This window comes from Triticum urartu, chromosome 2A, assembly GCF_056163025.1.
Source record: "Triticum urartu cultivar PI428250 chromosome 2A, HENAU_Tu73, whole genome shotgun sequence".
Lineage (NCBI taxonomy): Eukaryota > Viridiplantae > Streptophyta > Magnoliopsida > Poales > Poaceae > Triticum > Triticum urartu.
The window spans coordinates 738,571,968-738,644,056 of NC_141874.1; the positions used below are offsets into that span (position 1 = coordinate 738,571,968).

Here is a 72,089-nt window from a genome sequence, read left to right on the forward strand (position 1 = left end):
CGAGCCCCGGCCGCCGCCCATATCTAGGCATAGTGTAAAAGAGAGTATTTTTTGGAAAACAATGCTACATATACAGGGTTTTTACAAGGTTGTTACAGATTTAGTTAATGTGGCAATTTTGGATTGGGTGTTAGTTCGGAAGGGATCCACCCATGAAGAAGGGGGGGGGGGGGGGGGGGTTATTAACTTTGGAAGGAGCCCGTAACAACTCTGTAAACCCCATACGTGGAGCATTTTTTATTTTTGGCAAAGGAAAATCTCCACTTGAAAAGAGATCACTATATCTATCAAGAATACTTTCTACTTATTTTGTTGCGCTTCACATATTTGTAGTCAAAAGTACACTCGGTGCATCAATGGCTAGGCCTAAATCGACTACGTTCGCGCTAACATGCGAACGTCCTATGAGTAACCCAGCAAACGACCTGAGAGGTTAGAGCGAAGGTCTTGTATGGTTTTTGGCTTCGGTTTTTTGTTATTAATTGGAGCAGTTCTCCTTTTCTTTAAGTTACGAGGGAGCTCCTTGCCGTCTGACAAGGTTTTGTTAAAAAAACGCAATCAATGCTGAATTTGTAATTCTTTCCTCACAAGATGTGTTTCCAAATCATTTTCGGATTTTATGGCATGCCCTTGTAGCTTTTATTTTTGAAAAGGGAGTATATTAATAACGAGTAGATAACAATTACATCCATCCTCTGCATCAACAAGATGCCTAAGAACATCCAGGATGCACACATCCAAAAAAAAAAGAGAAAAAAAGACCTTGCCACGGTGATCAATCCCCCGCGGTAATAGCACTCTAACTACCACCAAAGACCTTGTCGTGGCTTGACTGTCTGCTTGTGCGAGCATGGGCTTTAGTTGCGTGGCACCTCACGTCATGACCATGTTATGAATAAAGCAAAAACAGCCCGCCTACTCGGCCAGCACAGTCTGCATACGACTAGAAACCCAACCTCTAGTTGGGCCAGGATGCAGGCCCGTACGGCCCAGTAGGCCCCACATGGCAGAAGACTTGCAATAGGCCCACAAAGGCCTGCTTAGAGAGGAGCTCGACACGGTAGCCGCGGCAGGGCTTATAAACCGGTGCGAGCTCCTCTCAACTAGCGAGGTGGGACTAAACATTGTGCACTGCGGGTGGCAGCGCACTAAAGGTGGGGTCTTTAGTACCGGTTGGAGCCACCAACCGGTACTAAAGGGGGGGGGGTCTTTAGTACGGGTTGGAGCCACCAACCCGTACTAAAGGCCACCACCTCTTTAGTACTGGTTCGTGACACGAACCGGTACTAAAGGTTCGCCACGAACAGGTACTAATGAGCACCGCCAGCCTAGCCGTTGGAACCGGCACTAATGGTCACATTAGTGCCGGTTTAATTACAAACCGGGACTAATGAGCTTCACATTAGGCCCTTTTTCTACTAGTGGTAGCTGCTGGGATCGCGGAAAGTGATGGCGACATCATTGCTGATGTCAAAAGATGATTGATGCGGATATGGTTGCTGCTGTAGATTGTTGATCACTGATTTGATCTTTTCGGAGTTTTTTTCTTTTCTTTTTAGTCCACTAAGGCATAGCTTCGGTTATGTTTGACTTTGCTAGTTGCCGGTGTGATTTCCGTGTGTGCGCGTTGGTGTTGGCTGTGTGCATCTTAGCTATGCAGAGGCCGGGTGTGGGCTCATTGTGTTTGTATTCACTTGATGCTTCATTGAGTTAATAAAATCCATCCTTTATTGATAAAAACTACCACCAAAGACATCACCCGGACTAGAAAGAAGGTTCTCCAAAAGCAACACCTCGCGGAAGAAAACAATGCATAAGCATTGTTGTTACCCGATCCAAGATTGTAGGTTTTCACCCTGGAGAAAGATCGTGTTCCCAAAACCAATGCCTTCAACAAGGCCACTGCCTCCCGCCGGCGTTGCCATCGGTGTGCCTCGTCTTCGGTGGCCTTAACCCTTAGGACAATGAGGGCACGGAGGATCCCGGCCCTTGCCGACGGGAGGGCTCCATTTTTAAATGGTTCTTTGAGTTTTGCTAGGGTTTGTCTCCCGCTCATGATGATGAGACGACGGCGGCTCCCTGAAGATGGAATAAGGTTCTCCCCGCCTAGTCCCGTCCCGGTGGTGCGTCTAGCATCATCGGTGGGCGTGTGGAGGTGTGTCTCCGACGAATCTATCTTTGGTGGATCTGCTCGGATTTGGTTGCCGTTCGTCTACGTTCGTGTGTTTTCAGGTTGGTTACTTCCGATCTACGATGCTCTTCATCAGCGGCAATTGTTCTTCTGGTGCGCTGGTCCTATGGGGCCTTAGCACGAAGACTTCTCGACTGTCTACTACAACAAGTTTTGTCTGGCTCCGGCGAGGGAGGAGCGATAACGGTGGCACGCCTTTGGCTAACTTCAGTGCTTGTAATCCTCGCTAGCTGGTCTAGAAATCTGGTTGTATTCTTTTGTGTTCATTGTACTACCATGATTGAAGATGAATAGATAAGAAGTTTTCTCGCAAAAAAATAAGGCCGCTGCCAGGCACAACCAATAAAGACCAGACATTGGGTTTTCACCATAGAAATCACGACTCGGTACTCAAAGGAGCACCATCAATAAAGAAGTCCTCCAATGCTGCCGCTCCCACTTGCGGAGGCTACTAATACAATTCACGTAGCACCATGCTCACAGGAACTCGTGCCCGGTCTGGACGGGAACGTATCCCGCAAGCCAAGTCTGAACAATTGCCGTGAAGAAAAGTCTTCCTTGCATCCAAGACCCCGCCTTTGCCACTTGCAGGTCCTCCAATCACCCCATGACATTCTCCGCAAGTGTCGATCCCTTGGAAATCTAGGTACAAACTTGTCCAAAGATGTAAACAAAAACAGAGCTTCACGATACCCCGTGAAACTGGTTATGCTGTTGTTGCGGGTGCACATGACCGGCCCCTATCCCATCTGTTGGGGAACGTAGTAATTTCAAAATTTTCCTACGCACATGCAAGATCATGGTGATGCACAACAACGAGAGGGGAGAGTGTTGTCCACGTACCCTCGTAGACCGAAAGCGGAAGCGTTAGCACAACGCGGTTGATGTAGTCGTACGTCTTCATGGTCCGACCGATCAAGTACCAAACGCACGACACCTCCGAGTTCAGCACACGTTCAGCCCGATGACGTCCCTCGAACTCCGATCCAGCCGAGTGTTGAGGGAGAGTTTCGTCAGCACGACGGCGTGGTGACGATGTTGATGTTCTACCGACGCAGGGCTTCGCCTAAGCACCGCTACAGTATTATCGAGGTGGACTATGGTGGAGGAGGGCACCGCACACGGCTAAAAGGTCAACTTGATCAATTGTTGTGTCTATGGGGTGCCCCCTGCCCTCGTATATAAAGGAGCAAGGGGGGTGTGGCCGACCAGGGAGAGGGCGCGCCAGGAGGAGTCCTACTCCCACCGGGAGTAGGACTCCCCCCTTTTCCTAGTTGGAATTGGATTCGGGAGGGGAAAGAGGAGGGAGAGAAGGAAAGGGGGCGCCGCCCCCTCTCCTTGTCCTATTTGGACTAGGGGGGAGGGGCGCGCGGCCCAGCCCTGGCCGCCTCTCCTCTTCTCCGTAAAGGCCCACTAAGGCCCATTTACCTCCCGGGGGTTCCGGTAACCTCCCGGTACTCCGGTAAAATCCCGATTTCACCCGGAACACTTCCGATATCCAAACATGGGCTTCCAATATATCAATCTTCATGTCTCGACCATTTCGAGACTCCTCATCATGTCCGTGATCACATCCGGGACTTCGAACAACCTTCGGTACATCAAAACATATAAACTCATAATATAACTGTCATCGTAACGTTAAGCGCGTGGACCCTATGGGTTGGAGAACTATGTAGACATGACCGAGACACGTCTCCGGTCAATAGCCAATAGCGGAACCTGGATGCTCATATTGGCTCCTACATATTCTACGAAGATCTTTATCGGTCAAACCGCATAACAAGATACGTTGTTCCCTTTGTCATTGGTATGTTACTTGCCCGAGATTCGATCGTCGGTATCTCAATACCTAGTTCAATCTCGTTACCGGCAAGTCTCTTTACTCGTTCTGTAATACATCATCCTACAACTAACTCATTAGTTGCAATGCTTGCAAGGTTCAGGTGATGTGCATTATCGAGAGGGCCCAGAGATACCTCTCCGACAATCGAAGTGACAAATCCTAATCTCGAAATACACCAACCCAACAAGTACCTTTGTAGACACCTGTAGAGCACCTTTATAATCACCCAGTTACGTTGTGACGTTTGGTAGCACACAAAGTGTTCCTCCGGTAAACGGGAGTTGCATAATCTCATAGTCATAGGAACATGTATAAGTCATGAAGAAAGCAATAGCAACATACTAAACGATCGGGTGCTAAGCTAACGGAATGGGTCATGTCAATCACATCATTCTCCTAATGATGTGATCCCGTTAATCAAATGACAACTCATGTCTATGGTTAGGAAACATAACCATCTTTGATCAACGAGCTAATCAAGTAGAGGCATACTAGTGACACTATGTTTGTCTATGTATTATGTTTCCGGTTAATACAATTCTAGCATGAATAATAAACATTTATCATGATATAAGGAAATAAATAATAACTTTATTATTGCCTCTAGGGCATATTTCCTTCAGTCTCCCACTTGCACTAGAGTCAATAATCTAGTTCACATCGCCATGTGATTTAACATCAATAGTTCACATCACCATGTGATTAACACCCATAGTTCACTGTTGGGGAACGTAGCAGAATTTTAAAATTTTCTACGCATCACCAAGATCAATCTATGGAGTCATCTAGCAACGAGAGAGAGGAGTGCATCTACATACCCTTGTAGATCGCGAGCGGAAGCGTTCAAGAGAACGGGGTTGATGGAGTCGTACTTGTCGTGATCCAAATCACCGATGACCGAGCGCCGAACGGACGACACCTCCGCGTTCAACACACGTACGGTTGGGGAAGACGTCTCCTTCTTCTTGATCCAGCAAGGGGGAAGGAGAGGTTGATGGAGATCCAGCAGCACGACGGCGTGGTGGTGGAAGCAGCGGGGATCTCGGCAGGGCTTCACCAAGCTCAGCGAGAGGGAGAGGTGTTACGAGGGGAGAGGGAGGCGCCAGGGGCTAGGGTGCGGCTCCCATGCGCCTCCCTACTATATATAGGGGTGGAGGGGGCTGGTTTATTGCCCTGCAAGTACATTGGGGCGTTGGCAAAGGTGGGGGGAAAGAAATCCCATCATTTCCCTTCCCCACCGGTTGTTATCCCCCCCTTTTTAGGGATCTTGATCTTATCCCTTCGGGATATGATCTTATTCCTTCTAAGGGGGGATCTTGGTGCGCCTTGACCAGGGGTGTGGGGCCTTGCCCCCACTACCCACATTCATGTGGGTCCCCCCATGCAGGTGGGCCCCACTCCGGAACCTTCTAGAACCTTCCCGGTACAATACCGAAAAATCCCGAACATTTTCCGGTGGCCAAAATAGGACTTCCCATATATAAATCTTTACCTCCGGACCATTCCGGAACTCCTCGTGACGTCCGGGATCTCATCCGGGACTCCGAACAACTTTCGGGTTACCGCATACTAATATCTCTACAACCATAGCGTCACCGAACCTTAAGTGTGTAGACCCTACGGGTTCGGGAGACATGCAGACATGACCGAGACGACTCTCCGGCCAATAACTAACAGCGGGATCTGGATACCCATGTTGGCTCCCACATGTTCCACGATGATCTCATCGGATGAACCATGATGTCGAGGATTCAATCAATCCCGTATTCAATTCCCTTTGTCCAGCGGTATTGTACTTGCCCGAGATTCGATCGTCGGTATCCGATACCTTGTTCAATCTCGTTACCGGCAAGTCTCTTTACTCGTTCTGTAACACATCATCCCGTGATCAACTCCTTGGTCACATTGTGCACATTATGATGATGTCCTACCGAGTGGGCCCAGAGATACCTCTCCGTCACACGGAGTGACAAATCCCAGTCTCGATTCATGCCAACCCAACAGACACTTTCGGAGATACCCGTAGTGCACCTTTATAGCCACCCAGTTACGTTGTGACGTTTGGCACACCCAGAGCATTCCTACGGTATCCGGGAGTTGCACAATCTCATGGTCTAAGGAAATGATACTTGACATTTAGAAAAGCTTTAGCATACGAACTACACGATCTTTGTGCTAGGCTTAGGATTGGGTCTTGTCCATCACATCATTCTCCTAATGATGTGATCCCGTTATCAACGACATCCAATGTCCATGGTCAGGAAACCGTAACCATCTATTGATCAACGAGCTAGTTAACTAGAGGCTTACTAGGGACATGGTGTTGTATATGTATCCACACATGTATCTGAGTTTCCTATCAATACAATTCTAGCATGGATAATAGACGATTATCATGAACAAGGAAATATAATAATAACCAATTTATTATTGCCTCTAGGGCATATTTCAACAGTCTCCCACTTGCACTAGAGTCAATAATCTAGTTCACATCACCATGTGATTAACACTCATAGGTCACATCGCCATGTGACCAACATCCAAAGAGTTTACTAGAGTCAATAATCTAGTTCACATCACTATGTGATTAACACTCAATGAGTTCTGGGTTTGATCATGTTATGCTTGTGAGAGAGGTTTTAGTCAACGGGTCTGCAACATTCAGATCCGTATGTACTTCGCAAATCTCTACGCTATATTTGGAGCCATTTCAAATAACTGTTCTACTTGGAGCTATTCTAAATTGTTGCTCCATTATACGTATCCGGTATCTCTACTCAGAGCTATCCGGATAGGTGTTAAGCTTGCATCGATGTAACTCTTTACGTCGAACTCTTTATCACCTCCATAACCAAGAAACATATCCTTATTCCTCTAAGGATAATTTTGACCGCTATCTGGTGATCTACTCCTAGATCACCTCTGTACCCTCTTGCCAGACATGTGGCAAGGCACACATCAGGTGCGGTACTCAGCATGGCATACCGTATAGAGCCTATGACAAAAGCATAGGGGACGACCTTCGTCCTTCCTCTTTCTCCTGCCGTGGTCGAGCTTTAACTTCATAACTTCATACCTTACAACTCAGGCAAGAACTCCTTCTTTGACTGATCCATCTTGAACACCTTCAAGATCATGTCAAGGTATGTGCTCATTTGAAAGTACCATTAAGCGTTTTGATCTATCCTTATAGATATTGATGCTCAATGTTCAAGTAGCTTAATCCAGGTTTTCCATTGAAAAACACTTTTCAAATAACCCTATATGCTTTCCAGAAATTCTACATCATTTCTGATCAACAATATGTCAACAACATATACTCATCAGAAATTCTATAGTCCCACTCACTTCTTTGGAAATACAAGTTTCTCATAAACTTTGTATAAACCCAAAAGCTTTGATCATCTCATCAAAGCGTACATTCCAACTCTGAGATGCTTACTCCAGTCCTTAGAAGGATTGCTGGAGCTTTGCATACTTGTTAGCATTTTTCAGGACAGACAAAACCTTCTGGTTGTATCACATACAACCTTTCCTCAAGAAAATCGTCAAGGAAACAATATTTTGACATCGTATCTGCAAGATTTCATAAACAATGCAGTAACTACTAACATAATTCCAACAGACTCTTAGCATCGCTACGAGTGAGAAAGTCTCATCGTAGTCAACTCCTTGAACTTGTCGGAAAACATCTTAATGACAAGTCGAGCTTTCTTAATGGTGATACTTACCACCATTGTCCGTCTTTCTTTTAAAATCCATATGTACCCAACAGCCTTAGACCATCAAGCAGTTCTTCCAAAGTCTACACTTTGTTTTCATACATGGATCCTCTCTCGGATTTTATGGCCTCGAGCCAATTTTCGGAATCCGGGCCCACCATCGCTTCTCCATAGCTCGTAGGTTCATTGTTGTCTAGCAACATGACTTCCAAGACAGGATTACGTACCACTCTGAAGTAGTACGTATCCTTGTCGTCCTACGAGGTTTGGTAGTGACTTGATCCGAAGTTTCATGATCACTATCATAAGCTTCCACTTCAATTGGTGTAGGTGCCACAGGAACAACTACCTGTGCCCTGCTATACACTGGTTGAAGTGACGGTTCAATAACCTCATCAAGTCCCCACCATCCTCCCATTCAATTCTTTTGAGAGAAACTTTTCCTCGAGAAAGGACCCGATTCTAGAAACAATACCTATTGCTTTCGGATCTGAGACAGGAGGTATACCCAACTGTTTTGGGTACTCTATGAAGATGCATTTATCCGCTTTGGGTTCGAGCTTATCAGCCTGAAACTTTTCACATAAGCGTTGCAGCCCCAAACTTTTAAGAAATGACAGCTTAGGTTTCTCTAAACCATAGTTCATACGGTGTCATCTCATCGGAATTATGTGGTGCCCTATTTAAAGTGAATGTGGTTGTCTCTAATGCCTAACCCATAAACTATCGTGGTAATTCGATAAGAGACATCATGGTATGCATCATATCCAATAGGGTGCAGTTATGATGTTCGGACACACCGTCACACTATGGTGTTCCAGGCTGTATTAGTTGTGAAACAATTTCCACAATGTCTTAATTATGTGCCAAACTCGTAATTCAGATATTCATCTCTATGATCATATCATAGATATTTTATCCTCTTGTCACGACGATCTTCAACTTCACCCTGAAATTACTTGAACCTTTCAATAATTCAGACTCGTGATTCATCAAGTAAATATACTTAGCATCTACTCAAATCATCTGTGAAGTAAGAATATAACGATATCCACTACATGCCTCAGCACTCATTGGACTGCACACATCAAGATGTATTACTTCCAGCAAGTTGCTTTCTTGTTCCATCTTGCTGAAAACGAGGCCTTTCAGTCATCTTGCTCATGTGGTATGATTTGCATGTCTCAAGTGATTTAAAATCAAGCGAGTCCAAAGATCCATCAACATGGAGCTTCTTCATGCGTTTTATACCATTGTGACTAAAATTGCAGTGCCACAAGTATGTGGTACTATCATCACTATCTTGTATCTTTTGGCATGAACATGTGTATCACTACGATCGGGGTTCGATAAACCATTCATTTTAGGTGCAAGACCATTGAAGGTATTATTCAAATAAACAGAGTAACCATTATTCTCCTTAAATGAATAACCGTATTGCGATAAACACAATCCAATCATGTCTATGCTCAACGCAAACACCAAATAACAATTATTTAGGTTTCACACCAATCCCGATGGTAAACGGAGCGTGCGATGCTTGATCACATCAACCTTGGAAACACTTCCAACACATATCATCGTCTCACCTTTGACTAGTCTCCGTTTATTCCGTAGCCTTTCATTTCGAGTTACCAACACTTAGCAACCGAACCGGTATCTAATACCCTGCTGCTACTAGGAGTACTAGTAAAGTACACATTTAATATAATGTATGTCCAATACATACTTCTTTCAACCTTGCCAGCCTTCTCATCTACCAAGTATCTAGGGTGTTTCTACTTCAGTGACTGTTCCCCTTGTTACAGAAGCACTTAATCTCGGGCTTGGGGTTCAACTTTGGGTTTCTTCACTAGAGCAGCAACTGATTTGTCGTTTCATGAAGTATCCCTTTCTTGCCCTTGCCCTTCTTGAACTAGTGGTTTTACTAACCATCAACAATTGATGCTCCTATTTGATTTCTACTTTCACGGTGTCGCGAATAGCTCAAGGATCATCATATCTATCCCTGATATGTTATAGTTCATCACGAAGCTCTAGTAGCTTGGTGGCAGTGACTTTGGAGAACCATCACTATCTCATCTGGAAGATCAACTCCCACTCGATTCAAGCGATTGTAGTACTCATACAATCTGAGCACATGCTCAACGATTGAGCTTTTGTCCATAGTGTGCAGGCTTAAGAAACTTGTCAAAGGTCTCATACCTCTTGACGTGGGCACTAGCCTGAAATCCCAATTTCGGTCCTTGGAACATCTCATATGTTCTAAGATGTTTCAAAAACGTCTTTGGTGCCTCAATTCTAAACCATTTAGCATTACGCACTGAACTATCATGTAGTCATCAAAACGTGTATGTCAGATGTTCGCAACATCCACAACCGACGTTCGAGGGTCAGCTCACTGAGCGGTGCATTAAGGACATAATCCTTCTGTGCAGCAATGAGGACAATCCTCTGTTTATGGACCCAGTCCGCATAATTGCTACTATCAACTTTCAACTAAATTTTCTCTAGGGACATATCTAAAACAGTAGAACTAAAGCGTAAGCTACGACATAATTTGCAAAGTCCTTTTGACTATGTTCATGATAATTAAGTTCATCTGATTATTTAATGAACTCCCACTTAGATAGACATCCCTCTAGTCATCTAAGTGATACATGATCCGAGTCAACTAGGCCGTGTCCGATCATCACGTGAGACGGACTAGTCATCATCCGTGAACATCTTCATGTTGATCGTATCTTCTATACGACTCATGTTCGACCTTTCGGTCTTCCGCGTTCTGAGGCCATGTCTGTACATGCTAGGCTCGTCAAGTCAACCTAAGTGTATTGCGTGTGTAAATCTGGCTTACACCCGTTGTATTCGAACGTTAGAATTTATCACACCCGATCATCACGTGGTGCTTCGAAGCAACGAACCTTCGCAACGGTGCACAGTTAGGGGGAACACTTTTCTTGAAATTATTGCGAGGGATCATCTTATTTTAGCTACCGTTGTTCTAAGCAAATAATATGTAAAACATGATAAACATCACATGCAATCAAATAGTGACATGATATGGCCAATATCATTTTGCTCCTTTTGATCTCCATCTTCGGGGCGCCATGATCATCATCGTCACCGGCATGACACCATGATCTCCATCATCATGATCTCCATCATCGTGTCTTCATGAAGTTGTCTCGTCATCTATTACTTCTACTACTATGGCTAACGGTTTAGCAATAAAGTAAAGTAAATACATGATGTTTATGTTGACACGCAGGTCATAAATAAATTAAGACAACTCCTATGGCTCCTGCCGGTTGTCATACTCATTGACATGCAAGTCGTGATTCCTATTACAAGAACATGATCAATCTCATACATCACATATATCATTCATCACATCCTTTTGGCCATATCACATCACACGGCATATGCTGCAAAAAGAAGTTAGACGTCCTCTAATTGTTGTTGCAAATTTTTACGTGGATGCTATAGGTTTCTTAGCAAGAACGTTTCTTACCTACGCAAAAACCACAACGTGATATGCCAATTTCTATTTACCTTTCATAAGGACCCTTTTCATCGAATCCGATCTGACTAAAGTGGAAGAGACAGACACCCGCTAGCCACCTTATGCAACCAGTGCATGTCACTCGGTGAAACCTGTCTCACGTAAGTGTATGTGTAAGGTTGGTCCGGGCCGCTTCATCCCACGATGCCGCCGAATCAAGATAAGACTAGTAACGGCAAGTAAATTGACAAAATCGACGCCCACAACTACTTTGTGTTCTACTCATGCATAGAAACTACGCATAGACCTAGCTCATGATGCCACTGTTGGGGAACGTAGCAGAATTTTAAAATTTTCTACGCATCACCAAGATCAATCTATGGAGTCATCTAGCAACGAGAGAGAGGAGTGCATCTACATACCCTTATAGATCGCGAGCGGAAGCATTCAAGAGAACGGGGTTGATGGAGTCGTACTTGTCGTGATCCAAATCACCGATGACCGAGCGCCGAACGGACGACACCTCCGCGTTCAACACACGTACGGTTGGGGAAGACGTCTCCTCCTTCTTGATCCAGCAAGGGGGAAGGAGAGGTTGATGGAGATCCAGCAGCACGACGGCGTGGTGGTGGAAGCAGCGGGGATCTCGGCAGGGCTTCGCCAAGCTCAGCGAGAGGGAGAGGTGTTACGAGGGGAGAGGGAGGCGCCAGGGGCTGGGGTGCGGCTCCCATGCGCCTCCCCATTATATATAGGGGTGGAGGGGGCTGGTTTCTTGCCCTCCAAGTCCATTGGGGCGTTGGCAAAGGTGGGGGGAAAGAAATCCCATCATTTCCCTTCCCCACCGATTGTTATCCCCCCCTTTTAGGGATCTTGATCTTATCCCTTCGGGATATGATCTTATTCCTTCTAAGGGGGGATCTTGGTGCGCCTTGACCAGGGGTGTGGGGCCTTGCCCCCACTACCCACGTTCATGTGGGTCCCCCCATGCAGGTGGGCCCCACTCTGGAACCTTCTAGAACCTTCCCGGTACAATACCGAAAAATCCCGAACATTTTCCGGTGGCCAAAATAGGACTTCCCATATATAAATCTTTACCTCCGGACCATTCCGGAACTCCTCGTGACGTCCGGGATCTCATCCGGGACTCCGAACAACTTTCGGGTTACCGCATACTAATATCTCTACAACCCTAGCGTCACCGAACCTTAAGTGTGTAGACCCTACGGGTTCGGGAGACATGCAGACATGACCGAGACGACTCTCCGGTCAATAACTAACAGCAGGATCTGGATACCCATGTTGGCTCCCACATGTTCCACGATGATCTCATCGGATGAACCATGATGTCGAGGATTCAATCAATCCCGTATTCAATTCCCTTTGTCCAGCGGTATTGTACTTGCCCGAGATTCGATCGTCGGTATCCGATACCTTGTTCAATCTCGTTACCGGCAGGTCTCTTTACTCGTTCTGTAACACATCATCCCGTGATCAACTCCTTGGTCACATTGTGCACATTATGATGATGTCCTACCGAGTGGGCCCAGAGATACCTCTCCGTCACACGGAGTGACAAATCCCAGTCTCGATTCATGCCAACCCAACAGACACTTTCGGAGATACCCGTAGTGCACCTTTATAGCCACCCAGTTACGTTGTGACGTTTGGCACACCCAGAGCATTCCTACGGTATCCGGGAGTTGCACAATCTCATGGTCTAAGGAAATGATACTTGACATTTAGAAAAGCTTTAGCATACGAACTACACGACCTTTGTGCTAGGCTTAGGATTGGGTCTTGTCCATCACATCATTCTCCTAATGATGTGATCCCGTTATCAACGACATCCAATGTCCATGGTCAGGAAACTGTAACCATCTATTGATCAATGAGCTAGTTAACTAGAGGCTTACTAGGGACATGGTGTTGTATATGTATCCACACATGTATCTGAGTTTCCTATCAATACAATTCTAGCATGGATAATAAACGATTATCATGAACAAGGAAATATAATAATAACCAATTTATTATTGCCTCTAGGGCATATTTCCAACATTCACATCGTCATGTGACCAACACCCAAAGGGTTTACTAGAGTCAATAATCTAGTTCACATCGTTATGTGATTAATACCCAAAGAGTACTAAGGTGTGATCATGTTTTGCTTGTGAGGGAAGTTTAGTCAACTGGTGTGCCACATTCAGATGCGTATGTATTTTGCAGATTTCTATGTCAACAATACTCTGCACGGAGCTACTCTAGCTAATTGCTCCCACTTTCAATATGTATCCAAATTGAGACTTGGAGTCATCTGGATCAGTGTCAAAACTTGCATCGACGTAACCCTTTATGATGAACCTTTTGCCACCTCCATAATCGAGAAACATATCCTTATTCCACTAAGGATAATTTTGTCCAATGTCCAGTGATCTACTCCTAGATCACTATTGTACTCCCTTGCCAAACTCAGGGCAGGGTATACAATAGGTCTGGTACACAGCATGGCATACCTTATAGAACCTATGGCTGAGGCATAGGGAATGACTTTCATTCTCTCTCTATCTTCTGCCGTGGTCGGGTTTTGAGTCTTACTCAACTTCACACCTTGTAACACAAGCAAGAACTCCTTCTTTGACTGTTCCATTTTGAACTACTTCAAAATCTTATCAAGGTATGTACTCATTGAAAAACTTATCAAGCGTCTTGATCTATCTCTATAGATCTTGATGCTCAATATGTAAGCAGCTTCACTGAGGTCTTTCTTTGAAAAACTCCTTTCAAACATTCCTTTATGCTTTGCAGAATAATTCTACATTATCTCCGATAAACAATATGTCATTCACATATACTTATCAGAAATGTTGTAGTGCTACCACTCACTTTCTTGTAAATACAGACTTCACCGTAAGTCTGTATAAAACTATATGATTTGATCAACTTATCAAAGCGTATATTCCAACTCCGAGATGCTTTGCACCAGTCCATTGATGGATCGCTGGAGCTTGCATATTTTGTTAGTACCTTTAGGATTGACAAAACCTTCTGGTTGCATCATATACATCTCTTCTTTAATAAATCCATTAAGGAATGCAGTTTTGTTTATCCATTTGCCAGATTTCATAAAATGCGGCAATTGCTAACATGATTCGGACAGACTTAAGCATAGATACGAGTGAGAAACTCTCATCGTAGTCAACACATTGAACTTGTCGAAAACCTTTTTGCGACAATTCTAGCTTTGTAGATAGTAACACTACTATCAGCGTCCGTCTTCCTCTTGAAGATCCATTTAATCTCAATGGCTCGCCGATCATTGGGCAAGTCAATTAAAGTCCATACTTTGTTCTCATACATGGATCTCATCTCAGATTTCATGGGCTCAAGCCATTTCGCGGAATCTGGGCTCATCATCGCTTCCTCATAGTTCGTAGGCTCGTCATGGTCAAGTAACATGACCTCCAGAACAAGATTACCATACCACTCTGGTGCGGATCTCACTCTGGTTTACCTACGAGGTTTCGGTAGTAACTTGATCTGAAGTTACATGATCATCATCATTAGCTTCCTCACTAATTGGTGTAGTAGTCACAGGAACAGATTTCTGTGATGAACTACTTTCCAATAAGGGAGCAGGTACAGTTACCTCATCAAGTTCCACTTTCCTCCCACTCACTTCTTTCGAGAGAAACTCCTTCTCTAGAAAGGATCCATTCTCAGCAACAAATATCTTGCCTTCGGATCTGTGATAGAAGGTGTACCCAATAGTTACATTTGGGTATCCTATGAAGATACACTTCTCCAACTTGGGTTTGAGCTTATCAAGATGAAACTTTTTCACATAAGCATTGCAACCCCAAACTTTAAGAAATGACAGCTTAGGTTTCTTGCCAAACCATAGTTCATACGGTGTCGTCTCAACGGATTTAGATGGCGCCTTATTTAACGTGAATGTAGCTGTCTCTAATGCATAACCCCAAAACGATAGTGGTAAATCGGTAAGAGACATCATAGATCGCACCATATTTAATAAAGTACGGTTACGACGTTCGGACACACCATTACATTGTGGTGTTCCAGGTGGCGTGAGTAGTGAAACTATTTCACATTGTTTTAACTGAAGGCCAAACTCGTAACTCAAATATTTTACTTTTGCGATCATATCGTAGAAACTTTTATTTTTATTACGATGATTCTCCACTTCACTCTGAAATTCTTTAAACTTTTCAAATGTTTCAGACTTGTGTTTCATCAAGTAGATATACTCATATCTGCTCAAATCATCTGTGAAAATCAGAAAATAATGATACCTACCACGAGCCTCAATATTCATCGGACCACATACATCAGTATGTATTATTTCCAATGAATCTGTTGCTCGCTCCATTGTTCCAGAGAACGGAGTCTTAGTCATCTTGCCCATGAGGCATGGTTCGCAAGCATCAACTGATTCATAATATAGTGATTCCAAAAGCCCATCAGCATGGATTTTCTTCATGCGCTTTATACCAATATGACCTAAACGGCAATGCCATAAATAAGTTGCAGTATCATTATTAACTTTGCATCTTTTGGCTTCAATATTATGAAAATGTGTATCACCACGATCGAGATCCAACAAACCATTTTCATTGGGTGTATGACCATAGAAGGTTTTATTCCTGTAAACAGAACAACAATTATTCTCTAACTTACATGAATAACCGTATTGCAATAAACATGATCCAATCATATCTATGCTCAACGTAAACACTAAATAACATTTATTTTAGGTTTAACACTAATCCCGAAAGTATAGGGAGTGTGCGATGATGATCATATCAATCTTGGAACCATTTCCAATACACATCGTCACTTCACCCTTAACTAGTCTCTGTTCATTCTGCAACTCCCGTTTCGAGTTACTATTCTTAGCAATTGAACCAATATCAAATACCGAGGGGTTGCTACGAACACTAGTAAAGTACACATCAATAACATGTATATCAAATATACCTATGTTCACTTTGCCATCCTTCTTATCCACCAAATACTTGGGGTAGTTCCGCTTCCAGTGACCAGTTCCTTTGTAGTAGAAGCACTCAGTTTCAGGCTTAGGTCCAGACTTCGGTTTTTTTTCACTTGAGCAGCAACTTGTTTGCCATTCTTCTTGAAGTTCCCATTTATTCCCTTTGTCCCTTTACTTGAAACTAGTGGTTTTGTTTACCATCAACACTTGATATTTTTCTTGATTTCTACCTTCGTCGATTTCAGTATCACGAAGAGCTTGGGAATCGTTTCCGTTATCCCTTGCATATTATAGTTCATCACGAAGTTCTACTAACTTGGTGATGGTGACTAGAGAATTCTGTCAATCACTATTTTATCTGGAAGATTAACTCCCACTTGATTCAAGCGATTGTAGTACCCAGACAATCTGAGCACACGCTCACTGCTTGAGCTATTATCCTCCACCTTTTAGCTATAGAACTTCTTGGAGACTTCATATCTCTCAACTCGGGTATTTGCTTGAAATATTAACTTCAACTCCTGGAACATTTCATATGGTCCATGACGTTCAAAACGTCTTTGAAGTCCCGATTCTAAGCCGTTAAGCATGGTGCACTAAACTATCAAGTAGTCATCATATTGAGCTAGCCAAACGTTCATAACGTCTGCATTTGCTCCTGCAATAGGTCTGTCACCTAGCGGTGCATCAAGAACATAATTCTTCTGTGCAGCAATGAGGATAATCCTCGGATCACGGATCCAATCCGCATCATTGCTACTAACATCTTTCAACATAGTTTTTCTCTAGGAACATATCAAAATAAACATAGGGAAGCAACAATGCGAGCTATTGATCTACAACATAATTTGCAAAATACTATCAGGACTAAGTTCATGATAAATTTAAGTTCAATTAATCATATTACTTAAGAACTCCCACTTAGAAAGACATCCCTCTAATCTTCTAAGTGATCACGTGATCCAAATCAACTAAACCATAACCGATCATCACGTGAAATGGAGTAGTTTTCAATGGTGAACATCACTATGTTGATCATATCTACTATATGATTCACGCTCGACCTTTCGGTCTCAGTGTTCCGAGACCATATCTGCATATGCTAGGCTCGTCAAGTTTAACCTGCGTATTCTGTGTGCGCAAAACTGGCTTGCACCCGTTGTAGATGGACGCAGAGCTTATCACACCAGATCATCACGTGGTGTCTGGGCACGACGAACTTTGGCAACAGTGCATACTCAGGGAGAACACTTTTTATCTTGAAATTTAGTGAGAGATCATCTTATAATGCTACTGTCAATCAAAGCAAGATAAGATGCATAAAAGATAAACATCACATGCAATCAATATAAGTGATATGATATGGCCATCATCATCTTGTGCTTGTGATTTCCATCTCCGAAGCACCGTCATGATCACCATCGTCACCAGCACGACACCTTGATCTTCATCGTAGCATCGTTGTCGTCTCGCCAAACTTATGCTTCGACGACTATCGCTACCGCTTAGTGATAAAGTAAAGCATTACAGAGCGATTGCATTGCATACAATAAAGCGACAACCATATGGCTCCTGCCAGTTGCCGATAACTCGGCTACAAAACATGATCATCTCATACAATAAAATTTAGCATCATGTCTTGACCATATCACATCACAACATGCCCTCCAAAAACAAGTTAGACGTCTTCTACTTTGTTGTTGCAAGTTTTACGTGGCTGCTACGGGCCAATGTTGGGGATATCGCTTATCGGGAACTTATCGGTCGACCCATGATAAGGGGTAAATCGGCCAGTTTATCGGCATATCGACCGATTTATCGTCATATCGGTTGATTTATCGGCCGATATATCTTATCGGTCAGACACTGGTAAGCGATAAATCGGCTGATTTATCGGAATATCGAAAGATATCTTGAACAATGTTGTGGGCTTAGCAAGAATCATTCTTACCTACGCACCAAAACCACAACGATAGTTTGTCAAGTTGGTGCTGTTTTAACCTTCGCAAGGACCGGGCATAGCCACACTTGGTTCAACTAAAATTGGAGAAACTGACACCCGCCAGCCACCTTTGTGCAAAGCACGTCGGTAGAACCAGTCTCGCGTAAGCGTACGCGTAATGTTGGTACGGGCCACTTCATCCAGCAATACCGCCGAACCAAAGTATGACATGCTGGTAAGCAGTATGACTTATATCGCCCACAACTCACTTGTGTTCTACTCGTGCATATGACATCTACGCATAAAACCTGGCTCGGATGCCACTGTTGGGGAACGTATTAATTTCAAAATTTTCCTACGCACACGCAAGATCATGGTGATGCACAACAACGAGAGGGGAGAGTGTTGTCCACATACCCTCATATACCGAAAGCGGAAGCGTTAGCACAACGCGGTTGATGTAGTCGTACGTCTTCACGATCCAACCGATCAAGTACCGAACGCACGGCACCTCCGAGTTCAGCACACGTTCAGCCCGATGACGTTCCTCGAACTCCCATCCAGCCGAGTGTTGAGGGAGAGTTTCGTCAGCACGACGGCGTGGTGACGATGTTGATGTTCTACCGACGCAGGGCTTCGCCTAAGCACCGCTACAGTATTATCGAGGTGGACTATGGTGGAGGGGGGCACCACACACGGCTAAAAGATCAACTTGATCAATTGTTGTGTCTATGGGGTGCCCCCTGCCCCCGTATATAAAGGAGCAAGGGGTTTGTGACCGGCCAAGGAGAAGGCGCGCCAGGAGGAGTCCTACTCCCATCGGGAGTAGGACTCCCCCCTTTTTCCTAGTTGGAATAGGATTCGGGAGGGGGAAAGAGGAGGGAGAGAAGGAAAGGGCCCCCCCTCTCCTTGTCCTATTCGGACTAGGGGGGAGGGGCGCGCGGCCCAGCCCTGGCCGCCTCTCCTCTTCTCCGTAAAGGCCCACTAAGGCCCATTTACCTCCCGGGGGGTTCCGGTAACCTCCCGGTACTCCAGTAAAATCCCGATTTCACCCGGAACACTTCGATATCCAAACATAGGCTTCCAATATATCAATCTTCATGTCTCGACCATTTCGAGACTCCTCGTCATGTCTGTGATCACATCCGGGACTCCGAAGAACCTTCGGTACATCAAAACATATAAACTCATAATATAACTGTCATCGTAACGTTAAGCGTGCGGAGCCTACGGGTTCGAGAACTATGTAGACATGACCGAGACACGTCTCCGGTCAATAGCCAATAGCGGAACCTGGATGCTCATATTGGCTCCTACATATTCTACGAAGATCTTTATCTGTCAAACCGCATAACAACATACGTTGTTCCCTTTGTCATCGGTATGTTACTTGCCCGAGATTCGATCGTCGGTATCTCAATACCTAGTTCAATCTCGTTACCGACAAGTCTCTTTACTCGTTCTGTAATACATCATCCTGCAACTAACTCATTAGTTGCAATGCTTGCAAGGCTTAAGTGATGTGCATTACCGAGAGGGCCCAGAGACACCTCTCCGACAATCGGAGTGACAAATCCTAATCTCGAAATACGCAAACCCAACAAGTACCTTTGGAGACACCTGTAGAGCACCTTTATAATCACCCAGTTACGTTGTGACGTTTGGTAGCACACAAAGTGTTCCTCCGGTAAACGGAAGTTGCATAATCTCATAGTCATAGGAACATGTATAAGTCATGAAGAAAGCAATAGCAACATACTAAACGATCGGGTGCTAAGCTAACGGAATGGGTCATGTCAATCACATCATTCTCCTAATGATGTGATCCCGTAAATCAAATGACAACTCATGTCTATGGTTAGGAAACATAACCATCTACGATCAACGAGCTAGTCAAGTAGAGGCATACTAGTGACACTCTGTTTGTCTATGTATTCACACATGTATTATGTTTCCGGTTAATACAATTCTAGCATGAATAATAAACATTTATCATGATATAAGGAAAAAAATAATAACTTTATTATTGCCTATAGGGCATATTTCCTTCACCATCAAGATGCCAAAGAGAGCCATATACGCTAGTCCTTGCTTTCCTTCGAAGGAGAATTCCGGAACTCACCGATGGCCAGACCCAAGAGGATTGATCACAGGTAGAACAGTGACTTCACGTGAAGACCACTAGGGCCATCGCCTGGAAGATTTTTTGGCGAAACATGGGATCCCAAGATCAACCATATCTCGATGCCCACCTCTGGCGGAAGGAGGAGGCCCTCGCCCCCATGTCTGGGGCCGCCGCCCCGGAGCCCAAGTGATGGGGGCAGAGCCGCAGACCGTCGATGCCACGGACATGAAGCAATAGGGGTGCGAGATCGGGGCTCTCCAGGCCCATGCGGGACTAGATCGAGCCCGCCCCGCCACCTGCCGCCGTCGCACCTCTGGCCGCCGCCGCCATGCACCATCGTAGTAGAAGGAGTGGGAGCGGGCACGGGCGCCACCACTGCCACGCCCGGCGACAACCAGCGGGAGCCCCGCCGCTGCCACGTCGCGCGGGCTGTGCCCGGTGGTGGAGGAGGGTGGGGAGGGGTGAGGAACCCTTTAGTTGTGCCAAATTATTTCTAGTCTTGAAAACCCTGTAGAGTGTGTTTTCGGTCGCCGGCTGCACCGGTTGCATTGCATCACAAAGGCGCGTGAACAAAGATGCGTCCTCAGTCAGTGAAGATCACAACGCTGGAGCTTATGTGACCAATCCCATTTTCTACAACAAAACAATAATACTGAGTGGTACTTCCTCTGTAAACTAATATAAGAGTGTTTAGATCACTATTTTAGTATTTTAAATGCTTTTATATTGATTTATCGGAGGGAGTACAAGTGTAATAAACACAACGGCTATGGCCTTTAGAGAGAGGTGGTTGGTCGACCTAAGGACGGACGGCCGATGGTAACGCGCCGTCGGACGTAAGATATGATGCCGATTTACCGTTTTCGGTATGAGAATTCATTCCTTCTGTGAGACGTACTAGTACTACGAGAAATATTCTGCAAGTTGTGACGCGCGCTCCAGCAGCCGCTCCAGCTTTAAATAGAGGGGGTCGGGCGAGAGAGCAGTGCAGAGCGAGCGGGATAGCAGGAGCATAGACACCGAGCAGAATGAGGGTGGCGGTGGTTGGTGGCGGGGTGAGTGGGCTGGCGGCGGCGCACGAGCTTGCCGCCAGCGGCGGAGACGGCGTGCGCGTGACCCTGTACGAGGAGGAGGCCAGCCTCGGCGGAGACGCCAGGACGGTGGCCGTCGATGACGGGGCCGGCTGCGTCAAGCTCGACCTCGGCTTCATGGTCTTCAACCAGGTCCGTAGAAGAGCTATGCTCATTGCTCATGCATCTTGCTCTGCAGCTTCCCGTTCTACTCGCCCCTTGGTCTTGAGATTGCATGCATGGCTGATTCCATGGCTGAGGCCGTGTCATGTGCTAGCAGCATGAGACTCAGCCAAATGTTCTCAATATAGACCATCTGTCGCAGCGACAATGTTCGCCCTGCTTGTGAAAAATTGCTCCGTTGCTCGGGGAGAAGAAATCATTACGACACTTGGTGAAAGAAATGTTTTTTGTCACTACGAGAACGGTCTACAATGCTCTTCAAAATTGCTCTGTTATTAAAGGGTAGAAAACACTATGCTTTTGGAGGAATATAAGAAAATTTTGAAGTATAATACTCCCTCTGTCCTGTAATATAAGAGCGTTTTTTACACTAGTCTACTGTCAAAAACATTTTTATATTATGAGACGGAGGGAGTATATATTAAAAGTTTCGGAATGACTGAGCATCCGACACTTTTTGTACAACATGTGTACAATAGTTGAATCGAACTAAGTTGGGCGATGCAGGTTGTGCGTCGCACACACGTCAGACAATAATCATCGACCACATAGCACAACGCCTAAAAGTTTGTCCTATCTTTAGTATAGTAAAAAAACGGACTTTTGGAGCATGAAGCATTGGAGCATGTTTTTTTGAACACCTAAAAATGGTGATTAAAAGTTAAAAATAATAATTGTTTTACACGAGTACGCATGTATGTGGTCTAAGTACTTGTTAATTTCCGTTCAAATAATACCACCTCCGTTTCAAGTTATAAGATATTTTGGATATTTCAACATACACTGCATATGGAATGAGAATGAGTAAAAGAACACACTAAAATGTGAAAGTGATTTTCTAATCCCGAGCTCACATGAGCTCTGGTGAACAGTAAAATAAATAAAAATAAAAAATTCTGACTTTTTTGTGTAAAACTTTGACAAATGTTTTCATAGCTTGAAAATTTCATCACCAGATGACATTCGTGTAAAATGTGGCAAAAAAATCAATACTCCAAAATGTGTTTGAAAATAACATTTTGGAGCTTCGATTTTGTTTCTTTTTGTCACATTTTCCACGAATGTCATATGGTGATGAAATTTTGCAACCTATGGAAACATTTGTCAAAGTTTCAACACAAAAAAAATTCTGAATCTTTTTATTTGTTTTCTTTTTTTATTTTACTGTTCACCTGAGCTCATGTGAGCTCGGGATCAGAACAGCTGCACCTACTAAAATGCTCCTATATACACCCAATTCAAAAAAAAGTTAAAACATCTTATGCATTATGCAAAATAGACAAAATTCTGGCCCAAAATCGACAAAAAAGCCCATTTTCTACAGGTATTTTTATATATCTCAGATGCATGCACGTATATTGATGAAATTTTGTACGGCTATAGCACACTTCTATATATGCATGTACACAAAATTTGGGAAATTTCAAGCCGTAAAAATCTTTTTTTAACTTTTAAGAAAAGGGCGTAATGTGGCCGTGCTCGAAGGCCATTATTCGCTTTAGTAGGTGTTGTCTAAATGTGTGTGGTGGTGTGAGTGCATGTGTGTGCCTACTTTTTATACTCGCAGTTTATGGGTCGAAACTTTTAGGTCGGTACCAAGTTTCGCCTACCTATGGCTCCCACACAAAGCATTAGCAAGGGTTGGAGGATTTCCTTACCCCCCCCCCCCCCCCCCCGACAGAAGACCGTACGTGAACTTTCAAATATGTATTGTGCCTTGATCTCATCAAGCAAGGTTCACGGAAGATGGCGACGACGACTTCTGAAGTGTGCACATGCGGTGCGCACCAAGGGTCTGTTGGACCAGTGCTCTGGTTTTAGATAGCGTGCGTAAGGGTGAGGTTAGGGCTAGCGGCTGTGATCATGCCCACCATCATCTTCAAGCTTTTGTAGGTGGAGTGACTTTTGTCGCCTTAGAGGTGGCTTCGAAAGGATAGATGTTTTTATCTTTAAAGGTTTTGTTGAATAATATAATAAAAATGACTATGTGCATCATTCAGTGCAGAGGCTGGGGGTTCAATCTCCCTTCTGGAAAAAGAGTTCTTGTTTGCTTCTGATAATTTAGTGCTAATCTAAGATTACGATCCATTTCATTTTATGTTTGCGGTCATGTGTCGTTTCTTAGCTCCACATTGACTGTTATGTTTTTCTTTTGCGCGGAGGATTGTTATGTTTCTAACTTTTATACTAACCCAACTTTTGGTTGATCCCCAGGGACAAAGCAAAGTCGAGGTGCTTGACCCTTTACCCTGTTTCGCCATACAGAAGTACCGTTTTTTTTTCTGTTGAGTAGGATTCGACAATTTGTATAACGCACATGTTAGAAATGTAATGGTAGTTGTACAGGCTGATTTTTCTACTTGCAAAACACCAAGCCCGTCTCATCTGATAGACCACACGGAAGTCATTTCTAACGGATTCACCATTTGGTTGTGCTTACAAAACAATAGGTATTCTGGAAGTACTAGCAAAAGAGCCCGTGCGTTGTAACGGGAGAAAAAACACAACACACACTCTTAACCGAACAACCATCACTCAAGACCACAATAGGTCCATCTCCTTTATTTTAGCAACGCATCATATTTGTGTTGCCGCTTATCCTTCTTCTCACCCTCGCCGGCGGTGGCCTTAGTGTTCACACAAACCAAAACGTGTTAGAATGTGGTTAATCCTAAGACGTCTCTCTCTCTTCCTCTCTCCTCCCTCTCCCTCCCTCTCGCTTTCTCTCACACTCGCGATGAGAAATCTGTTGTTTTTTCCTGTGACGTATTCAGAGGTATGCATGTGTAGTTCTCTATGTTTTCTTTTCCCTATATGATTATAGTGTGTGTTTATTTGCAATCCGGATCGCCGCCTGTATGAAAAAAAATGGATCATACGCTATAGTTATAAGTTTGCTTCCAAAACAATATTTAAAAAATATTTAACAGGTAAAATAACATCATATACAAATTTCACACATTTTTCTAATCAAATTTCATATATAACATATTAAAATCGGAGTTACGGTTTAAAAGATAAGCATAATTTAGAAAACCATTTGTTTGAATTAAATATCTTCTAAAATAATATTTATAAATACTTAACAGGTTAAAATAATCTTATTCATATTCTACATATTTTCTAATCATATTTCATATATAATATGTTTAAATTGGAGTTACGGTTTAAAAGATATGGATGGTTTAGAAAAGCATTTGTTTGACTTAAATATGATCTGCGGATGGAATACCTAAAAAGTCAGGGAGGCTTTTGAAAAACTATAAAAGAACGGTTCGGTGTGACTTAAATCTGGACCGCGGGTTGATTTCATGATAACGCGGGGCTTTTTTGCAAATTGGCGCGACGAACGGACAGAAACCCTACATGCTTTATTATTAGGTAAAGATATACTAGCTATATGTAATTTGTTTTTCTATATTTACATACCAGAAATAGAACATAATTAATTAAATTTCCTTTCACAAAATCCAAAAGAATACAAAGATTTTAGGAAAATAAAATAGTTTTCAACCCCCCCCCCCCAGTTTTAAAAAATGTTCAATATTATTTTGGCTTTTTAGTGCATTTTTTCAAGAATTATAGTGATATTTTAAAAAACCAATTTCATAAGGAATTTTAGCAACATTTAAGAGATAGAGAATTAAACAATTCATAGATATTGTAAAATTCAATAGTTTTACAAATAGTTCAAACAATTTTCAATAATTAAGGTCAATTAGTTTGGAAACACTTTATAGACATTTTGCAGAATTTTTATTATTTTAAAGACAAATTCCAGTTTAAGTCATAGTTTTTCAGATGCATTTGATTTATTTTAGAAATATTTTAGTTATATAAAAAATAAAAATATATTTCAAATGAAATTTAACAGTAATTTTGACTGTTTAAAAAAATTATCAGTTATATAAATGAATTTAGAAAAATCCACTATGTTTCAGAACAATTTGAATTTCTAAAACATATTTTAGTCAGCTATTAAAAACTATGAAACTTAGTACTATTTAAAATTTTATTTCAAAATTCTCTGAAATAATGTCTTCATTTTGGTACTTCTCGTGTATTTATGGAAATAACCACTCTACACATTGTTATGAAGTGTACCAAGCAATTACAACATGTTTCGATCAATTTAAAAAATATTCCGTACACAATTTCTCAGCCATTTAAAATTTAGAAAATATTCCAATTATGTCAATCAATTTAATAATATTCCGCCCCATACTTTCAACAATTTTGATTTTTTCAAACATATTCTGGGCATATATTTAAAAACTATGGAACTTGTATTTTTGTAAAAACAAACAAACATTGTGACCTAAATACTTGATTCATTAAGGCCGTCGCCCTATACCCAGAAGTTTTTATCGTTTTCTTTGTCTGCTAAGCTTCATAAGGTTAGGACTCCCTAATAAACACAGTCAGTTGTTTATCAACCACTCACGACAACACTAGAGATCTTTGACTTAGCTCCCACAGATCATCAGTCCTAACTAAATAAACACATAATAATCTCAACCCGTCTACCCATTCCATCCATCATATCAATTGAGTCTAGCTGTCTAGGAAATCCGTTCTTATGACCTCGCAGATGGAGAGGGATTCGAAACACCGGTATTCCTATCAATACTTCACTTTTCAAGGCCGAGTCTTTTTGAATCGATTGCAAAGATGCCTTGGCTTCAGTATTTTGCATGTATTTTTGAAAATAACCAATACATGCAGTGTACTGGAAAATGCTAGCACCTGGCACGAATCTTAAAGCACGAAAGAAGGGTGGATAACGCTCCCCCATTGACGGAGCCGTTAGAAAATCCTCGTTCCGTTTGTCTCCCACCCGGCCCGGCCGTCAGTGGTCCTCCGCCGCGGCGGTCAACCTCGCCGGCGCGGGCCTCAGCGGGGCGGCAGCCGGCGCCTCCCGAGAACCATTTCCGCCACCTCGACATGGAGTCCCATGACGCCTTCGGCTTCCTCCGTCGCAGCTTAGGCGCCGCCGCCGCCGAGGCTTTCCCAGCGCTGCCTCTGTGCCTTCGCCCACCTCAGCCGGCGGCCCGGCGGCGTCCCTAATGCCGGTCGGACGAGGTGCTCCCCGGCACCCTCCATTGCCCCTTGCAGCCCTCTGCCTTCGCCTGCTGCAGCGCCCTGCCCCCCGTCGTTTGAAGCAGGCCCCGTCCGGCTCCGAGAACAGCAGGGAGAGCCTCGGCCGGGAGCTCGTCGTCGCTATCGGGTAGCCACCCAAGGTTAGAAAATCCAGGCATGATCTGCACCATAGCTCTCATCCCGTCCCCCCTTCCCACGCTAGTGCCGTTCGTGCTTACCTGCTCATCGCACGGAAGGTGCTCGGTGGAGTGCCTCTTAAGCACAAAACTCAAGAGAGGTGTGATTCTGGACCATAGTCCACCCGCACCCACACTCGGTGCTGTCCGATTAATACTACTTCCTTGGGAATACGAGCCAGCTTATCACTCAAACTTCAAAGATTAAGCTAATTCTAGAACAGTATCGGGGACCAGGGCTATGCCCTTTCTTTTCTGAATCTACATGGGCCCAAGCAGTGCCCCAATGCTGATTCCCCTCCTGGTTGTCCCATGCAAATAAACCAATTAGTATATTTTTGGATATTTATTTATAGAATGGCTATACTGCACGCATGGTACATCGAACTTTGTATGTGTGTTCATGATATTTATTCATGCAAAAAGGATACTTTTGCGTTCTTAGAAGAAAAAACTCTTGTTCTCTAAAAAAAAGAAAGATTACACGTGCTTTCACATAACTATCTCTATCTTGTTGTTGCTACGATTTTATTTTTCAAGAAATTACCCAAAAGATATAGATGACCCAAATAACCATGTTGATGTACATACATGTAAAAAATAAATAACAATGCTGTTGCGCATAACGAGGCAATACAAAATGTTGAACAGTGAGAAAACTAGTACATGCACCGATGCAAAGTTTCTACTTCCTCCGTTCGGAATTACTTGTCTCGGAAATGGATGTATCTAGTACTGAAATATGTCTAGATACATCCATTTCTGCGACAAGTAATACGAACAGAGGGAGTATTTTATTCCCTATGGCACTTGCCATGCAGTAGGTTTATTAGCAACACCAGGGCTGTTAAACCGTGGTTGATAATTCTTGCCATAAAATATGATAGACATTAGGCTCAAATCCCCAAATGTGATGTGAGATGATGTACGGCACCGAGTATAGGTGTGGCCGAACCATGGTCCCAAGCAACATTACTGCAAAACTCATCCAGTGCTCAGATCTAGACTCGGCAGATTCCTGGTTACGCTGCTGACCTCACCATTCAGTGTTATGCATGATCTGAAATGATTCTGTTACTAGCTCGGGAAAACTGTTTCGCCAGCCATGATTTAGGTTCTCAACTTATGTCCATCTATACAAAATCACTTCCCTAGCGAGTGCGATGATTCTATGGCACTAGTTTCTTCTAGCATAACTGTTTCGTTATGGTTCATCTGGCTTGATTTTCAAATAGTACATAAAAAAGTTCAGCTGCAGTGACAACGAGAATTCTTGTAAGGCTTGTGAAACTTGCTCTGTTGTTCAGAGGGAAGAACACATTATGAAAATTTCGAAAAGTATTACACAAAAAAATTGTGTGTGTATGTGTGCTCGCGCGCGCGCGTGTGTGTGCATCTACGTGTTTTACTCAGAGTTCAGAGGTAGAAATTTTGCCGCACAGAGTATTAAACGATGGTGGGAAACTTTCCTTGCAGCATCTGGCTTGATATCAGTAATCAGAGTTCTTGTTTGCTTCTGATAATTTAGCGCTAATCTGAGAATTATGATACATGTCCTTCGAAAGGAGCCACATTGACTGCCTAAGACACATATTGTTATCTTTTTTTTTATATAGTACTATAATGCTTGTGTTAGGCTGTACATGTTGGTTTATATCTGATTAATGTGCATGGTTTATATCTGGTATTTATCTTTTACTCTGGTCATCAGTATATGACTTCCTACCCCTGCACTGAACATGGAAGATCTTTGTAAACCTATACTGTAAGATAATATATTTGTTCCTCACCAAGATTTTTGTTGTGCTCTATGCATCAACGTAGGTAACATATCCCCACATGATGGAGTGGTTAGAAGGGCTTGGTGTTGAGATGGAGAGGTCAGACATGTCTTTCTCAGTGAGCACACAATCTAAAGGAGGTGGCGGAGGATGTGAGTGGGGAAATGGCAACGGTATATCGAGCCTCTTGGCGCAAAAAACCAACATACTGAAACCCAGTTTTTGGCGCATGGTCTGTGAGATACTCAAGTTCAAGAATAATGCTCTGACGTAAGCAGTCAAGGCCCAAAGTTCTCATGTGCATATATAATACTTCCATTCGTAGCTGGATGCCTTGTGTTGATACTGTATGATGTCAATTAATTCTCTGGTCTGATCTTTGAAATGAAGGTACCTGGATGACCATGAACATAACCCTGATCTGGACCGTAAAGAGACACTGGGGCAGTTCATTCAGTCGCATGGATATTCCCTATCGTTTCAAGAGGCTTATCTTGTACTGCTTCTATCTAATCTACTTGCTTATTCCCATTTCAGTGTACTAGCAACTCTTCATTTCACAAAATCTCAGATCAGAATTCTGTATTGAATTTTGATTTTTCTTCATGTAAAACTGTGAAAAGAAACTACAATTTTCAAATGAATATGGAAAATTATGAAATATTCAAATTATAGTTAAAAACTGGCCCTGGTCCTCATACCAACATGTCTGCAGGGGTGGTAAGTCCATAAGGCTGGTTATTAGCTTGTAGAAAATTTTGTGAGTATTTCCGCCAAATTTTTTTGTGATTATGGACACATTGTATTGTGATTAGGAATGCGTGTTTATGCTGTATTGAGTTGGTGAGACGAAAACATACATTTGGTGCAGATTCCAGTCTGCACAGGCATGTGGTCATGTTCATCACAAGATGTTTTGAGCTTGTCTGCTTTCTTGGCGCTGTCATTTTGCCGTAACCATGGCCTTCTTCAGGTGCCTAGCTACTTCGTATGCACTTTCCTTTCTCATTGCATTTGTCTTTGTGCACTTAAAAGCTGATTAAATCGCTGCACCCAGCTGTTTCGTCACTCCCAGTTGCCCACTGTCAAGCCTCGTTCGCAGTCCTTTGTAAACAAGGTATGTACCTGATATTTATTATACTCTTTAGGCTTTCGCTGCAGCCAAATGTAGGGACTGAACAATGCAACTACTGCAGGTAAAAGAAGAATTGGAGAGCATCGGCTGTCGAATTAAAACCAGCTGTCGGGTCAAATCTGTTTCAAGTCTTGATGGATGTACGTGTATGCGTTATTGTTTGTTGATTGCCTGTATAAACAATGAGTCATCATATATATTATTGATTCACTGGCTGAAACAATCCTCTATCTCGGCACTTCAGCAGCTGGGTACAGAGTCTTGGAGAATGATGGTTCAGAGGAAAGATATGACAGTGTCATCCTTGGAGTCCATGCGCCCAATGCTCTCAAAGTACTAGGAGTTGAAGCTACACATCACGAACGGAGAATTTTAGGTGCTTGTCAGTATGTCCACAGGTAAAACCTGCCTAGTGTTGCTAAATGAACACATCAATACAGTTTGATCTGATCTACTGGTTGTCTGACACGTTTGTGTTGCAGGGATATATACCTCCACTGCGATCAAAATCTGATGCCCCGAAATACGTCAGCATGGAGCGCTTGGAATTTCCTGGGGACTACTAGCAGGGGTTTCTCTGTTACTTACTGGCTAAACCAAATTCAGGTAAATTCTATGCTTTTCGTATGTATAGTTTGGTAGGTATAATGAATTAATTTTACTGATGACAATTTTTTACGAAACGGCCCTTCCCTGGCTTTATTACGACGCTGAAACCATTTTGTACGTGTTACATGTCCTCAGGACTAGGCATGCCTCAGCAAAAAGGAAGAAACCAAATGGAAAAAAAAAGATTTTCATCATGTTAGAACTTAGAACACCCTGTATAGCAGGCTCGCAGAATAACAGCAAAATGAAAGCTTCAGCCTAACCCCTCCAGCAGCATGAATGGATTACTTCATTATTAACTGTGGTATATTTGTTATTTTTTTGCTCTTCTAGAAAATTGAATCTGTCAGGCCTTTCCTGGTGACACTCAACCCCCCTTGTGTTCCGGATCATGTACTGCTTAAATGGAATACAAGCCTTCCTGTTCCATCTGTGGCTGCGGCGAAGGCTTATCTGGACCTTGATCAGATCCAGGGAAAGAGAGGAATATGGTTCTGTGGGGCATATCAAGGTAACTTGTCATATGAATTTCAGTTTACTGAGATGCAAGACAGACCAATACTACATTAAAGTTAGGTGTGAAATTATCTGAAGAGCACTAGGTCTTAAATGTGCGTTGGATTGCAGGTCATGGTTTCCATGAAGACGGATTAAAGGTATTTGCATGCACAATCTGACCATTTTCCCTTTTAGACCTATCTCGCAAAGATAAACATAACTAATCCTGTCATAGCTATAACTAACCATATCCTTGCTTAGTTGCTTAGCTCTGGTTGGCTTAAGGCCCAAGTTATGAGTTCTAAGTTTTTCCTTTATTAATATATGGGGGCTGTTTACACAACCCTGACATATATGCTTTTAGTTTCAAACGTATATAATTCAGAGTGACTATTTCATGAAATAGTTATGTGAGGTCTATTTGTATTGGACATATTGATTGATGCAGTCTGGGAAAGCAGCAGCTCAAGGTTTGCTTGGAAAGAAATGTGAGCTTCTGCTGAACCCAAAAAAGATGATTCCATCATGGACCGAGGCTGTGGCGCGCCTTCTAGTTGCAAGATTTTTCAACCAATATATATCCATCGGTAACTTGATGTGAGTTCTCGTATGAGTCAATATACTCACCATGTCTAGTTATGATTATTTTTCACCTTAATTGTTTTCATGCAGATTGGTCGAAGAAGGAGGTAGTGTGTTCACCTTTGGTAAAGCTTGCGAAAAATGCCCTGTAAAATCTGTCATCCGAGTTCACGACCCCTTGTTCTATTGGAAGGTTATCTTCTCTTCTCTTTTTCTGCCTACACATGCATTTTAATTTTTCTGGTTGGTGATGTGGCCATGCATGATTCTTAATTTCTTATATACTCCACTGCAATCACTTTGTGCAACCTTCTGATTTGAGCTACATGTGTTTATCCTGGCTCTCTCATGGCTTTCAGGTTGCAATAGAAGGAAGCATTGGCTTGGCAGAAGCCTATATTGATGGTTGTTTCTCTGTTCTTGACAAGAGAGAAGGCCTTCTGAATCTTATGCTGGTAAAACTATATCATAGTCCATGAGCTTATGGGTAGAGCTATTTTTTATTAATTACAGGTCAAATCCATGATCAATTTCTTTTCAGATTCTCATTGCTAACAGAGATGAACGTAGGAACCGCCGCATTGCCAGAAAAGGGTTCTGAAACCTTCAATTGTCCACTAAATTCCGATGAATTGTTTAATAAAAACGAAGTAGTACCTACGAGTATGTGTTTGTGATTAATCATGTACATAAAATTGTTTGGTTTGCAGGTTTTGGTGGTCACCTTTCCATATAATAGCTCAGTTGGCATATGCTAAATACTTTTTGCGCCATGCCTCGAGGAAGAACACTGCGACACAAACTCGTCGAAACATCTCTCGCCACTATGATCTTGTCAGTACTTATGTCTCTTTTTTTGTTATTACATTCCTTCAGGATTAAGATAACTAGCTTCTTAGGTCAGTTCGTAATACCAGAATTATTGCAGATCTTGTTGAGATTGAGATTTTTGTCTTCATAATCTTATGAAAAATATTTTTTATCATTCATTACTTGTCATAATACGTCTATAATAACATACTTCCTCGGTCTCAAAAGCCAAAATAAGTGTCGCTGATTTAGTACAAATTTTGTACTAAATCAGCGACACTTATTTTGGGACGGAGGAGTACCAAACAGTACTAATAGTCCTGTCTTTCTTCTTGTATATGTGCGCAGAGTAACGATTTTTTCTCGCTTTTTCTGGATAAATCGATGACTTACTCTTGTGCGGTATTCAAGGTTTGTAAATCCTGTGATTTTGTTCCACAGCTTGTAAATTTTGCATTGGTATATTAATTCACTGACTATTATTAAATTACTAGATGGAGAACGAAAGCTTAGAAGCAGCCCAGCAACGTAAACTTAGCCTTCTAATAGAGAAGGTAATACTTCCATATCTCCAGAGATTGTATTATTAGATTGATTCCTAGTTAGGCAATGTTGTAAATATGATCTGATGGCATTTCATTCTTGCAAAATACACATTTAATCAAAGGCTAAAATCAAGAGGGGGCATCATGTTCTTGATATCGGTAGCGGCTGGGGAAGTTTAGCAATACAAGCAGTTAAACAAACTGGCTGCAAATACACTGGAGTCACTTTGTCAGCGGAGCAGCATAAATACGCTGAGAGAAAAGTAAGAGAAGCTGGCTTAGAGGTTAGTTCTATGCTACTACCTCCTTTACGCAGTACCTGTCCAGTTTAATAGTTTATCTGTAATTACGATTCCACCATATGTGTTCATTGAGAAAGTGTAGTGTGTGGGTATATATGTAACCCTGGTCCAACCCTGAAGAAGACTGACTCGGTCCGTCACAGCCTCAAAACCAACCCTCCACACGACTGAACAACATCTTCACCGCCTCATGGCCGTCTGCCCGTGGTGACCCATCATGTGGATGGCTACACAATCTGAGCAGTGGAACTTTACAGTGGCATATCTTGGATTTGCATATATTATAATTTCCTATCTATAAAACAAATACATACGTACACGGAGAATTAGTATTGTTTTTTTTGCCAGCTTACTTCGGCAGGGTGAAATCCTAGCTAACAATTCTACTGTCTATTGTTATTGATTAATAGGACCACATAACTTTTCTTCTATGCGACTACCGTAAGATACCACCTTCCAAGTATGATGCAATCATAAGCTGGTAAGTGTTACTCCCTCAGTCCCATAATGTAAGACGTTTTTTGACACTACACTAATGCCAAAAAACGTCCTACATTATGGGACGGAGGGAGTACTTTATTATGGGTGTGCGCTGTGACTTGGACAATACCCCTGGTAACTGTTACTTTATTACGGTTATACTTACGCATTCCTCTTCTGTGATTCAGTGGTATGATCGAACATGTTGGGCATGAATACATGGACGAATTTTTCGCTTGCTGCGAGTCTTACTTGGCCGAAGATGGCATATTGGTCCTCCAGGTTAGTGCATCAACAACTGAAGTATATTTCCAAATAACTTGACGCTTATTTTTTTGGATTGTCAGAAAACCCATATAAAAGATACTCCTTCTCGTATCCAAGCAAGACCTTAGGTTTACACAATCATGAACTAACCATTACCTGCAAATACATATATATGCGTTCAGTTCATCTCAATTGCGGAGGAACGGTATGACCAATACAGAAAAAGGCCAGACTTCATCAAAGAATACATATTCCCTGGCGGTTGCCTTCCTTCTTTGGCCCGTGTAATGTCTGCCATGACCACATCATCAAGGTTCAGGTACGTTTTACATCAATCGATTGATGCTTGATTGGTTACTTCATGGTCATGGATGGATCTCCATCCATTAAACCCTACCTAATCTTGTTGTGCACTGGGTGCAGCATAGAGCATGTCGAGAATATTGGTCCCAATTACTACACAACTCTGATGCACTGGAGGGACAACTTCATGGCCAACAAAGAGTAAGTATCACTTGTCATTCACTGGAAAAAAAATACTGCTATGACGATTATATACATATATTGTAAGTTTGTAACATTGGTTGCTCAGTTCGTATTTTTTTATCACCTTTTTTCCTTGCAGTCAAGTTTTGAAACTGGGCTTTGATGAGAAGTTCATTCGTATATGGGAGTTCTACCTCATATACTCTGCCGCTGGTTTCAAGTCACGTGCGGTTGGAGATTACCAGGTACGCATGTGTATCTACGTTATTACCAGACAAATAGAAGTCATATACTCCCTCCAGTCTTAAAAGGATGACATTTCGGAAATCAGCAGTCTCCCTAATATACCGACCTTAGTTTTCACTGCCGTAAATCATAGAACTTAATGAAATTGCTAAATGGTAAAAGTGTTTTCTTTTGGAAGACCTAAAAGAAGGTGATTTTCACATATCAAATCAAAACATGTTCAAAGTTTTGAAAGTTTGACCAAAATTATGTCTGAACCTTTGCCTTTTTATGGAAAGGAGGTATTACTCCAGGTTAATTGTGATGTCTGACTGGCTGATATATATATACTGCATGCAGGTTGTTTTCTCTCGTCCAGGCAACCGTCGGCTAGGTCTGCCTTGATGGTTGAAGCGTTGAAGGCAACATATCAGGTGGTTTGGTGATTTATCCAGTCAGCAGTTGAACTGTTGCTTCTCGATAGCCTACGACCTTTTAATAAGTCAGTCCTGGAATGGTTCGTTCATATGAGCAGCCTAATCAGGTGGTTTGGTGATTTATCTGCTTGTTTAATCATGAAATGTTTAGTTTTTTATGGTAGCGTATTATCTGTCATTAAACTTGTATGTTTGTATGCAAGTGCTACCTTAGCCTGGTTACTAGAATTTGAGAATTGTATGGAAGGAACTGGTTTGTTGCTTTGATATCTATCAGAAAGAGTTGATGTCCTTGTGTGTAGTTTATGATCTATTTGGTGTTTGACATTTTTAATGCTGCTTATGAGAGAGAATTAATTTTCCTAATTACCGTGTTCTATCACTGGTTTAGGAAGAGCGTTTGTTATGCTTACCAATTACCACCTCCATGTTTTCTACTCCCTCGGTCCCATAATATAAGAAACGCTCTTATATTATGAGACGAAGGGAGTAGAAGGGAGGCTCCAAATGAGCCTGGATTTAATTTAGTAAAGCCAAAATGCCCATGAACCTTTTGCTGCACTCAAAGTCGGATTGGTTGGGGGGGGGGGGGGGGGGGGAGGTGAAATATGAGGGATGATCGGTCACCATCCGGGAACGACTCAAATTTGCTATGTGTGGTTGTAGATGCTCTTACATCGCCTAACAAGGAGTGGTTCACTTCCTACAAATTTAGTGATGCGTGCAGGGGATTCATCGTGCAAATTAAACAGCATGCCCTTGGACGGATCCTATTCCATGGCCTTGAGCCGACACCGGTCGAGGATGTCAGTGACGTCGTCGTGCACGGCACGCTTCAGTTCCTCCACCCACGCCCGCATGCTCTCGTCGGTGATGTTCCTCTTATTAGCATCGGCAAGGATGTTCTTAAGGTCCCTGAGCTTGGTGCCAAGGTCGTCGATCTCGCCAGAGACCCTGGTTAGCATGGCCACCTTATCTTTGGCCATCTCGGCGAGCATGGTGGCGCCGTAGGATGCCAAAGCAACCAGAACCCCCTCCATGGGTTGCATGGTTTGCTTGCTCGAGCTGCACCTGAAAACGTGCGCGTCAAATAAAATTAGTCCTCTGTATACTGATCAATTCACACTCACTAGATACTCGCAAACGCTATAGAGCGAAAAAAAGAAGGTTGCTTGCAAACAAGAAGGCAGAGGGTTGCCTTGAACTAAAACCGAGGAGGTCACATGTTTTAGAGAAGAATAGCCATGAAGAAACATCAAAGGTAGAGTAGTCTGCTAGTGAAACTAAGCAAGCACCTAGAACGAATCAATTAGAGAGATGGATCTCCTTCCTTTGTCCTTTGCTAGCTCTAGAGCAAGTAGCTAGCCGGGCTTATTTTGTAGAGTGTAGACGATCTATATATCCATCTATGCTGGGCTCTTTAGCCTTTTTCTTTGAGCCAATTAAGTTTCATGCTGCCACGACAGAGAGAATACGGGTTATGTCAATCATCAACACAAAAGAAGAAGATGCCATGCGTATGGTTCGTGCAAGGCACCTATCTATCTACGCCGTATCTATCTATCTGTCGCGCACATATCCACTACCTTTCTGCAGGCTGCTCCTGATTCTGAGATGGGACTCGTTGCTATCCTAAAAAATATCTTGTATTCTCTTTTTTTTTCGAAAAGGGGAACTCTCCGGCCTCTGCATCAGAAAGATGCATATAGCCACCTCAATAAATAACAATAGGTTCAACAAAGTCGTTAAGTCTTCAACAACATAAAGGCAGCTAAACCAAGATAAACCACAATGGCCACAACCGGCTGGTAAAAGAAAAGATAGGAGCACTAATAGCCTATCCTATTACATGACCGCCAACCAAACCGGTTGAAGATATCCCGCGCTACCATCTCCCACCGGACAGATCCAGTAACCAAACACTCCCTGGCCTCCATCGGAGTGAGTAAGGACCACATACGGATCAGCGCCGTAGCACGGAATAAAACCTGCAAAAAATGAATAGTAGTTATTCTGTTAAAGACCAAATCATTTCTACGGTTCCAAACTGCCCATAACAACGCATACACTCCTACACGAATATGTCTAGCTGTTTCGGACTCTATCCCATCCAGCCACGTTCCAAATAACGACCCGACCGTACTCGGAGGAGTAATGTTAAAAGCAATTTGCACAGTGCGCCACAAAATTCTCGCCAAAGGACAATCAAGGAAGAGATGCTTAATGGTCTCGTCCTGGTCACAGAAGCTACACCTAGTAGATCCAGTCCAATTGCGCTTGACCAAGTTGTCTTTTGTTAAGATTACCTGTTTATGGACAAACCACATAAACACTTTGATTTTCAAAGGCACTTTTACTTTCCAAACATGTTTGGTACTAGGAATGACTGTGGAATTGATGACATCGGTGTACATCGACTTGACAGTAAATTGTCCGTTCCTAGTAAGCTTCCAACTTAGCTGATCGGGCTGTTGCGCTAGCTGAACTTCCATTAGTCTACGCACCAGATGGAGCCAAGATTCCCATCTCTCACCAACAAGCACCCGCCGAAACTGAATATTAAGGGGAGTGGACTGCATAACCATTGCAACTAGCGCATCACGTCGCTGGACAATTCGATACAAGGTTGGGTACTGTATTGCTAAAGGTGTATCACCCAGTCAGGTGTCCTCCCAGAACCGTGTGCCATTTCCATCACCGACAATAAACTTTGTTCTATTAAAGAAGGTTACCTTGACTCTCATAAGCCCCTTCCAAAACGGCGAATCAGTTGGTCTCACTGTCACCTGTGACAAAGTTTTGGACTGCAGATACTTGTTACGAAGAATCTGCGCCCAAGTTGCATCAGTCGGACCCGAAAGCTTATACAACCACTTACTAAGAAGGCATCTGTTCTTGACCTCAAGATTTTCGATACCCAACCCCCCTTGGTCCTTAGGTCTACAAATAACATCCCACTTGGCGAGTCTATACTTTCTCTTAAGTTCATCACTCTGCCAAAAAAATCTTGATCGGTAGAAGTCCAGTCGTTTCCTAACCCCAACTGGAACCTCAAAGAAAGATAATAGGAACATCGACATACTCGTGAGTACCGAATTAATAAGAATTAACCGGCCTCCATACGACATAAGTTTGCCCTTCCAGCAACTCAGTTTCTTTTCAAACCGATCCTCAACGCATTTCCACTCTCGGTTTGTAAGCTTACGATGGTGAATAGGTATACCTAAGTAAGTGAAAGGTAAAGCTCCTAATTCACATCCGAACAAATGCCTATAAGCCTCCTGTTCCTCCTTGGCTCTACCAAAACAGAACAGTTCGCTTTTATGAAAGTTAATCTTTAACCCAGACAATTGTTCAAATAAGCAAAGCACCAGCTTCATATTTCTCGCTTTTGCCAGGTCATGCTCCATGAAGATGATAGTATCATCAGCATACTGTAAGATGGACACCCCCCCATCAACTAGGTTGGGCACTAAGCCTCCCACTTGACCGGCCTCCTTTGCCCGACCAATTAGGATTGCCAACATGTCAACCACAATGTTGAACAAAACAGGGGACATTGGATCTCCTTGCCGCAGACCTTTATGTGTCTGGAAATAGTGCCCAATATCATCATTTACTTTAATTCCAACACTCCCTTTTTGCGTAAAGGATTCTACCTGGCGTCGCCAAGCCTCATCAAAACCCTTCATGCGCAAGGCTTGCTGAAGGAATGGCCATTTGACTTTGTCGTACGCTTTTTCGAAATCCACTTTGAAAACAACCCCATCCAGTTTTTTCGTGTGGATTTCATGGAGCGTTTCATGAAGGACCACTACACCCTCAAGGATATTCCTGTTCGGCATGAAAGCAGATTGGGTAGGCTGCACAACAGAATGCGCAATCTGTGTGAGTCTATTGGTCCCGACCTTAGTGAAAATTTTGAAACTGACATTAAGAAGACAGATTGGCCTGAATTGCTCAATCCTCACAGCCTCTGTTTTCTTAGGAAGAAGGGTAATCGTTCCAAAATTTAGCTGAAATAGATGAAGCTTCCCAGCAAACAAGTCATTAAACATGGGCAACAAGTCCCCTTTAATGATATGTCACCACTTCTTATAAAACTCCGCTGGGAAACCATCAGGTCCCGGCACCTTGTTATTCTTCATTTGCGAGATAGCCTCGAGCACCTCATTCTCCGAGAAAGGAGCCGCCAGAATATCATTCTCCACCGAAGTAAGCTGAGGAATATCCTCAACCCTTGACTCGTCCAGAGACACACAGTTCTCTTCTGGAGGGCCAAACAGCTGCTTATAGTATTCGGTTATGTACAATTTTAGGTTATCCTGTCCTACAATCGTACCCTCATCTTGCTCAAGCTGAAAGATCCTCTTCTTTCGATGCTTACCGTTAGCGATCATGTGAAAGAATTGTGTGTTCACGTCCCCCTGGACAACACGCCGGACCTTGGCCCGCAACGCCCACTTCAACTCTTCTTCTCTAAGAAGTTCTTTGAGCCGCAATTCCGCCTCTAGCTTGGCATGAAGCTCCGCAACCGGCAGTATCATGGTTTCCGCTTTTACATCCAGAGACTGTATAAGGACAAGGAGCTTTTCCTTTTCGGCCTTATAAATCCCGCTCAGATGCTTAGCCCACCCACGTAAGAAACTTCTCAAATGCCTAATCTTATTTTGCCAGCGCTGAAGCGCGGTCCTCCCTCCTGAATCCTTAGCCCACTCTCTGGCCACAAGATCCAGGAAGCCATCTCTTTCAAACCAAGCCATCTCAAAGGAGAACACATTTTTGTTCCCCAGGTGCGTGGGTTCACCAGAGTCGACAAGTAAAGGCGTATGGTCAGAGATGCCACGGGACAAGGCCTGGACAGTCACCAGGGGAAACTTCTGTTCCCAATCAACGCTAGCCAACACTCGGTCCAACTTCTCATACGTCGGATTTGGCATCGCGTTCGCCCAGGTAAACTTTCTACCCGATAGCTCAATTTCTCTCAGGTCCAGACTTTCAATGATAGTGTTAAACATGAACGACCATCGTCCATCAAAATTATCATTGTTCTTATCCTCACGCCGTCTTATAATATTGAAATCACCCCCACCAGGATGGGCAACTGCTCGGAGCCACAAATCCGAACAAGATCAGCCAAGAACTCAGGCTTGAGCTCGGGCTGTGCAGCACCATACACCGCGACAAGAGCCCAATTAAACCCATCAACCTTTGAGCGCACCCTAAACTTGACAGCAAAGTCTCCCATGACCACACCGCGAACCTCAAGCGCATCACACCTAACTCCGAGAAGGATTCCACCCGACCTCCCTCTCGGTGGCAAGCAATGCCAATCGAAATCTATACCTCCCGAAAGAGTATTTAGAAATTGAGGTGCGAAGTTATCTCTACCCGTCTCCAATAGAGCTATGAAATCTAAACAATGCTCGACAGACGCCTCTGCAAGAAACCTTCTTTTAGCCAAGTCCTTTAGACCTCTGCTATTCCAGAATATTCCTTTCATATTTCATCATTGAATTTTTTTGCCGTACGTATCCTAGCACTCCTACGCGCTGCGGAAGCCGGGTAGACCTTCCGTTTCCACTTGCGCTTGGGGATCGTTTGATTCTGCAACTGGTCCTCACAACCAGTCTCAGACGGGCTAGCCAACACTATCTCGGTAGACTCAGCCTGAACATCCTCATCAGTAGTAGGTTGCATAAGATCCGCACAAAAGTTATCTAACACCCTCACCCCGAGCGCATCAACCTCAGAATCACTCATAGGTTTGACAGCCGCAATATTACGGATCATCTCTAAGGCCCGCTCAGCCTCTAGGTCTAAAAGATCATTAACAGAATTAGAAATTTCAGTGTCATTACTACCCAATGAAACACCTAATTGATTTGCATTCTTAACAATATCATCATTTGAAAAATGCAAAATGGAATTAGATATATTGACCGACATACCAGTTGTGACCTCGACGTCACGAAGCTTGGCCGCCCTCATGGCGCACCGCTGCTGAATATCGTCCACGTCAGGCTGGCTTTGGAGTCGTCCACTCATCCGGCGCCCCTCAGACACCGGATCCTGAATCCCTCCAAAAGAGATAACCTCCTCCCGAGAGATCGCGGCCGGGGTCCGGCCTCCTACCGCTCCCCAACCAGCAGGCCGATCCACCTGTACGGACTCACCCGAGATAGGCAAAGCACTCACAGTCGACGCGTGGCGCGGCCCATCTGGCGATACTCGGGGCTGGGTGGGTGGAGACCGACCAAGGGCCACCTGCCCTCACTCCCCACCCAGCACCGGAGAAGCTACCCGCACAGGCACCGGAGAAGAAGGAGGCTCCGAGGCCACCTGCCCCGAGCCGCCTCCCGCAGGCGAAGCCGGCATCAACCGACCGGCAGACGCGACGGGGGGAGAGATATCCGAGGCCACCTGCCCCAGACCCCCTCCCAGCGAGGAGGAAAACTCGGAAGCCACCTGCCCCAAGTCGCCTTCCTCAATAGAAGGAGAGCAAACCGAGGCCGCCTGCCCCAGGTCACTCCCCGACAGAACAGGTACAACAAGCTGCGGCACCTCCAGATAAGGTGTCGTCTGCTGGGCACGAAGGGGAGTGGCCACCGGCCGATCCCCAGGAATCGTGTCCACATCATCCTCCAAACCCAAAGTCGGTAACTCGCGCTCAAACGCCTCCTCGGACTCAACTCGATCACTCCAGAGCCTCGGTGGTGCAGAGTGAGGCTCAAAAGACCCAAATCTCAGAGTCGTCGAAGGGACCACAGAAGGTGAGACTGCCCCATCCCCGGTCGACGCCGGCTCGGGCCTCGGCCCCTTGGACAACTGTCGTCCAGGGTCCTCGACCGATGACTCCCGAACTCCTGCTCCGCCATCACTCTCATGCATATCCATATCAGAATCATGAGCCGGCGCACCCAGAAGGCTCTCATCCTCAAACTCAATAGCCAAATCATAGACTCTGCCTCGATAAGCCCACTTAACCACATCCGGAACATACTCAATGTTCAAAATACTAACCAAGACCTGAGCAATCCCATGAGCTCGGGTAAACTCCATGTCCACACGCTCAGGCTTCCCTACCAAAATGCCCATACTGGCCACCACCCGAGCATCCTGCAGCGGCCTAGAAGGAGCCCCGGAGAAACGCAACCACGCCTGAGTAAGCGGCGTGCCCTGTGGCTCCACAAGCTTCCACTCCTGAATCTCAAGGATACCATCCGTTTCTGGCACCTTACACATCCCAAAGCTCAACAGCCTCTGCAAATCCTCAACAGAAGGAAACTCAACCCTGAACATCCTATCAGCCATACTGATAAGGTCCCACTAGAACTCCCCAGGAGCCAACTCCCGGAGTCTCAGCACAATCTGTGTCTCAGCCACCTCTCCTCTGGTAACCTTGACTATCCCCGTGGTCATACTCGTGGACTCGTCAGCAGCCTCTCGCTCATTTGGAGATTCAAAAAAAGTTAACTCAGCACAGTATACTCCATACATCATGAGCGACGGTGCCTGATCACGCAGCATCGGACACTCCCCAGACTCGTGTGCCAGCTTACCATAGGTATCACATAACATAGCCACACACTCCGCGATGAAGTGACCCTTGTCACCGCACAGGTAACAAAGCATCTTTTCCTTCCTACGCGCCCACTTGGAAGCCCTCTCAGCCTCAGACCTATCAGACAACTCCGCAGAAACATCGGTCATAACCTCGTTCTCAGGAACCTGCACAGAGGCAAGAGCCGTCACGACCTCCATAGCATGGCCAGGCAAGAGAGGGCCCTCGGCAGACTCGTCAGCTGTCGTCTGGTCGACCACAACTGGAGGTGGCGGAGGACGTGGACGGTAACGGCCCCCTCTGCCTCCTCGACCACCCCGATAGCCACGGAACCCTTGTCGCTGGCGATGTCCCGGATCCGAGGGCCCCTCGACGAAGCCTCCTGAAGGACCCAAGAAAGGCCTATCTGTTGGGGAACGTAGTAATTTCAAAAATTTTCCTACGCACACGCAAGATCATGGTGATGCATAGAAACGAGAGGGGAGAGTGTTGTCTACGTACCCTCGTAGACCGAAGCGGAAGCGTTGACGCAACGTAAAGGAAGTAGTCGTATGTCTTCCCGATCCGACCGATCCAAGCACCGTTACTCCGGCACCTCCGAGTTCTTAGCACACGTACAGCTCGATGACGCTCCCCGGGCTCCGATCCAGGAAAGCTTCGAGGATGAGTTCCGTCAGCACAACGGCGTGGTGACGATGATGATGTTCTATCGACGCAGGGCTTCGCCTAAGCACTACAACAATATGACCGAGGTGGAATATGATGGAGGGGGGCACCGCACACGGCTAAGGAACGATCACGAAGATCAACTTGTGTGTTCTAGGGTGCCCCCTTGCCTCCGTATATAAAGGATCCAAGGGGGGGTGAGGCCGGCCCTAGAGGAGGCGCGCAGGAGGAGTCCTACTCCTACCGGGAGTAGGACTCCCCTCCCTTTCCTTGTCCAAGTAGGAGAGAGGGAAGGAGAGAAGAAAAGGGGGGGGGGCGCCGCCCCTCCCTCCTTGTCCAATTCGGACTAGGGGGAGAGGGGGCGCGCGGCCTGCCCTGGCAGCCCCTTCCTCTTCTCCACTTTAGGCCCATGAGGCCCATTAACCCCCCGGGGGGTTCCGGTAACCCCCCGGTGCTCCGGTTTTATCCGAAACTTCCTCGGAACGCTTCCGGTGTCCGAATATAGTCGTCCAATATATCAATCTTTATGTCTCTACCATTTCGAGACTCCTCGTCATGTCCGTGATCACATCCGGGACTCCGAACTAACTTCGGTACATCAAAATGCATAAACTCATAATAACTGTCATCGTAACGTTAAGCGTGCGGACCCTACGGTTCGAGAACAATGTAGACATGACTGAGACAAATCTCCGGTCAATAACCAATAGCGGGACCTGGATGCCCATATTGGCTCCTACATATTCTACGAAGATCTTTATCGGTCAGACCGCATAACAACATACGTTGTTCCCTTTGTCATCAGTATGTTACTTGCCCGAGATTCGATCGTCGGTATCCAATACCTAGTTCAATCTCGTTACCGGCAAGTCTCTTTACTCGTTCCGTAATACATCATCTCGCAACTAACTCATTAGTTGTAATGCTTGCAAGGCTTATGTGATGTGCATTACCGAGAGGGCCCAGAGATACCTCTCCGACAATCGGAGTGACAAATCCTAATCTCGAAATACGCCAACCGAACATCTACCTTTGGAGACACCTGTAGAGCACCTTTATAAACACCCATTTACGTTGTGACGTTTGGTAGCACACAAAGTGTTCCTCCGGCAAACGGGAGTTGCATAATCTCATAGTCATAGGAACATGTATAAGTCATGAAGAAAGCAATAGCAACATACTAAACGATCGGGTGCTAAGCTAATGGAATGGGTCATGTCAATCAGATCATTCACCTAATGATGTGATCCCGTTAATCAAATAACAACTCTTTCTTTATGGTTAGGAAACATAACCATCTTTGATTATCAAGCTAGTCAAGTAGAGGCATACTAGTGACACTCTGTTTGTCTATGTATCCACACATGTATTATGTTTCCGGTTAATACAATTCTTGCATGAATAATAAACATTTATCATGATATAAGGAAATAAATAATAACTTTATTATTGCCTCTAGGGCATATTTCCTTCAGTCTCCCACTTGCACTAGAGTCAATAATCTAGATTACACAGTAATGATTCTAACACCCATGGAGCCTTGGTGCTGATCATGTTTTGCTCGTGGAAGAGGCTTAGTCAACGGGTCTGCAACATTCAGATCCGTATGTATCTTGCAAATCTCTATGTCTCCCACCTGGACTAGATCCCGGATGGAATTGAAGCGTCTCTTGATGTGCTTGGTTCTCTTGTGAAATCTGGATTCCTTTGCCAAGGCAATTGCACCAGTATTGTCACAAAAGATTTTCATTGGACCCGATGCACTAGGTATGACACCTAGATCGGATATGAACTCCTTCATCCAGACTCCTTCATTTGCTGCTTCCGAAGCAGCTATGTATTCTGCTTCACATGTAGATCCCACTACGACGCTTTGTTTAGAACTGCACCAACTAACAGCTCCACCGTTTAATGTAAACACGTATCCGGTTTGCGATTTAGAATCGTCCGGATCAGTGTCAAAGCTTGCATCGACGTAACCTTTTACGATGAGCTCTTTGTCACCTCCATATATGAGAAACATATCCTTAGTCCTTTTCAGGTATTTCAGGATGTTCTTGACCGCTGTCCAGTGATCCACTCCTAGATTATTTGGTACCTCCCTGCTAGACTTATGGCAAGGCACACATCAGGTATGGTACACAGCATCGCATACATGATAGAGCCTATGGCTGAAGCATAGGGAACATCTTTCATTTTCTCTCTATCTTCTGCAGTAGTCGGGCATTGAGTCTTACTCAATTTCACACCTTGTAACACAGGCAAGAACCCTTTCTTTGCTTGATCCATTTTGAACTTCTTCAAAACTTTGTCAAGGTATGTGCTTTGTGAAAGTCCAATTAAGTGTCTTGATCTATCTCTATAGATCTTAATGCCTAATATGTAAGCAGCTTCACCGAGGTCTTTCATTGAAAAACTTTTATTCAAGTATCCCTTTATGCTATCCAGAAATTCTATATCATTTCCAATTAGTAATATGTCATCCACATATAATATCAGAAATGCTACAGAGCTCCCACTCACTTTCTTGTAAATACTTGATTCTCTGAAAGTCTGTATAAAACCAAATGCTTTGATCACACTATCAAAGCGTTTATTCCAACTCCGAGAGGCTTGCACCAGTCCATAAATGGATCGCTGGAGCTTGCACACTTTGTTAGCTCCCTTTGGATCGACAAAACCTTCTGGTTGCATCATATACAACTCTTCTTCCAGAAATCCATTCAGGAATGCAGTTTTGACATCCATCTGCCAAATTTCATAATCATAAAATGCGGCAATTGCTAACATGATTCGGACAGACTTAAGCATCGCTATGGGTGAGAAGGTCTCATCGTAGTCAATCCCTTGAACTTGCCGAAAACCTTTTGCGATAAGTCGAGCTTTGTAGATAGTAATATTACCGTCAGCGTCAGTCTTCTTCTTGAAGATCCATTTATTCTTAATTGCTTGCCGATCATTGGGCAAGTCAACCAAAGTCCATACTTTGTTCTCATACATGGATCCCATCTCAGATTTCATGGCTTCAAGCCATTTTGCGGAATCTGGGCTCACCATCGCTTCTTCATAGTTCGTAGGTTCATCATGATCTAGTAGCATGACTTCCAGAACAGGATTACCGTACCACTCTGGCGCGGATCTCACTCTGGTTGATCTACGAGGTTCAGTAGTATCTTGATCTGAAGTTTCTTGATCATCATCATTAGCTTCCTCACTAACTGGTGTAGGTGTCACTGAAACAGTTTTCTGTGATGTACTACTTTCCAATAAGGGAGCAGGTACAATTACCTCGTCAAGTTCTACTTTCCTCCCACTCACTTCTTTCGAGAGAAACTCCTTCTCCAGAAAGTTTCTGAATGTAGCAACAAAAGTCTTGCCTTCGGATCTGTGATAGAAGGTGTATCCAATAGTTTCCTTTGGATATCCTATGAAGACACATTTCTCGGATTTGGGTTCGAGCTTATCAGGTTGAAGCTTTTTCACATAAGCATCGCAACCCCAAACTTTCAGAAATGACAACTTTGGTTTCTTGCCAAACCATAGTTCATAAGACGTCGTCTCAACGGATTTTTATGGTGCCCTATTTAACGTGAATGCGGCCGTCTCTAGAGCGTATCCCCAAAACGATAGCGGTAAATCAGTAAGAGACATCATAGATCGCACCATATCTAGTAAAGTACGATTACGACGTTCGGACACACCATTACGCTGAGGTGTTCCGGGTGGCGTGAGTTGCGAAACTATTCCACAATTTCTCAAATGTACACCAAACTCGTAACTCAAATATTCTCCTCCACGATCAGATCATAGAAACTTTATTTTCTTGTTACGATGATTTTCAACTTCACTCTGAAATTCTTTGAACTTTTCAAATGTTTCAGACTTATGTTTCATTAAGTAGATATACCCATATCTGCTTAAGTCATCTGTGAAGGTGAGAAAATAACGATATCCGCCACGAGCCTCAATATTCATCAGACCACATACATCTGTATGTATGATTTCCAACAAATCTGTTGCTCTCTCCATAGTACCGGAGAACAGTGTTTTAGTCATCTTGCCCATGAGGCATGGTTCGCAAGTACCAAGTGATTCATAATCAAGTGGCTCCAAAAGTCCATCAGTATGGAGTTTCTTCATGCGCTTTACACCGATATGACCTAAACGCCAGTGCCACGAATAAGTTGCACCATCATTATCAACCCTGCATCTTTTGGCTTCAACATTATGAATATGTGTATCACTACTATCGAGATTCAATAAGAATAGACCACTTTTCAAGGGTGCATGACCATAAAAGATATTACTCATATAAATAGAACAACCATTATTCTCTGATTTAAATGAATAACCGTCTCGCATTAAACAAGATCCAGATATAATGTTCATGCTCAACGCTGGCACCAAATAACAATTATTTAGGTCTAATACTAATCCCGAAGGTAGATGTAGAGGTAGCGTGCCGACCACGATCACATCGACTTTGGAAGCGTTTCCCACGCGCATCGTCACCTCGTCCTTAGCCAATCTTCGCTTAATCCGTAGTCCCTGTTTCGAGTTGCAAATATTAGCAACAGAACCAGTATCAAATACCCAGGTGCTACTGCGAGCATTAGTAAGGTACACATCAATAACATGTATATCACATATACCTTTGTTCACCTTGCCATCCTTCTTATCCGCCAAATACTTGGGGCAGTTCCGCTTCCAGTGACCAGTCTGCTTGCAGTAGAAGCACTCAGTTTCAGGCTTAGGTCCAGGTTTGGGTTTCTTCTCTTGAGTAGCAACTTGCTTGCCGTTCTTTTTGAAGTTCCCCTTCTTCTTCCCTTTGCCCTTTTTCTTGAAACTAGTGGTCTTGTTGACCATCAACACTTGATGCTCCTTCCTGATTTCTACCTCCGCAGCTTTCAACATTGCGAAGAGCTCGCGAATAGTCTTATTCATCCCTTGCATATTATAGTTCATCACGAAGCTCTTGTAGCTTGGTGGCAGTGATTGGAGAATTCTGTCAATGACGCAATCATCTGGAAGATTAACTCCCAATTGAATCAAGTGATTATTATACCCAGACATTTTGAGTATATGATCACTGACAGAACTGTTCTCCTCCATCTTGCAGCTATAGAACTTATTGGAGACTTCATATCTCTCAATCCGGGCATTTGCTTGAAATATTAACTTCAACTCCTGGAACATCTCATTTGCTCCATGACGTTCAAAACGTCGTTGAAGTCCCGATTCTAAGCCGTAAAGCATGGCACACTGAACTATCGAGTAGTCATCAGCTTTGCTCTGCCAGATGTTCATAACATCTGGTGTTGCTCCAGCAGCAGGCCTGGCACCCAGTGGTGCTTCCAGGACGTAATTCTTCTGTGCAGCAATGAGGATAATCCTCAAGTTACAGACCCAGTCCGTGTAATTGCTACCATCATCTTTCAACTTTGCTTTCTCAAGGAACGCATTAAAATTCAACGGAACAACAGCACGAGCCATCTATCTACAATCAAACATAAACAAGCAAGATACTATCAGGTACTAAGTTTCATGATAAATTTAGGTTCAATTAATTTACTAAAAGAACTCCCACTTAGATAGACATCCCTCTAATCCTCTAAGTGATTACGTGATCCAAATCAACTAAACCATGTCCGATCATCACGTGAGATGGAGTAGTTTCATTGGTGAACATCACTATGTTGATCATATCTACTATATGATTCACGCTCGACCTTTCGGTCTCCGTGTTCCGAGGCCATATCTGTATATGCTTGGCTCGTCAAGTATAACCTGAGTATTCCGCGTGTGCAATTTTTTTGCACCCGTTGTATTTGAACGTAGAGCCTATCACACCCGATCATCACGTGGTGTCTCAGCACGAAGAACTTTCGCAACGGTGCATACTCAGGGAGAACACTTCTTGATAATTAATGAGAGATCATCTTATAATGCTACCGTCAATCAAAGCAAGATAAGATGCATAAAAGATAAACGTCACATGCAATCAATATAAGTGATATGATATGGCCATCATCATCTTGTGCTTGTGATCTCCATCTTCGAAGCACCGTCGTGATCACCATCGTCACCAGCGCGACACCTTGATCTCCATCGTAGCATCGTTATCGTCTCGCCAATCTTATGCTTCCACGACTATCGTTACCGCTTAGTGATAAAGTAAAGCATTACATCACGATTGCATTGCATACAATAAAGCGACAACCATATGGCTCCTGCCAGTTGCCGATAACTCGGTTACAAAACATGATCATCTCATACAATAAAATTTAGCATCATGTCTTGACCATATCACATCACAACATGCCCTGCAAAAACAAGTTAGACGTCCTCTACTTTGTTGTTGCAAGTTTTACGTGGCTGCTACGGCCTTAAGCAAGAACCAATCTTACCTACGCATCAAAACCACAACGATAGTTTGTCAAGTTGGTGCTGTTTTAACCTTCGCAAGGACCGGGCGTAGCCACACTCGGTTCAACTAAAGTTGGAGAAACTGTCACCCGCAAGCCACCTCTGTGCAAAGCACGTCGGGAGAACCGGTCTCGCGTAAGCGTACGCGTAATGTTGGTCCGGGCCGCTTCGTCCAACAATACCGCCGAACCAAAGTATGACATGCTGGTAAGCAGTATGACTTATATCGCCCACAACTCACTTGTGTTCTACTCGTGCATATAACATCAACATATAAAACCTAGGCTCGGATGCCACTGTTGGGGAACGTAGTAATTTCAAAAAATTTCCTACGCACACGCAAGATCATGGTGATGCATAGCAACGAGAGGGGAGAGTGTTGTCTACATACCCTCGTAGACCGAAGCGGAAGCGTTGACGCAACGTAAAGGAAGTAGTCGTATGTCTTCCAGATCCGACCAATCCAAGCACCATTACTCCGGCACCTCCGAGTTCTTAGCACACGTACATCTCGATGACGCTCCCCGGGCTCCGATCCAGCAAAGCTTCGAGGATGAGTTCCGTCAGCACAACGGTGTGGTGACGATGATGATGTTCTACCGACGCAGGGCTTCGCCTAAGCACTACAACGATATGACCGAGGTGGAATATGGTGGAGGGGGGCACCGCACACGGCTAAGGAACGATCACGAAGATCAACTTGTGTGTTCTAGGGTGCCCCCTTGCCTCCGTATATAAAGGATCCAAGGGGGGGGGGTGCGGCCGGCCCTAGAGGAGGCGCGCAGGAGGAGTCCTACTCCTACCGGGAGTAGGACTCCCCTCCCTTTCCTTGTCCAAGTAGGAGAGAGGGAAGGAGAGAAGAAAAGGGGGGCGCCGCCCCTCCCTCCTTGTCCAATTCGGACTAGGGGGAGAGGGGGCGCGCGGCCTGCCCTGGCAGCCCCTTCCTCTTCTCCACTTTAGGCCCATGAGGCCCATTAACCCCCCGGGGGGTTCCGGTAACCCCCCGGTGCTCCGGTTTTATCCGAAACTTCCCCGGAATGCTTCCGGTGTCCGAATATAGTCGTCCAATATATCAATCTTTATGTCTCTACCATTTCGAGACTCCTCTTCATGTCCGTGATCACATCCGGGACTCCGAACTAACTTCGGTACATCAAAATGCATAAACTCATAATAACTGTCATCGTAACGTTAAGCGTGCGGACCCTACGGTTCGAGAACAATGTAGACATGACTGAGACAAATCTCCGGTCAATAACCAATAGCGGGACCTGGATGCCCATATTGGCTCCTACATATTCTACGAAGATCTTTATCGGTCAGACCGCATAACAACATACGTTGTTCCCTTTGTCATCGGTATGTTACTTGCCCGAGATTCGATCGTCGGTATCCAATACCTAGTTCAATCTCGTTACCGGCAAGTCTCTTTACTCGTTCCGTAATACATCATCTCGCAACTAACTCATTAGTTGTAATGCTTGCAAGGCTTATGTGATGTGCATTACCGAAAGGGCCCAGAGATACCTCTCCGACAATCGGAGTGACAAATCCTAATCTCGAAATACGCCAACCCAACATCTACCTTTGGAGACACCTGTAGAGCACCTTTATAAACACCCATTTACGTTGTGATGTTTGGTAGCACACAAAGTGTTCCTCCGGCAAACGGGAGTTGCATAATCTCATAGTCATAGGAACATGTATAAGTCATGAAGAAAGCAATAGCAACATACTAAACGATCGGGTGCTAAGCTAATGGAATGGGTCATGTCAATCAGATCATTCACCTAATGATGTGATCCCGTTAATCAAATAACAACTCTTTCTTTATGGTTAGGAAACATAACCATCTTTGATTATCGAGCTAGTCAAGTAGAGGCATACTAGTGACACTCTGTTTGTCTATGTATCCACACATGTATTATGTTTCCGGTTAATACAATTCTTGCATGAATAATAAACATTTATCATGATATAAGGAAATAAATAATAACTTTATTATTGCCTCTAGGGCATATTTCCTTCACTCGGGAGATCCATCACTCTGCCAGGCATAGCCACGACCACCACCCGTTGATGAAGAACCACGGTGCTGGCTCGTCCCGTAAGCATCATATCCGTCATCCCCCCATTGACCTCGGGGTGCCACCGTAGACCCAGGCGGGCGAGCAACGAGATGCGGAGGAGGAGCTGGGGGCCTAGGTGGCGCAGCTCCCCGGCCCGCCGCAGGCACGGCCGCCGTACTCTGCACAGCCGGGGGCGGTATTTGCACCGGACCCGAGGGCGGAGGAGGCCTAGGAGGCACAGCCCCCCGGCCAAGAGCCACCGCCACACCCCCAGAACAGGCGGCCGAACACCAGCTGCTGGGCCGCCCGGACCACCTCTCCCGCCAGGCAGCACTCCTGGAGCCGGCGGCCTCCCAACAGGGCCCCCGAAAGCCACCCGCGCCGTCATGGCGGGAGGAAAAGACGCACCACCACGAGCAGTAGCAGCGGGCATCTGCAGTCCACGGCCAACGCCCGATCCCGGCGGCGCCGCGGCCCGACCAGAGCCAGTTCCCAGTTGCGGCACTCCCGCAGCCCGCCCCTCCCCAGAGGGAGGCGGCTTCTTCCCAGGAGGCGGAGCTCCGCCAGGCCCCGCCATCGACCCAAGGGGGGGGGGGGAATGCGGCGCGCCTGGCCCGATATTGTGGAACGACGACGCGGCGAACGACGAACCCTAGGACGCAGCAACGGCGAAACTGAGATAGGACGATGCGTGCATGCACCCCCTCCCGTAGCAGCGCTAGTTTCCACGTCTAACCGGGCCTCATACCCAGTAGACAGTGGCCCAAATGCAGCCGCAGGCCCAGCGAGGTTCGGATCATCCCCGACCCAGCGCACGCGATCATGCTCATCGCCAGTGCTGCACGGCTTGGACGAGAGAGGAGCCACATCCAGGTTCTCGTGGGCCACTTGCCCAGTCGAGACCACTCGAGATTGCCCCTCGTCCGCTCCCCCATGTTGGGCCTCATGCCCAAGCAAAGGTCCACAGCCGGCCCACTCATCACAGCCCAAAAGCAAATTCAAACGACCAACCCTAGCCACCCGGATCCCAGCCGACGTACGGCTCACCGGCGCCGGCGCAGGAAGGTCCGATCTCCCCTTCCTCTTCTTCTTCTTACGAATCACTCTAGTCCAAGCATCTTGCGGAATGAAATCGGACAACGTTAAGGGTGCGAGGCATACCTTAGGCAATGGCCCCTTCCAAGGCCGAACTGCCGTCGCCGCCGTCCTCCGGTGAACGATCCGGCGAACCACCTCCACCCTATCCGCCGCACACAGCCCGAACCTCGCCGGATCATCGGCCGGCACGATCTCATCGACCAGCGCAGCGACCTCCTCCTCTGAGTAGCCGGGGTTGAAAGCCTCGCAGATCACATCGGAGGGCGACGGCGAGTAATCAGCCGGCGAACTGCCGGCGGAGCCCCCGTCGTCGTCGTCCTCGTCCGAATCCGCCAAGGCCCAGAACCTGCCCCCTACTCGCCTCGCAGAGGGATCCGCCGGCATCGGCGGCCGGCTCGCCGCGACCACCCGAGTCACCGTGGTCGCCTCACGCGGTCGCCTCACGCGATGATCCTGTGGCGTGTTCGTAGTCAGATCGACGAGCTCCACCGCCTTCTCTTGAGCAATCTGCATACAACAGTCGACAACCACATCATACGAATCAAGACGAATCCGAGAACCTACCTCGATTATATCATTGGCCGATAGGTACTCTCCGGTAAGGATGTCGTTGTCCATATCCCGCAACGCCACCCAACGAGATACTTCAGAAAACAAGAGGCGTCCTTCGATCCATCCGGAATCAAGATCCGGATCGGTGAAGCGAATGCGCCACTGCACCGCGAGTGGCCTTCCTCCCTGCGCCTGCTCCTTCTCCCCAGACATCGCCGCGTCGATGGATCCTCCAAGATCTGGTTGCGCCGAATGCGACGACGCATTTAGGCGTGGAGACGGCGCATCCGGGGGCGACTCCGGCGCACACCTCCGGAGACGCGCATCAGGGGACCGGGCATCACCAGTGGACGGCCGGGCATCGCCAGCAGGCGGCCCATCGGAGGCGGACGCCATCGCCAGGACTACGTCTCTCTTTCACTTCAACGGGTAATTTGTCTGCATTATGCCTACCTATCCTTATTGATGAGCATTGGACTTGGAGTCTGTTTTAGTTAGGGGTAGCTTCAGAACCTGAAATCTACTTTTCTTTATCTATAAATCTATAAATACCTAAATAGTTCATCCCCATTATCCTATTTCTCTTGACATGCAAGCTATCCACATCATCAACCCTGCCACATCTAACATGCAGACTCCCACGTCACCAAATCTGCCAACTCATCGGTGGACCGTCTAATCAGTGGACCGCTCCTCCCAGGGGTGTGTTTAAGTTGAACACTGACGCCTCATTCCAGAAGGATTCGGGGAGAAGTACGGTGGGCGCAGTGGCCAAAGATTGGATGGGCAGGCTACTTGTCTCGGTTAGCCGTCAAATTGACACCTGCAAGTCTGTACAGGAAGCTGAAGCCATGGTAGTGTCTGCCGGGATGTCGGCCCTGTCAAAACTATACCGTGGAGAGATCATAGTGGAAATACCTAAATAGTTCATCCCCACTATCCTATTTTTTTGACATGCAAGCTATCCACATTATCAACCCTGCCACATTTAACATGCAGACTCCCACGTCACCAGATCTGCCAACTCATCGGTGGACCGGCTAATCGGTGGACCGCTCCTCCCAGGGGTGTGATTAAGTTGAACACTGACGCCTCTTTCCAGAAGGATTTGGGGAGAAGTAAGGTGGGCGCAGTGGCCAGAGATTGGATGGGCAGGGTACTTGTCTCGGTTAGCCGTCAAATTGACACCTGCAAGTCTGTAGAGGAAGCTGAAGCCATGGCAGTGTTTGCCGGGATGTCGGCCCTGTCAAAACTGTACCGTGGAGAGATCGTAGTGGAAGTAGCTAAATAGTTCATCCCCACTATCCTATTTTTTTTTACATGCAAGCTATCCACATTATTAACCCTGCCACATCTAACATGCGGACTCCCACGTCACCAGATCTGCCAACTCATCGGTGGACCGGCTAATCGGGGGTGTGATTAAGTTGAACATTGACGCTTCTTTCCATAAGGATGTGGGGAGAAGTACGGTGGGCGCAGTGGCCAGAGATTGGATGGGCAGGGTACTTGTCTCGGTTAGCCGTCAAATTGACACCTGCAAGTCTGTAGAGGAAGCTGAAGCCATGGCAGTGTCTGCCAGGATGTCGACCCTGTCAAAACTGTATCGTGAAGAGATCGTAGTGAAACTGGACTGCGCTGTTGTCGTCAGTGACCTGACCTCCAGTAAGCCGGTGGCCTCGGAGTGGTACCCGCTGATTCATAATATTAAACTGCTGCAGCACGATTTCAAATCGGTTAACTTTGTCGCTGTTAGACGTGGAGGCAATGGACTGGCCCATGGTCTTGCGGCTTTGGCAAAGACTAAAGGCAATCAAGACAAGATCGATGATATTCCTGATGATGTGCGAGAGCTGTGGCTCTCTCAAATGTAATTATAAGAGCATCTCCAGCTGCGTTCTCTCAACAGGCCCTTTTCATGAGTTTTTTTTATGCCGATGCCTAAAAGTCGGTCCAGTCACATCTCCAGAAGCCTGTTTTTCGCTGGTTTGGGCCGAAACTGGCGTCGGCGGACCCAGACCGAACCCGGTGCGCTGGGGCGCCCGGGGGCACCGGGGCAGAGACGTTTTGGCACGAAAGCTGATGGGCTCACCGAGTCAGCGAGACGCCGCTTCGTCGCCCTCGTCGCCTCGGTTCCCGCGGGAATTAATGCGAAGACTGCCGTGCTGCCGCGCCGGTCAGCCTCATTGATGCCTCATGGGCAGCGCAGGGAACGCACCGCGACGCGCGTCCAGCCACGCGTTGTCCGGCATGCAGCCCGTCGCTGCCCAACTACGACTATAAAAGGCGACCTCCCCACCGGTGGACGCCACAGCTCTCATTTTCCTCCCTCTTCGGCATAGAAAGCAGCACTCTCCCCTCTCCCCGCCGATGAGAAAGATGGCCGAGAGGTACCCAGGCGACGGCGCGGCGGCGAACGGCTTCAGCCGCCGCCACCTTCAAGAGGCGGAGGCGCGACTGCTGTATGAGGCGGAGTATCCGGCGTCCCCGGACATGCGGGTGCAGGGGACGTGGAGGCTGAGTGCCAGCGGCGTCCCGGTGCCACCGGTGCCCGAAGGGGTGGCGCGGCGGGCCGAGATCGCCCGCATTCGCTCGTCCCTGACGGAGGAAAAGCAGAACGAGCCGCGCTATGCCGCCGACAGCCACGGCCTCTGGACCATGTACTTCCAGCGCCACCGCGAGGAGCAGATCGCCTCCACCAACGGCGTCATCCCGCGGGGCAGCCACAACGCCGACTGGCGTCGCGAGTGGTGGGGCGTTCCGGGCCGCATCCTCGAGGCCGTCCTCGACCACATCGAGACCGGCAACGTGCCGCGCCTCGAGCACCCGCCACGGTCGTCCTTCTCTCGCCGCCATGGTAGCTCCTGGACGCCGCGGCAGATGGAGCCGGGGTCGTCCTCGTCGTCGGGCTCCGGCTCGCCAGCCGCGCTCTGCCCTGTCAAACCCGAGCCGGAGGAGACGCCGCTCGGGCGCCGCACCCGCAGCGGCGCCCTCGTCATCAACGAGGGTGCCCCGTCCTCCCCGCGCGGATCCTTCCGCCTGGTCCGGCCGAAGCCAGAGCCGGGGCTGCTCCCGGTGAAGCCGGAGCACGTCGAGATGGCGGCCCCCCGACGACGAGTTCGCCCTCAAGTGGGCGAAGGAGGACTACGTCCGGGAGTAGGTACGCCGTCAGTGCCGGGCGTACGCGGAGCTCCAGGCCCGGCATCGCGGTCGCGAGGAGGGCGGCGTTATCGTCCTCGACAGCGATGAGGAGGGCGAGGCCGGGCCGTCCAGTGCACCACCGCGCCTCAGCGACCCGGGCCAGGGCTACAGCAGGGACGTCGCCGGCCCAAGCCAGCCGTGCGACTACGACGACGATAACGATGATGACGACGGTGGTGACTACACCCGCTTCTACAGGCTCCTCGGCATGTAGGCGATGGCGACGGCGACGGCGACGGCGGTAGCGGCTAGGCATAGTTTAGGCGTTGTTCAGGCGTAGTTTACATGTGTTCGTGTTTTTTTTTACAAATTTTAATGAAGTTTTGTCGAGTTTGTGCAAAAATGGCCGAGTTTGCATATATTTTGTACGGAACGTCGCTGAACCCGGGGCGACCTGTGGACCGGTGATAGGGAGCTAGGTCGCCCCAGGAACCAATCTAGCGCCGGCTCGTCCCCAAGCTGGTTTTTTTGACGCCCTGGGGGGCCGAACGGTTGGAGATGCTCTAACCCTAGTGATTTCTACTCTTGTTATCCTAAAAAAAGATCTACCAACTCAGAAACTATCTTTCTTATTTTTTTTCCAACAAATCGTTTGGTTCAATCTAGATGCGATGAATTAACCCACCTCTAAATACTCTGTCTCCTCCCTTCAGCTTCTCCGCCCCCGCCTCTCCCCCTTCCCCTCCCCCTCCCCCATCAATCATACCAACCCGCATCCCCAAACCTTCCTTCGCTTCCACTCTCCATCTCCCTCCGTTTCATCGCGTTGGCCATCCTCTTCCTCACGTTGGGTTCCTCGCAAGGGTCCTCTTCGTCTACCGATGCCATCCAGGGCTACCTTAGATTCCGATCGAGTGATCGGCCAACAACGAGCAAGTCCCACGGCGTTGTAGTCTCTAGATCATGGCTGTCCCATCCCCGCATCAGGAATTTATTCTCCTCGCCAAAGGTTAGGCTCCATGATCTCATCCTTTCACACGCATGTAGATTTGATGTTGTTGATTACTTTGTACTAGGGTTAGCAGTTCTCAAGTTAGGGAAAGTATGTACGTTTCATTATTCTTTTCAGACTGCAACTTTTGATGTTGTATGCCACCAGCAGCTTTTGATAGGTCGAGGTCTTCTCGATCGATCTCGCCTGTCCGGCCCAACAGGCAAACTCGACCTTAATCTGCAGTTATATGTTGTTCGTACTATTAGAACCCAAGCGGCCAGGTGTCGCCTGGGCGTGTCGGCACACGCGAAAAGCGGCGTGGGGCCGCTCTGTCGGTGACTGAAGCCCTTTTCCCGCCGTTTTCTCCCGCTTTCCCCCTAAGCTCCCCTCTCTTCTCCATTCCTCCCGCCAAAACGCTCGCCTCCTCCCTACCCTTCCGTCCGTCATGCCGGCGAAGAAGTATGTGATGCCGCGCACGACGACGGATCCCACAGCCGCCACCGCCGTCGCCCAGCCGAAGCACAGGAAGCCGAGGGCGCCGCTATCCAAGCCCCCCGGCATGAGCAACGCCGAGATGATGGCGGATGTGGAGCGCTGGGAGGCCGTCACCGCCGACAGGCGCAACAGGGCCAAGAAGGCCAGGGAAAAAGCGGCGCACGCTGCGGCGGCGGTGGAACAAGCGGAGGTGGAGCGCGCGGCGATGATGAATCCACCCGGTGGGCACTCGTACGCGGCTTGGAGCCAGCAAAGCGTTGGCTCTCCGGCCGGGTTCTCGTCGTCGCCGCACCCATGGAGCACGTCGTCGCCGGGCTATGCCGATGGGGACGCCCATGCTGGCTTCAACCCCAACATCACCTTCCCACATGGGCGCCCTGTCCAGCGCACGCCCTCGCCCGCGTTCGCCGGCGTGCAGTACCCGCCATACACGTACTCGCCGCCGGACTACGCAGCCTCACCGACGCCACCTCTTCGCCGCGTCCTCTACTCGCAAGCCGCATACTCGACGGATCTCGGTGACGCCGACGCGACGGAGGCCGACATGGAGGACATCATCGCAGTCGGGACGGAGGCTGACGCCGCTTCCCCCGGGTTCACTACCCAGGACGGCTCGATTGACCTCAGCGACATGGACGACAAGCTCGGCTACGGCGAGGAAGAGCCGGAGGAGGAGGAAGAGGAGGAGGAGGAACCGGCGCCGACCAGGAAAGGCAAGAAGAAGAAGAAGAAAGAAGAAGAAAGAAGAAGAAGAAGAAGAAGAAGAAGAAGAAGAAGAAGAAGGTGGCCAAGCCCGGCGAGCCACGCATCAAGTGGGCGTCCAAAGAAGAGGAGTGCCTCGCCAAAGCAGGGAAGGTCGTCTGCCTTGACCCGGTCACCGGCACGAACCAGAGCATCGAGACGTATTAGGACCGCATTAAGGCCAAGTTTGACGAGCGGAAGCTCGTCGACCCCTACTTCAAAAGCGTGCACATGAAGCATGGGTCGAAAGCGATGGCGAACCATTGGGGGCTCATCAAATCGGCGTGCAACAAATGGCATGGGATCGTCGAGGAGGCCGCGGCTCGCCCAGAGAGCGGCACCAACGCGAGGATCAGGTATCGCATGTCGTCCTTATTGTTGCCTTCCGCCGTGCGCGCCGTGTACGCGCGCCCAGCACGCCAATGTTCTTTCCTTTGGCACAGCTGCTATGCATGCTCGCCATGTTCTGCGATGACAACAACGACGCAGAGTTCAAGTACCTCCACGTCTTCAAGCGGATCGACAAGTGCGAGAAATGGATGGCCATCCGACGCACCCTCGCCAAAGCCAAAGAGATGTACAAGCCGAACGCGCCGACCGCGGGCGCGGCCGACGGGCGCCCGGACGGCAACAAAGGTGCCAAGAAGGCGAAATACGCCGAGTCGGCTGCCGTGCGCGTGCAAGAGTCCATCGAACACTGCCTCGCCGACGCCAAGACCAGGGCCGCCCTGCGAGAAGAGAAAACTGAGGCGAGGTGCGCTGTTTTGATGACGAACAAAGCCGTCAAACTCGAGTTGCTCCGAACCAATGCCGCGGCAAAACTCAAAGCTCAAGACGCGAAGAAGAGGAACAACGACCTCGCCTTCTTGATGGGCGCCGCTGACATGCTTCAGAGCGGCGACGAGAAGCTCAAGGCGTGGTTCTTGGCGGAGCGCGACCTCATCCTGAATCAGATACCGCCGCGCTGACTCCTTCCAGCCCGCGTACGCCGACGACGACACCGCCGGAGGTTGAGCTCGACATTTGATGTACTTCTTCCGCGTTCTTCCTTTTCTGTATGCCGAACTACTGCGTGTCCTTTTATTTGATCGCCAAACTGTGGCACCGAATCGCCGAACTACTGCGATGATCGCCTGTTTGTTGTTTCTTTTGACAGGGAACGATGGAGTTCGAATATGGGGTGCCTTGGGGGGTGACACCTAGGGGCGTGGCTGGGGAGAAACGAACCCCAGGGGGTGACTCCTTCCAGCCCGCGTACGCCGACGACGACACCGCCGGATGTTGAGCTCGACGTTTGATGTACTTCTTCCGCGTTCTTCCTTTTCTGTACGCCGAACTACTGCGTGTCCTTTTATTTGATCGCCAAACTGTGGCACCGAATCGCCGAACTACTGTGATGATCGCCTGTTTGTTGTTTCTTTTGACCGGGAACGATGGAGTTCGAATATGGGGTGCCTTGGGGGGCGGCACCTAGGGGCGTGGCTGGGGAGAAACGAACCCCAGGGGGTGATCTAGCGCCGGCTCGCCCTTAGGCCACTCTTTTTCGACACCCTAGGGGGCCGAACGGCTGGAGATGCTCTTAGTTTCAGCCAATTTCGATCCATCGGCAAGCCGATCTATATGCATGTATTCATGTGTTGCGGCTATATATAACGGCGACACGTGTGATGGCTGCCATGGCAGCTTTACTAGCGGCCTAACAGGCGATGGACGGGAGTAACGCTGCTCTTCCATGTTTTCGATCTCACCCTTTTGATGCAGGAGACTTTGGCATCGGTCCATAGGATTGATATAAACATTCATATTCTTTCTTGAGAAAAAGGCAGCTGTTCTTTCATTTGATCATAGAAAAAAATATCAGATGAAAAGAAAAGGAAATGGATCAGATGAAAAAAAACTAGCATGGATATTCATTATTTCCCTACATTCGAAATTAATTATATTTACTAAATCAATTGAAGTCTTGCCCAGGCTACAATTATTGGCAATACCCTTTTACAATGATGTTTCACAGATTTGATCATATTCGTCATACTACATAAGCATCGCTGGTATTTTTTTTCTTTTTTTTAATGTTGTGGTCGTGTATGTTTAGTATTTACATGAGCAACCGAGATTAACTATTTTTAACCCTTCCAGATCATCATCTTGCGATCCTATTGGCAATACCCTTTTACAATGATGTTTCACAGATTTGGTCATATTCGTCATACTACAAAAGCATCGCTGGTATTTTTTTTCTCTTTTTTAATGTTGTGGTCGTGTATGTTTACGATTTACATGAGCAACCGAGTTTAACTATTTTTAACCCTTTCAGATTGATCATCTTGCGATCCTGCCTTGCTGAATAATTACTGCATATTTGACCCTCCATTCTTTGTTCGACATTATTTTTATGAGAATATTTTATTTTCTAACCAATAGTTAAAACACGCAAAAACTGTAAACACATGAACATTGTATTTAACGGTCAGTTGCATTTGATGTGCTTTAGCCAATTCTGGTATGAAGTTTCTGTTATAGCTCGGTTGCTTTTGTTTCATATAACTGGTGCTTTCTGAATATGCACACAAAAAAATCTTTCAGATGCCTGTCTAATGTGAGCTCTATCGAAATGTATGGATAGCACATGTGTATACTGACGACGTTGTTTCTAATGCATGTACTTATTCTCCATGAAGTAATTATTTGTTTAAAGGTAATTTTCAGGTCATGTTCCTTCAACACTACTGGGAACCGCTGAAAAACTGTACAATGGTGAAGACCATTAAACCCAATAAGAGTCGCACAAATGGCCATCCCTGGCATTAGACACGTCATCATGGGGTACTATTCTGGGAGGCCAATCGGGAGATCCTCAGAGCAGTTTCTGGTGTGGGATTAAAATAAAGAAAGAAAAGACCTCTTACTTCTCATCCAACGCAACTTCCCCTCTCCCTCGTTCTTTCCACCCATGAGTGGCGGCTAGGGTTGCCGCCGTCGGAGGCGCCACTGGCTCGCCGGCCGCCTCTGCCCCATCCCCCCTTTCCTCTCCTAGGCTCCTAGGCGGGCACGCCACCCCCTATTCCTTGTCTTGCCTCGTGGCCTGAGTTAAGCGGCGGACCTCCAAGTCCAGGTCAGTGGAAGTGGCCGCCATGGGGGCCATCAGCTGCCTTATGGCCGAGGGGCGACGACCATGCCAAGGGAGATGACGGTCCAGTCGATGGCGTCACGGTTCGGCTTGGCTTGGCGACGGCGTTGTAGCTCGCTATCGGCGGCCACCCTCTCTTCCTTAGGTCGGCCACCCTCTACCACTCTGAAGTGTTCATGATTTTTGTAGGATTTATTTGATTAGGCAGATCTAAAACGGATTTGATTTTGTTGGATATGAGGTGTCCATGTCCCAGATCCATAACATACCTGAGGAGATGATTCCAGCAGGGGTATGTATAATTGATGTCATGAATTCCACTGCTCGAGGGCAAAAGATTCCTCTCTTTTCTATTGCTGGGACTCCTCATAATGAAATTCCTGCTCACATTTGTCGTCAGGCTGGTCTTGTCAAGAGGTTGGAGAAAGGAAAGCATGCAGAGGTAACCATCTCTTTGAAAGAGACCATTTTTTTCAATCATAACCAAATCATTGCTTGTTGATTGATCTGATTTCTTTGAGGTGCCAGGGTGGTTGTGAAGATGAAAATTTTGCTATTATGTTTGCTGCTATGGGAGTGAACATGGAAACAAACCCAATTCTTCAAACTTGATTTTGAAGAGAATGGTTCCATGGAGAGGGTCACCCTCTTCCTGAACTTGGTATTTACATTCTGTTTGTTAAACAGACTTTCCTGCAGCAAGACAAGAAATGTTACTGCTCAAATAATTGCTTATGCTGCTACAATTTATGTAATAATGTTTTAGCCGTCTCCTAAACAAGATTTGACTTGGTCAATGTCAAAGAGAATATAATTTAACACCCTGCTCCTGTTTGTCTTTTAGGCAAATGATCACACGATCAAACGTATCATCACCCCTTGAATTTCCCTAACAACAGCGGAATATTTGGCATATGAATGTGGGAAGCACGTTCTTGTCATCTTGACATATAAGAGTTCATATGCAGATGCACTTCATGAGGTATTGCCCTTTATATGTCATCAACTAGAAAATAATTTCATTGAAGTGTGTTTTCAATCAATTAGTTCTTCCTTGGAGTACAGTTGGTCCTGATGTTTTGCTAGTGACATGAATAATTAATGGTTTTTTGGGAAGGGCTGATAAAAAAGATTGTCTTTATTACACAGTAAAATACCATCCATCTAATTGTAAAAATCTGGGAGGTACATTTGTCTGGATATTCATTTGCATAACAAATGTTTTGAGTGGATATGCAAGATTGTTGGCATCGAAGGTTTTGACTCCTAGCTTCCAATTGGGGTTTATTGTTGTAGATTTGCTAATTTGCGCTGGCGGCCAGTTGGACAACTGTGGCTGCTCAATGACCATCAATCATCAGGTACGAGTTGGCATCTAAAATTCATAGGCTTCTAGGGTATGCTGCAAATTATTGCCAGACGGATGTAAAATTTCTCTTCGTTCATCTCTCCCGGTTGTGCTGCTGGTACTACTGTTTCTTGGTTTTGTCTCAAGAAAACAACCACAACCTATTTTGCTTGATCGCCCAGTTTTGCGTATATATAGCTTTGGTTGTTCTTACCTAGCCTTTTATATCCGCCATAAATATTTCTTATTATGATTATTTGCTTTGTGTTCTTGATTATTTGATCTGTGTTCTTAATTGGGATGAGCTAGGAGGAACAGACAACATTTAGCTTCCGGGATCTCTGTTTCAAATGACTCGATGCGGCCTTGGCGATGGTCCTGCTAGAGAGTTCGTCGATGGCAGCAGCAAGCAGTCCCAAGGCATAGGTAAGCTCCTTTGTTTGATATATTTTAGCTTCGTCCAGCAGGATGGGCAACCGTCTTCTTCTCTTCAATTAATCATATCTATCTGTGTAGGTTTCACTGGATTTAATTTTAGTTTTGTCTGCATTGAGTTGTTTGTTGTTTGATTATTTTATCAAGTGGAACCTGGCTTCTCATGGACCTCCCAGCATTTACCTAAGCAATGGTTACTATACTATACACATCAACTACACTTGCGGAGATCTGAACTACAAATTGCCCTAATGGTGTATTGACTCTGAAATATCATGCACAATCATGTACATTAAATGTTTGAATAAGTAGGATGTTCTTGCTTAACATAGTTTACTGCAGCAAATACTTTGTATGTGCTTCCAAAGTTCTCTTGCTTGCCGGCCGCTTCTGTTGCATCATTCTGGCAACCTGAGAGTAAACTGCTGGAGGTGATATAACGTTCTCCCTTCCATTGCATGGTTTGCTGCCAATGCTCACTATTCTTTTGCATTTCTTCTATGGCTAAAAGTCGTCCAACAATTTTCATATGTACCTGCTTCTTCTGCAGATGTTATTGCATTAGCGAACTGCTCGTCTATAATTTTTTCTCTGCGAAATAAATACACATGCATAATTTTTATTTTATCATCTGCAATTCTGGTTTATTTTATAGTCTTGGTTGAGGTCCACTTTATTAGCCAAGAAATTATCTATTTATTTGATTTGCCTAAATAGACAGTAAGGTCTACTATTTTTATTTTATTGGAGCCATAGTTTGATTGAACCATACTGAAGTTACAAGTAATTTCTGTTTTTACATCTGTATATTTGATTTGCTTCATGTTCTTGATTGAGACAAGTGGGGAGGAACATCGACTATTTTGCTAGGCAATCACATCTAAGACAAAACATCCACGGTTGTTGTATGAGTAAAAGCTATACAAAATACTTTTAAGGAGGAAGCAATATATGTGTTTTCTTTTCGCTTCCTTGCTCTTGCTTAGTCCAGTCTATTTTATTCACAAAGGAATCAACTGATATTCTCTTTTCTTCGGCAGCCGGAATTCGAAATTTCAAGTGCTTTGATGTAGATAGTGATTACAATGTGGCCAGGCCTTGAGGATTTTTTCAGGTTTTGTAACAGGAAGTTATCTCTAAAAACTATTTTTCATGGTTGCTATCAAATGGTATGTTAATATTCCCTTGGCTTCATTACTTTGGTCCAGCTTTGTTTTTGTTAGATCAATCATGTTGAGTTCGCGCATTCTGTTGATCTAACACGATGAAAGTATAGAGATACGTTGACACACCAGCACATTCCATAGTCATACATGTTAATGTTTGTATCCCTTATTGATATACTTGACCGTTCCGAATTACCGATAGTCATACAAGTTAATATTATTATCCCTTATTGATATACTCGACTGTTCAGAATTACCGCTAATCTTCAGCGGTTACCAAATAATTGGAGAATCTGGATCTTGGTGCTTGATTTTGGCATCTATGGTACATGGCTTGATATGTTTTTCTCGGTTCTACTTTATGGTACATGGCTTGATGAAGGCAATTCTACTTTATGGTACATGGCTTGATATGTTTTTCTCGATTCTGTTTGTAACTGATTTGTACTCCTCCATATCCACCATGTTTGACATATTAATTCTGTAATTCTATAATCATGCATTAAGAATGGCAAGTGTATCATTAGTGTTGCTTCTACTGGTACATATTGTCATATTAGTTGAGTTATCAACTGCTGCTATCATATGCTTAGTAAAGTCCCTACCATTGAATGCTAATTTAAATACAACAACTCACCCACTGATGATGCCATTGAGCCCTGTTCGTACTAAAAATTGTTATTTTCTCGCTCTAGGTGTCAGTTAACTAAATCGACAACAATCAGAGTTTAAAGTCCTCCTTGTCACAACCGGCAGTGTCCGGTCCTGGCTGAAGGTAGGAGCTGCTTTATGCATTGTTCATGTTGTGTTCTTTACCTTTTTTGTGAGTTTTGCACAAAAGTTTCTCCAGTTACAGGCTTAAAAGGATCGGTTTGCATGGAACAATGTTCAGAACCTAATATAACTAAATGTCAGTTGCCTGCTCAGTACACTCTTTCAAAGTTGTGAGCGGATAAATTGTGGTTATAGAGAGTAGAGTTTGATTCATTGCCTGATGTAGGAAGGTAGGATCGAAGTGCTTTTTCAGCTATGGTAATCGCCATGGTTTTCTTTTTGGCTTCTTATGCATAAGATCTAATTTTAGTTTTAAGTGTTACCCAAACAGAGGAGTATTTATATTTGCAGCAGCACTTTGTGGATCATAACGGGCAAATATTTTTGTAGAAGATAAGTCAGGTTTAGAACCTTTGAGTACGACAACTAAAAACTAAAAGTAAATCCATTGTATATATTCAAGAGTGGTTATAGCTCTTTTATGATTAGTTTCAAATACCTATGACTTTTTAAGCTGCACTTTTAATAAGAAGTCACTGTTTTGTAAGAAAGTATTTTGATGGAATTATGTATATGGCTACTTGGAAGTCACTGTTTTGTAAGAAAGTATTTTGATGGAATTATGTATATGGCTACTTGGTTCTGATGTTTTCTGGAATTGTGCAGACTTGGTAGTCACAATGGAGTTCTGAGACAGGAATCTTGATCATTTCTAACAAATGATAATAGTATGTTGTATCACTTTAGTTGATTCAGATTTCAACCATACTCTGTTTTGCTTTCTGCAAGGCCAGGATTGTACCATTCTTTTAGGAAGACAAGGTCTTCTCTCTTGTTGTTTGGATGCACTGTGCACTTATACATGAGCAGTATTAATCAGTACTCTCCACTTTGTTAAGACCTGCTTGGTATAAGTTATTGGAAATGTGTGGAATACATATTCTGGTGAAATCTTATATATCTGATTCTGTCATAATAAGCATTGCATATATTATTCACATAGGTCATACAGTTTCTCATAGGACTTCTATACAATACATCTCAGTATACTATTACATTTGATCAAAATATTAAGCTGAGATTCCTTTTCAATTCTTCGACACAGGAGGAATGTACAACACGGAGATTCATCTGTTCTATCTACTACCCCTATAAAAGCACGAAAGGGCGGAGAACCAATTCATCTCATCCGTCAAATAATGTGATCTGATGGTCTAAATCGCTCCAATCTATCAAACGTGTTTTACACTTTAATTACCCATGATGCCACTCCATGTCTCTGCTAACCCACCGATCTCACACTATTCCATCCGTACCCTTGGTCGTCCCAGAGCATGATGCCACGATCCATATGCCATCTCTCCCGTATTGCTGCCGCCAACCGCTCGGAGGGTCACCGACCACGGCTCTTCCTCTCCGCCGCCGCCCCACGCCGTTGCCACACCGCTGTAACCGCCCGCATCTGCTTAAGCGTGGGTCGCGGGAGGTCCTTCTCCGTCCGAGCGGCTGCGCCGCCGAGGTAGCAGTGGGGGTCGTCCCGGCCGCCACCCAGGAACCGCAGCCCTCCTCCCGCCGCGCAGGCTCCGCGACGAGGCCCTGCTGGCACGCCCAGCCGCCACCACCAGGGCCGCGGGCCGCTCAGGGGCTCAGCCGGCGGCCGTCGCCCAGGGGCCAATCCAGACGCGCGCCGGCAGACATGGCCCGCTCGCCGGTTGCTCTGCGGCTGGAGGAGAAGTTCGACGATGAGGCGAGGTACAGGGACTACGAGAACGAGGAGGAGGATGAGGGGCAGGGGAGGTTCGCTGGGGGGACACGGTCGGTGATGCCATGCCCAAGCCGCCCGCTGGCGGCCAGTGCATTGCTGCCGCCTCCAAGCGCAACGTGAACATCGTCACGTGCTCCACATTTAGTTTTCTACTAGCTAGCGGTTCATACTTTAAATGCATTATCCAAGTTCATCTTGCAAATTTGAGCAGATTGATGAGCGAACAATCTAATGCATAATCAGGAGGGTGTTCAGCAGCACGCAGGATCACGAGTGCTTGGCTGCTTGCTCCCGGTCTACATGTAATTAACCACACTCTACCAATTAGTTGCAAACTTGCAATGTTCATAAGTGATTCCCCTCTTCTTCGATTACTTCTTTCAGGCCTCTGCAGGTGCTCAAGAGCACAAACTTCAGCAGTTGGATCGATCTATGTCACTAACTACATATATTTTCAATCCCAACAAGCACTTCATTCATTTGTACTTCTCTGCCCAGGGGCCAATCCGGACGCGCTGCCTGCAGGAAGGCCGGGTCCCCGTCGACCACACTCGGGAGGAGAGCGAACGGCTGCTCGAGCAGGCCGCCGCCAATGCGGTGCCCGGCGGCGTGGGCGACGTGTGATAGGTCGTCGTCGCAGCCGTCCGTCAAGTGGATGGTTTCTTACCGTGCGGGAGATGTGCGTACGCAAAATCCCATGCGTGTACGATTGCCCCTGTTCGGACTGGTAGAGGACACCACATGAGGATGAACTGGTGAGAATTTGAATTTGAGTACAATCATTTATGCTAATATCGGTTGATTTCTGTGAGCAATTATGTGCATGTAATACTTTGAAATCTGAATGTCGTCAGAAAAGTTGTACATGTATTTCTACTCAGATTTTTGGACTTTTGTGTGCATCGGGAATGCATAAATTAAGCTATTGCCATTGTCGATCATCTCCTAAACTCTATTACAGGAAGCATCACTTGGTTTTATCCCATATATTGGTATATAAGTATGTTTAGCTTATGTATAGTTGGTAATTTGTCCATGGAAATTGGTGATTTTTATCTTCTGCATCTGTTTTGATCTTTTTAAAGCACATCAGTTAAATTGGTGATTTATTCTGTTAATGTAGAACCAATTTCAGCAAATGATTTTTCTTTGCTACCAGTTAGCTGCAGTCTGCCAGATATTCAGAAAGATTGTCATGTTTGTCTATGTCTTATATCCTAACATCCATTTCTTTCATGATCAGTACAGCTGAACTTGTTAAGAACCTTTACAATGATCATGTTAGTGACTTAACTTCCCTTTTTTTGTGAGGAAACTTTAGACAAGTTGAAGCCGAGTATCAAATATTTTTACTTACAACAACCAAGAGCTACCCAAGGTCCCAGGACCTGATCAGTTGCAGGTTGTGTCGTTCAGGCTATAAAAGACACCAGCTTTGGCCTTCTGATCCTCTTGTGTGCTTTATTTCCACTGAGAATTCGAGTGTTAGAGTTCACAGAAGTCAAGAACAAGGTCACCATCCTTGATTTTTTAGGATAAATATTTTGTAAGTAATGACATCTTGGCTCTGCATTCAATCTACAATCACCTGATCATTAAGTTCAGTTCTGCGAGAGTGCGAGATGCTCCTGTGCTATCATATTAAATGTAGGAGGTACAATCTGCTTGATTACCAGCATACTTTTCCAAGCTTAATTTAGGTTGACTGAACAGCAATAAATTGTTGAAACATATCCTTCAAAGAAAAACTTAGAAAACATTAATATTTTATCCTAAAAAATTATGAATACTGTTATATATGTACATATAGAGTTATAATATGTATGTTTGTAGAAAAGAAGACTGGATGAATCAAAATGGGTTACTTTTTGTTCCTTTGAACCACAAATTTCTCTTTCTTTAGAAATTTGTGCATTGTCTAATGACTTTTTTTATAGACACGGGGAACAACTAGAAATTTGTGCTTTTACTTTGATGCATAACAAATTCACTTGAGAAAAGGATGTTATATAATAGAGCAAACTATAATGCTAATTTAGTAAATTATCACCTAAAGACTAGGTATTGCGGCTGATGTAAACTCAACCGTTCTTTTTTGTTGTTGTTATAGATTCATTGTTCTTGAACTTCCAAAGAACCAGTGAACTTTGTTCTGAACTTTTGAAATATGTTAGGGAGATAATAGTGTGGTACCAAGGAGTAAATCCCTGAACTTGCCCTCTGTGTAAGGCATGTAGCGACGGCATTGGACATGCAACTTTTCATTAAAAAGTAATGTGACTACTATATTCGTGCAGTGGAAGGTTATTATTTTGAACATACTTAGTAGCATTTATGTTATTTTCAATTAGAATATTTCATATAACCATTTTTTATCCTTTGTAAACACAAAGGATGATATTAGCATCATCGTGTATGCTCAATGGCGAAGCTACGTGTTAGCTGTGGGGTCAACTGACCCCACAATTTTTTTGAAAATAAGCCTAAAAACACTGTTCAGTTACTGTTCATAATAAAAAAAATCCAAAAAATACCATTGACCCCACAGACACTTTAGGCTGGCTGAGCCGCTGTTCAGTATGCTGGTGCTCATCAAGGAACAACATATAGATGTATTGTGCCATTTCCGATAAGTCTTAGTGCATTTTGTCATGTTGATATTGGTGAACTAAAACTAACTCCAGTACTTTGATGAATTTTGTGTTTCGTTGATAGTGTCTTGAATCTAAAATCATAAAAGTATGTTGTAGTTGAGACGTGCTTTGTGTATTCTAATGATTCCTGATAAGACGTGCATTGCACATGCACACTTACTATATAAATAAAGCCTTACAAGATTTGCTCTTTTACTGATGGCCTGAGAAGGTCAGAGATGTATAATAGCCGTATTGATCCAAATGACAAGTACGACAGTGCTAACCTGCTTACCTTGAATTTTACCAAAGCATAAGACTAGCAAATTTGTAAATAGTGTTCAGGTATGATTCTTGCATACTGTCGACAAGAGCGCAACGTTTTTCCTAAACTTTTTGTTTTCCTTATTGGTTGAGCTCGGTTTCAACTTTTACCTGAGCAGTTGATAGGCAAGCCTGATGCGGGTGTATGGAACTTATGCAGTTCCATTAGCTCTGGAGTTGTCCAGTATACTACCGAGGCCTACATATTTTGCTGATGCAGGTTGGAGGTGAACATGAACCCTGGCAATCCAAAATAGCAGATATAAAATAACTGCAGCTCAGGCCATGTAATTCTACAACAACCAAGGAACAAGTCTGTTTTTTTAAGCCGACCTCGGCCATGCAATTTAAGTATATATAGGTGCTCTCTATTTTTCAGAGGTGCATGTACTGAGAGTGCCCATGATTCAGGGAAAAAAAGCTAGATAAAGTGGCACAACTTTGTACGAGTGGTACTTGAAGCCAGTGATAGCCCGTTGAAGGATGCTGATTGTGGCTATCCAACTTCAACAACGTGCTTGCAACTCATGAATGGCAAAGTATAACATGCGACCTTTTTTTTTAAAGAAGCCCCTTCAAATTATGTATGCAGTATGCTGTGAATAACTCATGACAAAGCCTTGTTTGTATGCATGTCTTTATGTACTTTCATACTAGCTTGTATAATGTACTCTTGGCCCCCTGCACTGTGGATGAGAGAAACTAAAGGTGGGGCAAAATGGTCACCACCGGCGGACGAAGCTATCTCACTGTGACTCCCACGGGCGGTGTTGTATTTCAGTCCAACAATTCAACTTCTGAAGATAAAATGTAGGCTGAACCCAAGAGGGAACGAATTACAACTACTTTTTTTAAATATCTTTATTCAATGATTGCATCTCTGTCATATTCATGTGGACAATTACTATACCTATTATAAGTTCTTCCGAGTTCACACAAGAAATTAGACATCCTGCATTCTTTACTATATGACTGTGATTTCTTGGATTCGGATTTCCTTGTCCTCTTGAATTTCACATGACATCATCAAAAGATAAGTGATGGGACTTGTAACTCTCCATATTTCTAACTCCCCCAACCCCCACCCCACATCAATTTTCTGGAATCAGAATTCAGAATTCAATACTCACATGAACTTCATAGGCTGCTTTGATCGAGATGACACACATACACCCTTAGTGCTCCCTCCATTCATAAATATAAGGTGTTCTAACTTTGATATGAATCAGATGTAACATGTTTTAGTTAGTTTGTTCACTCATTTGAGTCCGTATATAGTCCACATTAAAATTATCCAAATTATAGTATTTGTGAATCAAGGGAGTAGTATACAGTAAGCTTCATTTCACCCAGGAGAACTTTCTTACATGAAAGTTAATTAGAATTCAATACCCTCATGAATTTTATAGGTTGCTTTGATAAAGACGTGCGTTGCACGTGCACGCTTACTAGTATTCTCAAAAGGTGGATGCGCTGACAAAGTGGCAATCATCTAGACCAATGAAATTACTATTCTACTCCCTTCCATAAAAGTGTTGTGGTTTTAGTTGACTCTTATTTTGAAACGGAGGGAGTAAAAGTTCTCTTACCTTTTGCCCTTGTACAAATGATCCTTATTTCCTATTACCCAATTTTGTGATCATCATGTCTCCTGTATGATATTTTTCCCACTCCTCTTCCTCCCTCTCTCTCTTTCTGATATAGGTTTCCATCTTATGGCAGCTCTCTCCCCCTTTTCCATTT

At 45.2% G+C, this 72,089-nt stretch overlaps 2 protein-coding genes, 1 long non-coding RNA gene and 1 pseudogene across 15 annotated transcripts; 2 read left to right on the top strand and 2 right to left on the bottom strand.

Moving 5' to 3' along the window:
• Positions 1–21,297: 21,297 nt before the first annotated feature.
• LOC125528291 (uncharacterized) lies at positions 21,298–35,326 on the top strand. Of its 4 annotated transcripts, none has more exons than XM_087545311.1 (24): positions 21,299–21,562; positions 28,693–28,919; positions 29,040–29,145; positions 29,521–29,622; positions 29,707–29,766; positions 29,846–29,924; positions 30,032–30,182; positions 30,267–30,390; positions 30,727–30,904; positions 31,021–31,049; positions 31,340–31,488; positions 31,564–31,666; positions 31,833–31,928; positions 32,015–32,067; positions 32,184–32,307; positions 32,632–32,694; positions 32,778–32,837; positions 32,951–33,112; positions 33,541–33,611; positions 33,799–33,892; positions 34,060–34,196; positions 34,301–34,381; positions 34,503–34,608; positions 34,949–35,326. In XM_087545311.1, exons 1-24 carry the CDS (start codon positions 21,368–21,370, stop codon positions 34,991–34,993), a joined length of 2,595 nt encoding a protein of 864 aa, XP_087401437.1. In that variant the 5' UTR covers positions 21,299–21,367; the 3' UTR covers positions 34,994–35,326. The 4 variants fall into 4 exon arrangements, 3 of the variants coding, with proteins under 3 accessions (XP_087401437.1, XP_087401436.1, XP_087401438.1); XM_087545310.1 differs by having other exon boundaries at positions 21,300–21,562; positions 30,029–30,182; XM_087545312.1 differs by lacking the exon at positions 21,299–21,562 and adding an exon at positions 26,486–26,832 and having other exon boundaries at positions 30,029–30,182.
• A 308-nt stretch (positions 35,327–35,634) lies between these two features.
• LOC125540229 (uncharacterized) lies at positions 35,635–36,483 on the bottom strand. Of its 2 annotated transcripts, none has more exons than XM_087545313.1 (2): positions 36,321–36,483; positions 35,635–36,096 (listed from the first exon to the last, which is right to left on the bottom strand). In XM_087545313.1, exon 2 carries the CDS (start codon positions 36,072–36,074, stop codon positions 35,796–35,798), a length of 279 nt encoding a protein of 92 aa, XP_087401439.1. In that variant the 5' UTR covers positions 36,075–36,096; positions 36,321–36,483; the 3' UTR covers positions 35,635–35,795. The 2 variants fall into 2 exon arrangements, with proteins under 2 accessions (XP_087401439.1, XP_087401440.1); XM_087545314.1 differs by having other exon boundaries at positions 36,224–36,388.
• A 4,041-nt stretch (positions 36,484–40,524) lies between these two features.
• Positions 40,525–42,789, bottom strand: LOC147987477 (uncharacterized; annotated as a pseudogene).
• An 18,891-nt stretch (positions 42,790–61,680) lies between these two features.
• LOC125534450 (uncharacterized) lies at positions 61,681–71,060 on the top strand. 9 transcript variants are annotated; one of them, XR_015617661.1, is made up of 9 exons: positions 61,681–62,193; positions 62,302–62,343; positions 62,430–62,883; positions 63,198–63,262; positions 63,559–64,853; positions 65,546–65,625; positions 66,291–67,691; positions 67,888–68,144; positions 68,711–71,060. It is a non-coding gene; the product is annotated as an uncharacterized LOC125534450 (long non-coding RNA). The 9 variants fall into 9 exon arrangements; XR_015617660.1 differs by having other exon boundaries at positions 65,546–67,691; positions 68,711–71,056; XR_007294489.2 differs by having other exon boundaries at positions 63,559–65,625; positions 68,711–71,054.
• Positions 71,061–72,089: the final 1,029 nt, after the last annotated feature.

Excerpts from the sequence above, each read along its gene's own strand:
- LOC125540229 (XM_087545313.1), bottom strand. The coding sequence starts at position 36,074 with ATGCAACCCATGGAGGGGGTTCTGGTTGCTTTGGCATCCTACGGCGCC.
- LOC125528291 (XM_087545310.1), top strand. The coding sequence starts at position 21,368 with ATGAGGGTGGCGGTGGTTGGTGGCGGGGTGAGTGGGCTGGCGGCGGCG. Across the intron at positions 30,183-30,266 it reads GCTTGTCAGTATGTCCACAG|GGATATATACCTCCACTGCG; the intron begins GTAAAACCTGCC and ends TTTGTGTTGCAG. Across the intron at positions 31,050-31,339 it reads TCCATGAAGACGGATTAAAG|TCTGGGAAAGCAGCAGCTCA; the intron begins GTATTTGCATGC and ends TGATTGATGCAG.